The 72089-nt window shown below is 44.6% G+C and overlaps 1 long non-coding RNA gene across 2 annotated transcripts; it reads right to left on the bottom strand.

Moving 5' to 3' along the window:
• Positions 1–12201: 12201 nt before the first annotated feature.
• LOC130366847 (uncharacterized) lies at positions 12202–31935 on the bottom strand. Of its 2 annotated transcripts, XR_008891946.1 has the most exons (5): positions 31804–31933; positions 29647–29724; positions 14307–14385; positions 13141–13179; positions 12202–12439 (listed from the first exon to the last, which is right to left on the bottom strand). It is a non-coding gene; the product is annotated as an uncharacterized LOC130366847 (long non-coding RNA). The 2 variants fall into 2 exon arrangements; XR_008891947.1 differs by lacking the exon at positions 29647–29724 and having other exon boundaries at positions 31804–31935.
• Between the last annotated feature and the right edge of the window lie 40154 nt (positions 31936–72089).

The following is a 72089-nucleotide window of genomic DNA, read 5'->3' on the forward strand; positions in this document are numbered from 1 at the left end:
GAGTACTGAAAGTGACCCGGTGACAGAGTGGTATGGTGGGTGGCAATACCAGTACCCAGTCACGAAGGGGGGTAAAAAAAAGGTCTGATGTGGAGGAATGTTTGTAACTGGGGAGCAGCGCCTTAAATCTGTTTGACACTATACATATTTTAATGTGTTGGTGTTGCACCATGGTCAATCTACTGTGATGCATCAGGCATTGGTGGGTGGAAAATCTGGCTGATCCATGCCTGATTCATCTTCACAAAGGTCAGTCTCTCCATATTTTTCATGGACAGGCGAGTTCTCCTTGGGGTGATTATGGCCCCCGCTGCACTAAACACCCGCTCTGATGGCACACTACTGGCCAGGCAGGATAGCTTTTCCAGGGCAAACTCTGCTAGTTGCGGCCACAAATCAAGTTTGGCTGCCCAGAAGTCCAGCGGATCTTCAAGGTGTGTTGGCATGGGCTTGTCAAGGTATGCCACCACCTGCTGTTTAAGGTCCTGCTCCAGGTTTACCTGCTGATGATGAGTTGCTTCACTATGTGGGTGAGGAAAGGTACTCATCAGCGACTGTAGGCTCAGGCTGATGCTGCCGCCCCACCCCTTCCCAGCAGCCATGGCAGTGGAAGGTGAGCGCAGAGGGCAACCCGAGTCAGACCTGCGAGAGGATGGACGATGGTGACGATATGCATCAGCCAACTGACTATGTTAGATGTCTCTGTAATAGGTCAGTTTGTCCTCCCATTCAGTGGGTGTACAAAAGGCCACCATTTTGTGGCGGTAGCAAGGGTCCAATAAGGTGGAGAGCCAGAAGTCATCCCGCTGCCGAATGGTGACAATTTGGCGGTCACCACGCAAGCAAGTGAGCATGCATCGTGCCATTTGTGCAAGTGACTCGCAGGTACTCCCTGACACCATTTCCACTGCATACTGCCACGGTTTGTCTGGGTCCTCTGTCTCGCCTTCCTCATAACCCTCTAGCTCCTCTGGCTGCTCCTGCTCCTCCTGATGACTATAAATCTGCCCATTTTGCGAAACCTAAACTGTGCTTCACTGTGCCCCTCCCCCTCCTCCAATTCAGCCACTACAGGGCCCATGTGGTCACGAGATGTTAGAACCATGTCTCCATTGCCCTGACCAGCCATCATTTAGAACACGTGTTGTAGGAAATGAAGCAGTGGAATGACATTGTTCATCCTGACGAGTGACTAATACTGTGGCTTCCTCAAAGGGCCTGAGCAAATGGCAAGTGTCACGCATGAGCTGCCACTGGTTGACATTGAAGTTACACAGGGGGTTCCCCCTATCCACTTGCATCATCAAGATATCGGTGATATATTTTCTCCCTTTGTATAGTTGGTCCAACATATGGAGGGTGGAATTCCAACGTGTGGCAACATCGCAAATAAGACTATGTTGGGAGATGCCGTTCTGACGCTGCAGCTCAAGGAGGGTATGCTTTGCAGTGTACGAGTGGCTGAAGTGCATGCAAAGTTTCCTTCCCATTGTTAGGATGTCTTGCAAATGGGGGGGACACTTCAGGAACTGCTTGACAACCAGATTGAACATGTGTGCCATACAGGGCGCATGGCTCAGCCTTCCTTGTCGCAGTGCAGACAAGATGTTCTTCCCATTGTCAGTCACTAAGGTTCCCATTTACAGTTTTTGGGGAATAAGCCATGCTCCGATTTCTTTATGAATTACATTTAGCAGTTCCTCCCCTGTGTGACTCCGTTTGCCAAGGCAAACCATGTGAAGAACAGTTTGACACCACCGTGCCATGCACACATGGTATGCTAAAGGGACACTTAGAATTGTCTAGGCAGTGGAGGCTGAGGATATGGTGGAAGATGAGGATGCGGGGTCGCACACTATCACAGGACCAATGGCCTGAGAGTGTGGAGGAGGAAGCGGCGTGATCTGTCCAAGCTGGTGTTGTGGCTGTGTAGGAAACACATTCACCTAGTGGGCCGTAAAGGACATGTATTGTCCCGGACCATAGTTACTACTCCAGAAGTCGGCGCTGACGTGCACTTTGGTACACACCACACCAACTGGCTCAAGGACTGGCCCACCTTCTCTTCCACAAAATTGTGCAGGGCTGGTACTGCATTCTTCCCAATGAAATGTTGGCTTGTCAGTCTCCACCTTGGCTCAGCACAAGCCATCAGTTCTCTGAAAGGTGCGGAGTCCACTACTTGAAATGGGAGGGACTGCAGCACCAGCAACTTGGACCGGAGCACATTCAACTTCTGCACCGTTCGATAAGTGAGCACATACTGTTGTCTCTTGGACATGGCTTAGCCAATAGATTGCTGGCGAAATGACTGTCTAAAAGTAGGAGGAGCAGGAGCATCTGGAGCGCCAGAAGGAGGGTATGACACACAGCTCACTTCCGCTAAGATGGTGGAGCCTTGGCTGGCTGAAAGAGGGAGCGGCGTGCCACTGGTTGATGCAGAAGGCTGGACCACTACATTGGAGCCATGGTTCTTCTTGGCTGCTTTAAGGTGGCGCAGCATATGTTGACACAGGGCCATTGTACCAACATTGGGACCCCGGCCACACTTCACCTTCTGCCAACACACCTTGCATGTGGCTATGTTAACCTACTCCGGATGCTTGATGTAAAAGTGCCACACCACCGAGTAGCTGATCTTCCCACCAACAGTCTGCAATAATTGACTGCTACTGCTGCCGTCGCCAGGAACCCCTGTTCCACTACCTCCCGCAAAGGTAGGCTGCCGCAAAGCAGGTGGTCTCCCACGGGCACGTTTGGCTCCTGAATTTCCACTTCTGCCACCATGCTGACTGCCAACCATGCTACCACCTTGCTGGCTCAGCTGTTGCCTCACAGGCAACCTGCAACCCTATTCTCCTAATGACAATGAAGCCCCTTCTGCACCTGGCTCCCAATTGCGATTGGCTTCATCATCATCAACAAGTGTCTGCACATCACTGATGTCCTAATCAGGTTCCTCAACAGTGTCTGCTTCAGTACCTTGAACGCTGGCAACAACGCCTCCCACGTCATTCTCCTCATCACTACTTGCCCGCCTAGCAAAGGAAGCGGCGGATATCTCCTCCACTTCTTGGCTGGGCAGTAGCTGCTGGCTGTCCTCTATTAGATCATCCTCACTGAATAGTGGAGCTGAACCCACAACATAAGATACTTCTTTAGGAAAGGGAACAGCATAGGACAGAGGCAATGGGAGGACAGGGACTGTTCCTGGGCCATGCCAACTGAGGGTTGTGTCTGAGGAACCGCCCAACTGTTGACTAGGGGTATCAGATGTCACTTGTGATGAAGTGGATGACCATGTTAACCAATCAATAACGGCAGATTGTTTGCTGGTCAAGACACGACTGCTAGCTGATACCGGGAGCTCAGGCCTCTCTAGTCTGCTGCGACCTCTGCCTAATGAATTTAAGCCTCTGCCACTCCTCTGTGCATGTCCTGGCACTTCTCTGCCTGACATACTTAGTGCGTACATGAGAGGATATACAAACATGAAAAAAACGTTTATGGGATTCCAAAAAGTAACTTTATTGATACAATGAGTAAAATCACTTAAAAATATATATAAACATATACCCTGAGAAACCAGGGACAATGAGAGTTAGCTAGTATAACACTGGAACAGAAGTAAGGGCTTACATAACATTGTTAATAGTAATAACTTTATATCAGCAGTACAATATGAGGGGAGAACAATATGCTTCACTATGCTTAAAACAGTATTTGTCTAGAAAAGCAGCAGGTGTGTTCCTTTCACAGTATCTAGGTCCTTGACAGATTAACAGGTACAAAATAGTAAACTACTTAGATGTAGGTATGTGGTATGCACTTATGAGGGCACAAAAATGCCCTACAGTACGCTTAAAGTAGTAGTGGAGTAAAACACCTGCCAGTGATTACTTTTGCATTGACTTTCACAGTATCTAGGCCCTTGACAGATTAACAGGTACAAAATAGTACACTATTTAGATGTAGGTAGGGGGTATGCACTTATGAGGGCAAAAAAATGCGCTGCAGTATGCTTATAAAACATATTTTTATACAACACCAGCAGTACCCAACAGTGCTGTAGCACACAGCCACTGTTTACTAAACCTAAAATTGCACTCTCTCACAGACTATTAGGAATGGACTACTGGGACTGTATTTTACCGTCTACAGACTAGTATAACCAGCAGACCATTTGGTGTGGAACAAAGAGAACAGAAAAATACGCTACAGTACACTTAAAAAAAGTATTGGAGTTAAACACCAGCCGGTGATTACTTTTGCCTGGACGTTCACAGTATCTAGGCCCCTGACAGATTATAAGGCACAAAATAGTACACTACTTAGATGTATGTATGTGGTATGCACTTTTGATGGCAGAAAAATGTGCTACAGTACCCTTAAAATAACGTATTGGAGTAAGACACCAGCCAGTGATTACTTTTCCTAGGCCTTTCACAGTATCTAGGCCCTTGACACATTAACAGATACAAAATAGTAAACTTCTTAGATGAGGGCAGAAAAATGGGCTAAAGTAGGCTTGAAAAACTTATTTTTGAATAACACCGGCAGTAGACAACAGTGCTACAGCACATAGTCGCTGTATACTAAACCAAAAATGTCACTCTCTCAAAGACTATTAGGAATGGACTGCTGGGTAGTATACCATTTACAGACTAGTATAACCAGCAGACCATTTGTTGTGGAACAAAAACACAGAGCTGAAAAATTATTCATCCATCCTCTTCTGTTTCTCAAGCTGAGCCAGCTTGTTCAAATGTATGAGGCTACACAAAGCTCTCTGTCCCTCTCTGTAATACACTGCTGTAGAAAGTGACTGGGAGGTAGAGATGTCGCGAATTGTTCTCCCGCGAACAGTTCACGGCGAATTTAGCATGTTCGCGTTCGCATCGCCGGGCGAACATATGTGAAGTTCAATCCGCCCCCTATACTTTAACATTGCAGTAAACTTTGACCCTGTGAGTCAGAGTCAGCAGACACATTACAGCCAATCAGCAGCAGTCCCTCCCTTCCAGACCCTCCTACCTCTTGCACGGATGTCATTTTACCCTCATTCAGCATGCTGCAGGCTTAGGAAGTGCAGGGTCAGAGAAGCTGCTCCTGCTGTATAGGGAAAGCGATAGCTAGGTTGCTGCTAGGCGGTGTATTCAGGGTCCAGTTTACTTCTAAAGCACTAGTGTAACATCTGCTTTAAGGACAGCACCCAAAAAAGCCCTTTTTAGGGCTGAAAGATATCAGTCCATTTGTCTTGCAACAGCTGGAGGCACCCTGGTTGGGAGGGAACCGCTGGTTAAAAGGGGTACTCCAGAATAAAAATTAAGTTCCTTCGATCAACTAATTACTACAGTATTCAAAGGGTAGAAAGTTATCAGTCCGTGAGTCTTGCAACAGCTGGAGGCACCCTGGTTGGGAGGGAACCGCTGGTTAAAAGGGGTACTCCAGAATCAAACTTAAGTTCCTTCAAGCAACTAATTACTACAGTATTCAAAGGACTGAAAGATATCAGTCCGTGTGTTCTGCAACAGCTGGAGGCACCCTGGTTGGGGACCACTGCATAAAAGGGGAATTCCGCTGGCAAGCTTTTTTTCTTTAAAGCAACTAACTACTACAGTATTCAAAGGGCTGAAATATATCAGTCCGTGTGTTTTGCAACAGCTGGAGGCACCCTGGTTGGGGACCACTGCTTAAAAGGGGAACTCCGCTGGCAAGCTTTTTTGCTCATTGTCACACTAGTGCAAATCACATTAGGTGTTACAGTTGTGCAAATAAAAAAAATAAAAAACTTTTTTGGCTGTTAAATAAAATCAGTCATCACTGTCAGTTCACATCACAGTTGCCAGTTTTTTTGAATGCAGGGCAAATTGTGTCACCCTAGTGCAAATCACTTTAGGTGTGACAGTTGTGCAAATTAAAAAAAAAAACTTTTTTGGCTGTTAAATAAAATCAATTGTCACTGTCAGTTCACGTCACAGTTACCATTTTTTTTTTGCCTACAGGGCAAATTGTGTCACCCTAGTGCAAATCACATTAGGTGTGACAGTTGTGCAAATAAAAAAAATAAAAAACTTTTTTGGCTGTTAAACAAAATAATTCTTCACTGTCAGTTCACGTCACAGTTGCCAGTTTTTTTGCCTGCAGGGCAAATTGTGTCACCCTAGTGCAAATCACATTTGGTGTGACACTTGTGCAAATGTAACCAAAAAAATGACAGGCAGAGGAAGGCCACCCCGCAGGGGCCGTCGTGGTGCTGGGATTTCCTTTGGCCCTAGAATGGCCAGTGTACAGAGGCCACGTACCCTGAACCCCCAAAGTTCTGAGGACTTAGTTGACTGGCTATCACAAGACACCCAATCTACTACAGCTTCCGCTCGGAACCTTGACGCACCGTCCTCCTCCTCTAGCTTAGCTTCGGGCACCTCTCATGCTACCACTTGCCCGCCTGCCGCCACCACCAACACTAGCACCACAGCAGCTTTACTTGATCCGTCAGAGGAGTTATTTACACATCAGTTTGAAGACATGAGTCATGCGCAACCATTATTGCCAGAGGATGTAGTTAACAGGGATATGTCTCAGTCAGGTAGCATTACACACATGGACGTACGGTGTGATGATGATGTTGTACCCGCTGCTGCTTCCTTTCTTGAGGTGTCAGATAGCGGTGAAGGTATTGATGATGACGATGTGTCCGTGGATGCCACGTGGGTGCCTGCTAGAAGAGAAGAAGTGGGGGAAAGTTCAGATGGGGAGACAGAGAGGAGAAGGAGACGAGTTGGAAGCAGGGGGAGGTCGTCGCAAGGAGCTAGTGGCACAGTCAGAGAACATGCATCGACACCTGGGGTCAGCCAGACGGGATGCCAATCAATGCATGCTATTGCCACCACCAGAATGCCGTCATCGCAGAGCTCAGCAGTGTGGCATTTTTTGTGTGTCTGCCTCTGACAACAGCGAGGCCATTTGCAACCTGTGCCAGAAGAAACTGAGTCGTGGGAAGTCCAACACCCACCTAGGCACAACTGCTTAGCGAAGGCACATGATGTCACATCGCTAACTCCTATGGGATCAACACGTCAGTACAAGCAGCACACAAAGTCAAAGCCGCCAACCTCCTTCTGGTCCAGCATCTTCAGCCAGGTCAACCACTGCTGCCCTCCTTGCTCCCTCTCAACCATCCGCCTCTACGTCTGTCGCCTTGAGCAGTTCCTGCTCATCTGCTCACAGTCAGGTGTCTGTCAAGGAGATGTTTGAGCGCAAGAAGACAATGTCTCAAAGTGACCCCCTAGCCCGGCGTCTGACAGCTGGCTTGTCGGAACTGCTAGCCCGCCAGCTTTTATCATACAAGCTGGTGGAGTCTGAGGCCTTTAAAAATTTTTAGCCATTGGGACACCGCAGTGGAAGGTACCTGGCCGAAATTTTTTTGCACAAAAGGCAATCCCCAACCTTTACTCCATTGTGCAAAAGGAAATTATGGCATGTCTGGCACACAGTGTAGGGGCAAGGATCCATCTGACCACTGATACCTGGTCTGCAAAGCATGGTTAGGGCAGGTATATCACCTACACTGCGCATTGGGTAAACCTGATGACAGCTGCCAAGCATAAAATGCGCAGCTCTGCAGAGGAGTTAGTGACACCGCCACGACTTGCAGGCAGGCCTGCGGCCACCTCCTCTACTCCTCCTACTCCATCCTCTTCCATAACATCCTCGGTAGAGTCCTCTTCCACTGCTGCATCTTGCTCCACATCACCGGCACCCCCCCCCCAGCTCCCCAGGTGCTATTCCACATCCCGTATACGGCAGTGTCACGCCATCTAGGGATTGACTTGCCTCAAAGCGGAGAGTCACACCACACCAGCGCTCCTGTTGGCCCTGAAGGCACAGGTGGACCAGTGGCTGACTCCACACCAACTGGAGATCGGCAAGGTGGTTTGTGACAATGGGACAAATTTGTTGGCGGCATTGAGGTTGGGCAAGTTGACACATGTGCCGTGCATGGCACATGTGTGTAATCTGATTGTACCAACAACAAAAAAGACCCCAGGGTGGGTTAGGGTAATTATAACCAAGAAACACCTTTGACCATGGAGAACCCAGGGTCACTGATACCCTTATTAAATCCCACCCCTAAAACTTAACTTTTATTAGTGTTCAGATTAGAATTAATAAATAATAAGTGTATATTAAATGATGAGTGTATTCACTTAAAAACACGGGTTGGTGTGCTTTATAATAGTATTTGGATTTTATCCAGTTCACCACTGTGTATTTATCAAATATCCCAGGTGGGCTGCAGTACCACTATAGATAGCACACCAACTCCCGCTAGTTAAAATGCTGTAAATGCCCCCTCTACATGTTTCACTACATCCGTAGCGTCTTCAGGAGGGAAAATGGGCATCAACTTTCTGATTCACCATCTCGGTATTTATACCTATTAGGACCACCTACTTACATCATTCCACCTATCATGGCTTCACAGGTTGCAATGCACCTGTGTGCCCGATATTTGGACCAATCAGGTCCTATTCACCAATATTACCTGTGCCGCCGTACATCCTATCACCATCCTGGAACGCTGCCTCATCATACTCGCCGACTCAGCGCTGAGCACCAGGCGATGACGTCAGTGTCACCTGTTCACTGGCAGCCAGTCACAGTTCCTTTGCGTTCCAAGCGTCCATTCTTTGCGCTCCACATCGGCGCGATGGTTCACTGCGCATGCCCGGGGACCGCGGCTGCGCATCAGCCTGTTTGCAGGACTTAGTCGGATATTCACAGACGGTACTGCGCATGTTCCAATGTTAATCCAACGGAACAAATTTGTTGGCGGCATTGAGGTTGGGCAAGTTGACACGTGCCGTGCATGGCACATGTGTGTAATCTGATTGTACAACGCTTTGTGCTCAAGTACTCAGGCTTACAGGATGTCCTGAAGCAGTCCAGGAAGGTGTGTGGCCATTTCAGGCGTTCCTACACGGCAATGGCGCATTTGTCAGATATCCAGTGGCAAAACAACATGCCAGTGAGGCGCTTGATTTGCGACAGCCAGACATGTTGGAATTCAACACTCCTAATGTTCGACCGCCTGCTCCAACAAGAAAAGGCCGCCAACGAATATTTGTATGACCGGGGTGCTAGGACATCATCTGCGGAGCTGGGAATTTTTTTGCCACTTTACTGGAGGCTCAAGCGCAATGCCTGTAGGCTCATGCGTCCTTTTGAGGAGGTGACAAACCTGGTCAGTCGCACCGAAGGCACCATCAGCGACATCATGCCATTTGTTTTCTTCCTGGAGCATGCCCTGCGAAGAGTGCTGGATCAGGCAGTAGATGAGCGTGAAGAGGAAGAGTTGTGGACACCATCACCACCAGAAACAGCCTTATCAGCATGGTTTACTGGACCTGCGGCAACACTGGAAGAGGATTGTGAGGAAGAGGAGTCAGAGGAGGAATGTGGCTTTGAAGAGGAGGAGGAAGACCAACCACAGCAGGCATCCCAGGGTAGTCCTTGTCAACTATCTGGTTCCCGTGGTGTTGTACGTGGCTGGGGGGAAGAAGATTATAACTTCCCTGACATCACTGAGGAACGGGACATGAGTAGCTCGGCATCCGTCCTTGTGCAAATGGGGTCTTTTATGCTGTCGTGCCTGTTGAGGGACCCTCGTAAAAAACGGATGAAGGAGAACGACCTGTACTGGGTGTCCACGCTACTAGACCCCCGGTATAAACATAAAGTGCCTGACATGGTACCGCATTACAGCAAGGCGGAAAGGATTCAGCAGGTCCAAAATAAATTAAGAAGTATGCTGTACACAGCGTATAAGGGTGTCACAGAACAACAGGGATCTAACAGGGGAAGAGGTGAAAGTAATCCTCCTCCTCCTCCCACGAACATGCCGGCAAGGACAGGATGCTGTACAGAGATGCTGTTGATGGAGGACATGCAGAGCTTTTTAAGTCCTACGCATAGCCACAGCCCTTCGGGGTCCATCATCAGAGAACGACTTGACCGACAGGTAGCAGACTACCTGGCCTTAACCGCAGATATCGACACTCTGAGGAGCGATGAACCCCTTGACTACTGGGTGTGCCGGCTTGACCTGTGGTCTGAGCTATCCCAATTTGTGCTCGAATTTCTGGCCTGTCCCGCTTCAAGTGTCCTGTCAGAAAGGACCTTCAGTGCAGCAGGAGGTATTGTCACTGAAAAGAGAAGTCGCCTTGGTCAAAAAAGTCTGGATTACCTCACCTTTCTTAAGATGAATGAGGGATGGATCCCGAAGGGACTGACACTGGGCGATACATTTGACTGAACAAGGCCTGATCAGATGAGCTGCCTGGTCCACACACTGCTGTATTTGAACTCTGAATGCCGGATGACTTGCGTGACTTATCCGCCACCAACTAGGGTTCAAGCCACAATGTTTTAGGGCACTTTCTGCCTGGCGAAACAAACAGAAATTTTTCTGGCCGCTGCAACACTACCAAATTTTCCAGCCAGGTGCACATTCCTAATTTTTCTGGCCTCTGCTGCTGCACTTGTTATGGTGCTGCAATTTTTCTGGCCGCTGCTACAGCTGCGACAATACCAAATTTTCCAGCCAGGTGTCCATGCCTATTTTTTGGGCCTCTGCTGCTGCACTTTTTCTGGTGCTGCAATTTTTCTGGCTGCTGCTACAGATGCAGCTGCGACAATACCAAATTTTTCATCCATGTGTACATGCCTAATTTTTCTGGCCTCTGCTGCTGCACTTGTTATGGTGCTGCAATTTTTATGGCCGCTGCTACCAAATTTTTCAGGCATGTGTACAAACTTATTTTTCTGGTACTCTCTGCTGACATCTCTGTCCATTTTAGCAACCATGGATATTAGATGTATGCTAAGGGTAGCATTGTGGCTCAAAGGTTAGCACTGCTGCCTTGCAGCGCTGGGGCCTTGAGTTCAAATCCCACTATGGGCTACCTATGTGCTGCCTAATGTGGGGGAATCTTATGTCCTGCCCAAAGGGGAACTCTCACTATGTGCTGACTAACATGGGGGAATCTAACTATGTGCTGCCTAATATGGGGTAATCTATGTGCTGCCTAAAGGGGGGAATCTAACTATGTGATGGCTAAAGCATGTTATTCCAAACCATTTAGGAATAATAGGTGATTTATGCCCTTTATGGATTAAAACCAGACTCTGCATCAACTATGTAATTTTCCATGGGAATTTTGCCATGGATCCCACTCCGACACGCCACAGTCCAGGTGTTAGTCCCCTTGAAACAACTTTTAAATCACTATTGTGGCCAGAAAGAGTCCCTGTGGGTTTTAAAATTCGCCTGCCCGGTTCGCCGGTTCGCGAACTTTTGCGGAAGTTCGTGTTCGCAAAAATGTTATGTCCGCGACATCATTACTGGGACGTTATTGGCTGCAGTAAAAATAATTTTCTGTTAAAAGTGCACTGCTCTCTGTCCACCAGAATGCTGACGTGACTATGAGGTGAAATGCTGCTGGAAAAAGCAAACACATAGTGCTGTCCTATTTCTCTGCAATGAAAGGATTAAGTGACTAGCTGGAATATAGCTGCCGATTATATAGGGCTGTGGCATCACAGGGGTGAATGGCTGCTGATCCTGCATGTGATTCAGGGTCATCCCGCCTATACTCGTTCCTTCCCAGAGTTCCTTGCCCTTTGTTCACATGTGGATCCGCCATTTTAGATGCCATGGAGCCTTTACCGCACTAAATGGAGTTTAATGAAGCGATTTCCGCGATAGAATCTCTGCGATTTTTTGCATTCGTTGCTAATTGAACTTTTCATGAAATTCGTAACAAATTCAGATTCGTCAGATTCGATTTGCTCATCTCTATTGTTGACCTCAGATTTGTGCTGTAGTCGACAATTATTCAGCATGTAGTGGAGATCACTCTGTGCATGTGGATTACCAGGATGGGTCCAAGTGGCTGGACCCCGATATCAAATATTTATGCCCTATCCTGTGGATAGGGGAAAAGATGTCTAGTACTGGAGTTCCCCTTTACTATGCACAGAAGAGCTTATGGACAGCTTATTTCAGCTATTTACTCAACTACAAGAATTTCAAGAGATGGACAATAAATTAAATTATAGCTAAATTACGCAATTTACACACATATTACACATACCAAAAAATACATTCTCAGAAAAACTTTAATGATCACAATACTAATATGGTATGTACTTGTATAAACAATAACAAAATGATCAGATCCATCCTTTTTAAAAAGGAAGAAGAACATTGATAATGTTATATCTGTTGTCTTGTCTGATGAGTTGGAGCAGGTTGGCTCTGGGGATCAATCGACCAGTCGGAATAAACATATCTCACATAACAATCAAAGGAAAAGCAGACATTCAAAAAATGATCCAGAAGAGCTAGCCACGGGCATCGAAATATGTTATCTATCTATAACAGAGGAAAAAGACAAAGACAAAATAGAAGATCATTAGGTTGTTCATTTTTCTTTCTGAAAGTAATACCAGCAGCTAGACCACACCAATGGCAACAAATTGTCTGCAATCATATATAGGAAAGCTGGGACAAAAATATGTGACAGAAAGGTGTAGATACCCAGAGTGGTCTTTGCACAAAGCATAGAAAAGAATGGATAATATTAATAGAAAATAACTCAGGTATTAACTTAATTCAGAAAAAGGTGAAAGGTAATAATTTAAATGGGCACTGTCAGATATAAAATCTTCTTATATGCTGTACATTTTGGCAAAACAATAGTTTTTCTAATATACTTCTTCAAAGCATTTTCAAATTTCATAAAAAAAAAAAATTGCCTTTGAAAATCCCACCACTAGGGGTCCCCATACCTCCTGGGACACTGGTGAGTCCCACAGCAGCATGAGCATGTCCAAAAGTCATGGACAAGAGATGGCTGATTGACAAGGCTGCAGGAGGAACACAGCCTGCAGCAACACTGCTGTAATACAGAGTTTTACCAATCATGTGCCTCCAGCTGTGGCAAAACTACAACTACAAGAAATGCCCGGACATTCAAAAGATGTCTGGGCATGCTGGGAGTTATAGTTTTGCAAAAGCTGTAGGCACACAGCTGAAGGCAACACTGCTGTAAAAAAAGTTATCCAAACACTTACCTCCAACTATTTCAAAAAGTCCCAGCATTACAGGAGTGCCTAAGGATGACACAAATGAATGACATAGGAAGACACAAGTTATACACTCACCATATTGTCTTTAGTGGTAGAGTACATGCAATCTCCAATAATCATGTTTGTGTGTGTGTGTGTATGTATAGCATGAATCCAAGAAAGATAGGGTTACAGAGCAGGGCTGCAAGGCTACCGAGAGCAGTGAGTCAGCAGAGTGGGGGAGGAAGGGAAGTCAGCACAGTGAAGCAAGAGAAGGACACGCCCCATCCTTTTGACAAGATGAAAAAGACAGTGAGCACTGTTAATATGTTATTTCTTTTTGAAATATCAGTGACAGAGACATTGAAATTACATGTACATGATTAGGATAAGATACTGAGTAACATAACATTTATTTATTTATTTATTTTTTTGGTGGGATCTGACAAGTACGCTTTAAACATATTTCCTGTCTTTGTATCCTAAAATAAAAAAAAACTATATAATTGAAAAATACCTAAAAATGTTATAACAGGATAAGGAACATGGAGTCAGTTTCATTCAAGGGTGCTAGAAATTCTACTAGTTGTAGTTTTGCAATAGCTGGAGGGACAGTGCTTGTTCTATAAAGAAACTTGAGGCCATTGTAAATTGTGGATCCACTGTAAGTTATCCATAAGGTACAGCTATAGCTACTTGAAATGTGTTGGTTTCTACCTTTACTGTCATCAATATGTCTGTATATCATCTTATTGTAAAGACTGAAGTTTGGTTCATAGATTAATTTTAATTTATTTCAATTGTATCTAGTTGCATTTTAATTCACTGGGTATAAGTCCATTACAGCTAATTGTATGCACATTAGATGCTCTAGTTAACAGTCCATTCCCGCTAGTTGTATATATATAAGATGCCTTAGTTATCAGTCCATTACAGCTAGTTGCGTTTAGACTCCCTAGTTAATAACTTATTATAACTAGTTGTTTATAGAACTCCCATGCATGCATGAGTCCATTATAACTTGTATTTAGACCCCTGGTTATTAGTTTATTACATTTGGTTGCATTTAGAATTCTTATGTACAGAGTTAAATATAACTAGTTGCACTTAGAACATCTATATCTTTTAAAACATTATATTGTAAAGTCTATATAAGGACAGTGATATCTCACCATAGTCTTTCCTGAGTTACATTGACTAACAGCTCTCAGCAATTCCCTTTACACACAATATTTTGGGATGCCTTTAATGCTGGTGTAGAATAAGAGGGGCACAAAAATTACTGAAGAGAAAGCATACTGACATATTATCACAAGGACATAAAATACCTTTCTAGGCAAATCATACCACCACAAGTCATAACAGATTGCCAATGTCTTATCTCATGCCATGAATGTATTTGCTTATATTTTGGCTTGTCATGTTCTGCAGAGTACATAAGGGAGCTTGCCAAAATCCAATTAAAAAGAATGAACCTGAGTATTGGACAGTAACTTCTTTATTATAAATTAATGTAAGACAGTTCGACAAAGACATATAATGGCAAAAATACAAAAAAGTGCTCATAAATCAGGCGGTGTACAGATGGAGCATGGTTCTTTCAGGTCAGCAGTTCAGCTGAGCACCTGTTGTTTAGTACATTGACTATGTAGCCCAAAGCTAATCATGTTTGTACAACCACAAGTTGTACTAGGAAGAGTTGAGGGGATTCAAAATGCATTTCTTATCTAGGAAATTCTAATAGCTTATAACTAGAGATAAAGGGGGGCATGTATCAATAATGGTGTTTTATGTATGTTTTTTTGCATCAAATGGAGCATAGTTGCACCAAAATTATCAATTGTCACACGCTAGTTTGTAATTTTGGCACAAATGCAACCCTTCAAAAGGCACAGACTCCTGCCTCAGAATTCCAGGCAAAAATTTCTGGTTGTGCGGCAGCAGCTGAACAGTGTTAAATCTGACCTTTGAACTTTGCCAGGTTCACAAAGGTAAATCTTACACAGCTAGGTCCTTTTTGTATGTTTAAAAAGGTATATTAAAAAATCACAATTATGTGACGTTCCTAAAGCAAATATATATATATATATATATATATATATATATATATATATATACATATATATATTTTTTTTAAATACATTATTGTATAAAACATTTTATTTTAAATAAAAAAAATGTCTTGGTGTTACTGCTACATTGTTATTTTTTGGAGGAAACACAAAATATTTCAATGTAAACAAACATTTGTAACACACTTTGATTGGTCAGTGTTTGAATGTTCTACCTTCTATTGTTCTAGCTACTTTCGCTGTCATTTTTATCATGGTGTAAGTTTGCGACTTAATGAGCATGATTGTGCCCAAACTTGCGCCAAAACAAAAAGTTGCAATTGACAAATTCCAAACCAAGGATTGATTTCAACTGAAATCACAACTAACACCGTCAAACCGGAGGAGCATGCTGGGAGGAGGGTGAACGCCTCGCCCCCCCCCCCCCTCCTAGGGAACCCACGGCTGAGGATGGATGTCTAGCCCTGGAGATTCATCCATGCCTTGCGGAAAAAACCCCGAATGACATACCCCCAGTCGGTGGCTGAGCAGGCTTTGTTTTCTGGCGGAGGCTCGAGCAGGGAGGTCGGCGCTCCACGTGTGTAGAGGCGAGAGTGAGGCTCGGTCAGTGGAGTTCCGGGTGAGAGCCGGGAGGACGCCACACCACGCAGTGTGCAGAGGCGAAAGTGAGGCTTGAACAGCGGAGTTCCGGGTTAGAGCCGGAGAGACGCCGCACCACGTGAGACACCACTGCACGCCATCGGCCATTGGAGGCGCACGGCGGAGTAGGCAGCAGCGTGACAGCGGGGAACCCGCGGAGGAGCTGGAGCCCCAAGACGGCAGAGGAGGCAGAGTGAGAGCCTGCCTCCAGGCACAAGTTCAAGTAAAGGAACAGGTGGTCGTCAAGGGCCTACAGCAGAAAACGGGGTGAGAACGTTCACATATGTTTCTTTCCTCTATTGACTGTGTTATTCTACCAAACCGAGGGAGTGGCCCTTTGCTGGATTCTCCCAAAGCTCCCAGTAAATAAAACGTTTAAGTAGAATCAAAGGAATTGGCAGTGAGAGTGCCGGTGTAGTAGAATAGAAGAACTTCCCCCCTGTGCATCACCTCTAAACCCCTGACACTGAAAGTGACTCTAGATTGTATTATAGGATACACAGTATATAGTGTATAGTGTGAATCACGAAGTGGAACTGTGCTCTGATACCCTTAACTCTTATCCTAAGTAGGAGGCAGCGTAGGATAAAAAATTCCTCTTGGAAAATGGCACCGAAATTAAATAAAACCAATAGTCCTGGAAAGGACCAGAAAAACAGAGGCAAACTGGACAAATACATGTCATCTCCTGGGATTGCTGTAAAAAGAAATCAAAATAAATCCAAAGGGGGGGAGCAGGGCCCTGATCCCTCTCCGGAGGAGGGAGAAATACCCTCCCCGGTGTTGGAGAAAATATTAGCAGCTGTTAACAAGTGTAACAACTCCATAGATGTCCTTTCTGGTCAGATCGGAGTAATCGGGGTAGACATAAACTAAATAAGAGAAGATATGAAAAAAATCCGTGAGAGATGCACAGAAGTGGAAACAAGGGTGTCAGGGGTGGAAGATGAGGTGAATATTCTCAAAAAGGAGGTGCAGAGAATGATGGGGGAAAATAAATCCCTCTCTGTAAAATTAAATGAGCTGGAAGATCGAACAAGAAGAGGGAATCTGAGAATCATAGGGATTCCAGAGGGGGCCGAGGGAAAGGACAGTGTGGCTTTTCTGCAGGAATGGTTCATACTACAGTGCGGCAGAGAAAATTTTTCACCGCAGTTCGGCATAGTCCGGGCACACAGAATTCCATCCAGACCGCTACCGGTGGGTAGCAGGCCCCGGACGATTATTCTGAAATTCCTGAATGATAGGGATCGTGATAATGCCTTAACAGCCTTTAGGAAAAAAAAGGAAGTACAGTTTAACGGGAGTAAGATCATGGTTTTTCCGGACTATGCCGCGGATACGCAGAGACTGAGACTTGCTTTCAGGGAAGCAAAGAAAAGACTGTGGTCTAACGGAATAAAAGGTGAAGTGGAGGGGGGGGTGGGGGAGGTGAAGTGGAGGGGGGAGGGGGGTGACGGGCAGGGGGGGGGGGGTGCTGGATTATAGTGGACCGAGCGTTGAACATTTTTTTATTTTTTTTTCTCTTCTTCCCTTTCCTCTTTTCTCTCTCTCCCCCTCCTTGTTCCTCTGCTGTCGTTCCATCCTCATAGTGGACTGAGGGATAAAGGAGGATAGAGGATGAGTAATATAAAATTGATAGCCTGGAATGTTCGGGGGCTTGGGGAAAATGTTAAAAGGATGGCAGTAATGAGTGTGATTAAAAACTATCTCCCATGCGTTATTGGCCTGCTAGAAACACACCTGACAAGGGATACGGTTCAGATATTAAAAAGAAGTTGGTGGGGAAGTAGCTTCCACTCATTTTTCACATCTTGCTCACGGGGGGTATCAGTTTTTTTCCATAGAAGTATAAAGTGGGAGGCACTGGGACAAAATGTAGACCAGTATGGGAGATTTAATTTTTTTGTATGGTAGATTGGAGGGACTGGTCTGCATTTTGGCCTTCATCTACATCCCACCCCCCTTTTCGCCCGAAGTTCTGATTAAACTCTTTGAGTTTTGCGCTAACAGGGAGGACTGTCCACTCTTCATACAAGGGGACATGAATGGTGTGTTCTCAGAGGAGCTGGATAGATTTCGTTCACTGGGTGGTGGTGGTGGGGCGGTCTCCCCTTTGGCTAAAATCTGCGCAGAGTTCGGCTGGATGGACATATGGAGGATGCAGAATCCAGGGGGTGCGGAGGTACTCCTGCTGGAGTCGTTCCGGCCGAGTTCTGTCCAGAATAGATGTTAGTATAGGAAATGCTCTCGGTTGTGATAGGGTAAAAAGTGTGCGCTATCTCACCCGTTGTTTGTCTGATCATGCAGCGATTGAGGTAATGGTAGATACTGGGGGGGGTGAGAAGGGAGGGGATGCCCAAAATTAATGCTCATTGGCTTTGCCTCATTGAAAATGAAAGAATACTGAATAACTTGGAGGAATATTTTGTAAATAATTGGAGCACAGCGGATGACCATATTGTTTGGGAAGCAGGGAAGGTTTTTCTTAGAGGCGAAATAATAAGAGCTATTAGAGGGAAGAAACGAGAGTTTAGAAGCAGGGAAGAGGAATTAAGATCAGCATGCTCTGGGGCAGAAAATAAACAAATGGTAGACCCCTCAGAAGAACATAGGCTGGAGTGGGAAAAAGGCCAGGAAGCTTTGGATGCATATTTGTTGGAAAAAAGTAAGAATAGATGCTTATTCCTCGGCCAACAGAGACTCCTGGAAGCAGGGCAATCCAGTAGGTTCCTGATGTCCCTGGTCAGGAATCAGAAAGGACCCCCGAGAATAACAAGGATTAGGGGAATGGATGGGAGGGTATACGAGGGGGCAAAGGAGGTAGTAGGGGAATTTCGGGAGTATTATAATAGATTATATGAGTCTGAGTGAAGGGGAGGGAGGGAGGAAATGTGGAAGTATCTGGACGGGTTTGAGTTCCCACAAGTGAAGGGCCCCAATAGAGAAGAGATGGAGAGGCCAGTGACATCAGGGGAATTAAGTTTGTCCCTAAATAAAATAAGGAGTAATACTACACCCGGAGGTGATGGCCTTCCTTTTGAGGTGTATAGGAGGTATGGAAGATGCTTGTTGCCCGCGCTGGCAAGGGTTCTCTCTACTAGTTGGGAGAGAATGCAGTTACCGGATACCATGAGAGAATCAACGATAATTCTCCTCCCTAAGGAGGGTAAGGATGGTGAAGAGATGGGCTCTTATAGGCCCATCTCTTTGCTAAATACTGATGTTAAGATTTATGCTAAGGTGCTGGCACTGAGATTACAGAGTGTGATAGGGGACTTAGTGCACAAAGACCAGTGCGGCTTTATGCCGAATAGAATGGCCTGTCATAACATCTTTAGAGTAATGGCCAATATAGAATTGTGGGGCCTTGGGGGGGAGGGCTCTCACTCCATCCTGTCTTTGGATGCATCTAGGGCGTTAGACAGGGTGGAGTGGGAGTTCTTGTGGCAGACTCTGGGACGCTTTGGTTTTGGGGTTAGGCTGGTGGAGATGATTCGCCTGTTGTACTCGGAGCCGGTAGCCAGGATCTCGGTGGGAGGAATTTTGTCGGAGCAATTTGGTCTATCAAGGGGAACAAGGCAGGGTTGTCCTCTCTCTCCCTTGCTCTTCGCCTTAAGCATAGAGCCATTAGCAATTAAAATAAGAGCAGAGGAGGGTATAGAGGGGTTCGGAGCGAGGGGGAGAGAGGACAAACTGTCACTATACGCCGATGATATCTTGGTTTTCTTGAGAAGGGAGAGGGATTTAAGTGGTGTGATGAGTATAATTAAGAGTTTTGGGGTGTACGCAGGACTGGAGATAAATTGGGGAAAATCAGTCCTCCTTCCTTTGGGGGTGGAGGGAAACTGGTCATGTACAGACTTAAAAGTGTTAGGAAGAGGAGAACATTTTAAATACCTAGGAATTAAGATCTCGGGAAGCCTAGAGGACCACCATGCTCTGAATTTGACACCAGTAGTGAAAAACATTGAAAAAAAGACACGGGCATGGAGTGGGTTTAAAATCTCAAGAGTAGAGAGAATAACATTAATAAAAACTGTCCTCTTGCCAAAGCTGTTGTATGTGTTCACCTCATCCCCCATATGGTGTGATGAAGCATCCTTTAGAAAAATAATAGCTGCCTTTAATGGTTTGATATGGGGTCGTCGGAGAACCCGGATCAAATTAGAGTTTTTTTGCCAACCAAAAGATAGGGGGGGGGTTCGCCCTCCCAGACATAAGGAATTACTTTCTTGCCTCACAGATATATTTTATAAATATTTGGGATAAATTAGATTTTTTTCAGTTGATTATACAAACAAATGAAGGGGAGGTGAAAGATATCTACCAGTTTCTGGAGTCAGGGAATAGGGTGGGACACTTGGAACACACAATACTTGTTAAGAATATAAGGAAGTCCTGGGTAGCATTTAAGAAAAAATTAAAAATAAGAGGTATGTTAGATATAGCACCAATTTGGGAGAATAAGAATATCAGTGAGAAACTGAAGGATAAGGAGTTCACTATAATAAGACAATTAGGTATTAACACGGTGAAAGATATATGGAAAGATGGGAAACTGATAACTTGGGAAGTAATGAGGGAGGGAATAGGAAGGGATAGGGGAGCCTGGTTCGAATATGTGAGAATTAGGAGTATTTTTATGCACGCAGTAAATGAAGGGTTAGTGATTGAACCCACTGGACCCTTTATTAAAAGAATGATACAAAGGGATTTGTCGAAAGGATTGCTATCTAGGGTATATAAGGAAATTGGTCACTACACAAGTAATGATTTAAGTCACATTAGTAAGGAGAAATGGCAGAAAGATTTAGGTAGTATCACAGATGTGCAATGGGCACGTATATATAAAAGGATTGGTAGTATCCCTTTAAATAGTAATCAGAGAATGATACAGTTTAATATAGTGTATAGATTATATTACACACCACATTTTATGAGGAAAATTGGTTGGCATAGGTTTATCGCATGCCCAAAGTGTGGAGAGGAGAAGGCGGACATGCTGCACATGCTTTGGACATGCAAGAAGATTAGGGATTTTTGGTTGGAGGTTAAGGAGAAATTGGATGAAGAATGGAGGGTGACCTTGGCTCTTACAGCACAGATGGCGATTTTAGGTGAAGATCTTGACATCCAGGTGGACAAGCGAATATGCAGAGAAATTATTTTGGGATTGTTTTATGCAAGGATGACCATTGTAAGGAATTGGATCTCCGCCAGTCGAATTAGTAGGCAGGAGTGGTGGAGAGCTTTTCAGAGGGAGATGCAATGGGGGGAGGGAGAGGAGGTGTGGAGGGGAGGAGGGAGAGGGACTTCATAAGGAGGGGTTGGTGAAAGGAAAGGAAAACTTTACTAAATTTATAAAACTTATTTTTATTTTTTATTTTTTTTTCTCTTGGTATTATAGGGGGGATGGGATGGGAGATGGGTGGGGGTGGGAGGGGTTAAACAGTTGTTCTGATCTTAAGAGGGGAAGCACAAAGTTTGTATTGAAATTTACTGTTTATAATATTTATTAATTAATGTATGGCTTGTTTACTTAAATAAAATAAAAAAAAAATAAAAAAATAAAAAACACCGTCAAATCAGTGAGAATGTTCTAAACCATTTGGCGCAACTGATTGTCGCAAAAAGTAACCTATAAAGAGAATAGCGACAAAACACAGTTAAAAAAAACTGTGTAAAAGACTTCATACATACTCCCAAAGTATGTACTTTTTAACAAAAGGACAAGTTCCATCATTTTCTAGGTGTATCGTAGAGGTTTGGAACCTGGCAAAGGGGCCACATTATGCCACTCAGAGGCCACATTATGTTAGTTATTCACATAGTTCTAGCAGACTTCTGTCCAGACATCCTGGACGTTAGTTTCTGCTTATGGCCATAGCCTGTTTTACTTCCTGAGGAACCCCAATGTTTTGCTGTAATGGGAGGAAACACATAGAGGCTTGTATAGGTCTTATTTGTATTATTCACTTTATCATTGCTGATCTTGGTTTTTGTAATATATATCATTTTTGTAAATATTTGTTTTCATTATTATCTGTTTCAGTGGGATGATGTATTGGCATAGGGCAAAGAGAGACTTACAGGGTAATTATATGACATATAGTTGGGTTATTTACATTTGTCTTCACAAACTCACAGTCCATCTCTTTCCCTTAAACAATGTAACTGTTTTGGAGTCATCTTTATATGTCCCAGGGTTATGTTGGCAACTATGTGATCAAGATCAATGCTTACTAAACAATTTACACTAAACCTTTATTAAAACATAGCTTTTAATAATAACATTAAGATCTTAAAGGAGAACTACGGGATAAGTTTCAGATCGCGGGGGGTCCGACCGCTGGGGCCCCCCGCGATCTCCCGTACGGGGCCCCCACTCTCTGGTTAGAGAGGGCGTGTTGACCACCGCACGAAGCAGCGGCCGACATGCCCCCTCCATACACTGCTATGGGAGAGCCGGAAATTGCCGAAGGCAAGGCTTCAGCTCTCCCATAGCAGTAAGTGGAGGGCGCGTGTCAGCCGCCACCTCGTGCGGTGGTCGACACGCGCTCTCTATGCAGAGAGCCACGGCCCCATATGGGAGATCGTGGGGAGCCCCAGCTGTCGGACCCCCGCGATCTGAAACTTATCCCCTATCCTTAGGATAGGGGATCAAATTTTCGATCCCGTAGTTCTCCTTTAATTGTAGATACAGCTTATTCTCAACATAACACAAGATACAAGTGTGCATGATTTGCAGAGAGCACAGGAGGATAATAATCATAAAATTATAAAAAATACAATTGATCTCAAGATCCTTCTGTATAGTTTTGAAGATTAGGTATACAATCAATGTATTAGGATACACAGATAAGCAATCCGAATGTCACAAGAACTAAATAAAGATAGGACACTTACATATCAGATGAACCCTTAAGCCTCACCCAGGGACCACCCACCAATGCTCAGGAATTTTGACAAATATCAGAAGTGCCAAAACTTGGCCCTTCTGTCTTAGATACCACCTCCTGTGTGTTGGCAACTATGGTATTATTAAAGCACTGAATGGTGGTATTTACTTATGGAACTGATAGTGCAGATGTAGCTATGGTTATCTTGATCGGGTTAACATAACACATTGGGCCTCATTTACTAAGAGTGTCAGGTTTTTACTAGTGGGAAAAGTTGTTTCATACTTGCAGGATTCCTCTCAATTTACTATTGGGAAAAGTCGGGAACATTTTCTGACCAGCTTTTTCTAGGTCATTATTTCCAGCCATTTACCCACAGGATTTTCTTTGAATTCCATAGTAAATCGGTCGGGTTGTGAAACCACACCCCTTTTTGGCTGACCACGCCCCCTTTTGCCACAGACCATGCCCCTTTTCGGGTTTGTCGTTTTTTTCAGGTGCACACTGGTGCACACTGGCGCAGACATGTCTCAGAAAAAATAACCAGACAAAAACTGGTCGGTTTCAGCTTAGTAAATGAGGCCCATTAACTTTAACACGATGGGATATCCTAATGAACCAGAGATGATAATGATGATAATAATAATAATCATAATAATAATATCATTATTGTGTTATTATTATGTCATCAGGGATCAAGATGACACTGGCTACAACTGTACATCATAGTATATTATATTAATTTACAGTATTTGGTAGTGGCACTGTATAGAAAATTAATGCACCAGGAGCAATAAATGACTATGATGAAGGATTCCATCATTTCCCAATGATGATCACAGAATTTAACTATCAAATCCCAAATGCGGGGGTCTGATGAGCTAGAATGGTGGCGGAGGGTCCCCTTACCTTCTACTGGCTGCCAGATCAGTAGAGCACCATATTGGTAATTTTGTTTTAGCGGAATGTCACAACGCCATTATGACCATTTGACCTATGGTCACCAACGATTTAACATATGTGACCTTATGAATTGTCAAAAATATAAGCAATACAATTACTAGCTATGGGTCTGACTTTATACCAGAGTTATCTATCAAGCTCATTTACTGGTGCTAGGAGGTACTTTTACCATGATCATAAAATAATATGCATAGTACTAGAAAAATATCCAGATTTACTGATTAAGATGATTATATAAACATGATGATCATATATATATATTTATACATATACTGTATGTACACAAACAGTGGTCCCTAAAGTTACAATATTAATTGGTTCCAGGATGACCATTGTATATTGAAATCATTGAATGTTGAGACCATAACTCTATGGAAACCTGGTAATTGGTTCTGAAGCCACCAAAATGTCATCCAAAAATAGGAAAAAGTAAGGATTAAAGAAAAATAAGTGAACTACTAATATAGATGAAGTAAGAAAGAGCTGTTGGGAGCTGTAAATCACTGTCTATGTAGAGGACAGGATCTTCTTCATGGTCTGTACAGTACACGAAATGTCCTAAAAAAAAGTCAAATAGAGCCACCCCTACCTGGTGTACAAAGGATCAGCTAACTGTGGCACAGATAAAGAGTAGTACAGAACATGTAGTACCACCCTGTACTGTAGGGAGGCTCTACCAGACAGCCAGTCAGCACATGCACTTCAGTAATATGGGTGTTTTACCAGTGAAATACCCATTCTGATTGGTGAGATCTTCCAGCCATTGAAATGTTTCACAGATCTGGACTGTCTGTAGCATTGGACGTTGAGTCTGGTATCAAGTTACAGTGGTTCAGAAAATACCATTGTACGTTGAGAGATCACTGTATATTAGTCATCAGTCAGTTATGAACATATATAGAATATTAATGAAGCATTATAAGCTTATGTTCGTAACTACATACAGTAGAACTTCAAGTCTGTATCTTTTGCACAGAGGAAAGAGAGAAAGGAGTCATCAGAGGAAGCCATTGTATTGTTCCCTTGCAGTTGTATCATATACATAGTTTGTCTTCTCCCTGGTTCTTAAGTAGCTTCTAGAAGTATAGAGAAGATCTCTCCTCTCAAAAAGAAGTTCATGTCACAATTACATGATCACGCCTGATAACCGATCTGATGTCTTCTGATGCTTCCCTCATGCCTTCTGATGTCTTCTGATGCCTCCCTCCTCTCTTTTGGAAATCACAAATAACCCCTGGCCTATCTATTTAATTCACCCCCTGGTATGAAATGTATAACCAATAGGGATTGAAACACCCTATACCCACCTCCAGGACAGCATCTACAATTTTTTTTAGGTGACTTGTTCAAAAAATCATCCAAGAGTGTTTTAAGGACCTAAAGGGTTACAGCTTTTAATAACAAAAATAAATGGTAAAATAGGGAGGAATGTGACCTTCATTGAAATATGTCAACACATTTTATTTATTGCTAATGTCTGATTTTGAAGAACGTTTTTAGCTTGGACCCATAAAATAAGACCAACATAGTGATATGTTCCAATTCTTACATAAAAACAACTACTGAGAACTCAATGAATGTTTGTTTATGAGCGACATGTTATTGTGTTATTTATATTCATTGCTAAGTATGTGGAAATACATATGAGAAAATCCACTCAACATGGATGCCGTTATGCTATTACGATGGAGACATAAGAATATACAGTGCAAAGCCTTGACATTAACCCCTTAAGGACGCAGGACGTAAATGTACGTCCTGGTGAGGTGGTACTTAACGCACCAGGACGTACATTTACGTCCTAAGCATAACCGCGGGCATCGGAGCGATGCCCGTGTCATGCGCGGCTGATCCCGGCTGCTAATCGCAGCCAGGGACCCGCCGGCAATGGCCGACGCCCGCGATCTCGCGGGCGTCCGCCATTAACCCCTCAGGTGCCGGGATCAATACAGATCCCGGCATCTGCGGCGGTTCGCGATTTAAATGAACGATCGGATCGCCCGCAGCGCTGCTGCGGGGATCCGATCATTCATAACGCCGCACGGAGGTCCCCTCTCCTTCCTCCGTGCGGCTCCCGGTGTCTCCTGCTCTGGTCTGTGATCGAGCAGACCAGAGCAGAAGATGACCGAAAACACTGATCTGTTCTATGTCCTATACATAGAACAGATCAGTATTAGCAATCATGGTATTGCTATGAATAGTCCCCTATGGGGACTATTCAAGTGTAAAAAAAAAATTAAAAAAATGTAAAAGTAAAAGTAAAAAAAAAGGGAAAAATCCCCTCCCCCAATAAAAAAGTAAAACGTCCGTTTTTTCCTATTTTACCCCCAAAAAGCGTAAAAAACATTTTTTATAGACATATTTGGTATCGCCGCGTGCGTAAATGTCCGAACTATTAAAATAAAATGTTAATGATCCCGTACGGTGAACGGCGTGAACGAAAAAAAATAAAAAAAGTCCAAAATTCCTACTTTTTTAATACATTTTATTAAAAAAAAAATTATAAAAAATGTATTAAAAGTTTTTTATATGCAAATGTGGTATCAAAAAAAAAGTACAGATCATGGCGCAAAAAATGAGCCCCCATACCGCCACTTATACTGAAAAATAAAAAAGTTAGAGGTCATCAAAATAAAGGGATTATAAACGTACTAATTTGGTTAAAAAGTTTGTGATTTTTTTTAAGCGCAACAATAATATAAAAGTATATAATAATGGGTATCATTTTAATCGTATTGACCCTCAGAATAAAGAACACACATCACTTTTACCATAAATTGTACGGCGTGAAAACAAAACCTTCCAAAATTAGCAAAATTGCGTTTTTCGTTTTAATTTCCCCACAAAAATAGCGTTTTTTGGTTGCGCCATACATTTCATGATATAATGAGTTATGTCATTACAAAGGACAACTGGTCGCGCAAAAAACAAGCCCTCATACTAGTCTGTGGATGAAAATATAATAGAGTTATGATTTTTAGAAGGCGAGGAGGAAAAAATGAAAACGTAAAAATTAAATTGTCTGAGTCCTTAAGGCCAAAATGGGCTGAGTCCTTAAGGGGTTAATGGTCTCATTTACTAACAAAATGCATAGAATCTTTTTGAAGAACAATAGAATACCAACACTCGTGCTATTCTGAAACTCCATTAACTGTTAGAATATTGCTTTATCATGAGTTTCTTGGCTGGTACTTTGTATAGCTAATTATATGTAGTGTGTGAATATAAAATATATGTATATGTGTAATGTTACTAACTATTAACATGTTTGTATGGACTACGTTATATTCAAGGAAATAACATTTATTATTTCAGAATTTAGAGTTGAACTTTCCATGAACTTGCTTAGATTACATCTAAAGATGGTTACCAGAGGCAAAATGGTTCCTTTTGGACCTTAACAAAAGGCCTAGAAAAAGGTATAGCATTATATAACGAATGCAATCAGAAGGCATAGCATTATACAGTCTATGGAGACTTAAAGGGGTACTCTATTGAAAAAAAAAAAAGAAAAAATCAACTGGTGCCAGAAAGATAAACAGATTTGTAAGTTACTTCTATTTAAAAATCCTAATTCTTCCAGTACTTATCATCTGTTGTATGCTCCAAAGGAAGTTATTGTCCTTTTGAATTTCCTTTCTGTCTGACCACAGTGCTCTCTGCTGACATCTCTGTCAATTTTAGGAACTGTCCAGAGTAGGAGCAAATTCCCATAGCAAACCTATCCTGCTCCAGACAGTTCCTAAAATGAACAGAGGTGTCAGCAAAGAGTATTGTTGTCAGACAGAAAGGAGATTCAAAAAGAAAAGAACTTCCTGTGGAGCATATGGCGGCTGACAAGTACTGGAACAATTAAGATTTTTTTATAGCAGTAGTTTACAAATCTTTTTAACTTTCTGGCACCAGTTGATTTAGAAAAGTGTTTTTCAGGGTGATTTATAGTTTTTTGCATTTTCTCTTTTTCAAAATCACCCTTCAGCAACTTTGGGGTTTAGTTTATATGCAATACACTTTATAATAAAATAGTTTTTATTCTGTAGGTCCTATGATTACAACGATTCCCAATCTGTATAGGTTTTGTTTTATGAGTTTAAAAAAAATATAACTTTTTGTAACCTCTCTGACCTCTATAACCATAGTTTTATAGTGACCTATAGTTTTTATCAGAACCATTTTTTTTGATCAATTTTTATAAAAAAAATTTCTGCTTTATGAAGTGACCACAAGTCCATATTTCTTGACTTTGGTATTTTTTCACATCTACGCCATATACAATGTGGTTTAATTAACATTTTATTTAACTAGTTCTAACATTTCTTCATGCAGTGATACCACATATGTTAACGTTTATTTTTTATTTTTTGCATTATTTTAATTGAATCATGGAAAAAGGAGGGTGATTCAAACTTTTATTAGAGGGGATTTATCCATATTTATTACTTTATGTTGTTTTTTATTTTATGTTTTACACTTTCTTTAGTCCCATTGGGGACTATAACATGCAAACAGTTGATTGCAAACACTTTTCAATGCTATGCCATTGCACAGCATTGATCAGTGTAAGGCTGGGTTCACATATGTCTGGCATCCGGCATAGGTGGACTCAGCCTAGATCTCGACGCAACTGATGCCACAACTGATGACACAACTGATGCCACAACTGATGACACAACTGGTGACATGTCATCAGTTGTATGGCATCCGGCACCCATTGTTTCTGCACAGCGGACAGGGGAATGCAGCAAATTTTTTTTGTTTGTTTTTTGTTACTATAAAGCAATGCTTCCCATCTCCATTACCACTTCTGTAATGTATAGCACCAGAAACCAGTAAAAAGTAACTGTGCTGACAGCAAAATTCCTACTATTGAGAATTTTTCGTAATGATAGAATAAAATTACATAACCCCATTTATCTAGAAGTCCTCTTTGTTGTTCTTACTCCTGAGGAATTGGCCAGTTACATTTGAAATGTCAAACTCTTTAATTTTTTATCCCCTTCCTTTTGGTGTATTGTTTTTGTTCAAATATTTAGTAGTAGCATACTTTATACAGGATCTACAAAGTCATCTTTTGCTATGGGCTTATTCTGTAGGCACATAGGAAACAAGACTTCACCTTTGGTGAACCTTTGCCTACTCAGATGTGACAAGCTTTATAATAAATAAAATGTAGAAACTGCAGAAAGTTACTTATTTTGCTCATTTTATTCTATTTGAATACAATTGCAAATATTGTATAGAGTATATAGCAGTGCACAAAAGAAATAGAACAGTCAAAAGACTTACATCAAATTCAGCCATGCTGCATTAAGGTATATTTTGTTCACAGTGATTGCTATATATATATATATTAGTGTTGAGCGGCATAGGCCATATTCGAATTCGCGAATATTCGCGAATATATGGACGAATATTCGTCATATATTCGCGAATATTCGCATATTCGTTATATTCCCGTTTTATTTTCGCATATGCGAACATTCGCGTATGCGAAAACTATCATATGTGCATATTAGCATATACAAAATTAACATACGCGAAAATTCGCATATGTGAAAATTCGCATGTGCTAATTTTCGCATATGCTAATTTTCGCATATGCGAATTTTCGCGCGCCAGTCTCACACAGTAGTATTAGAGCCTTCTTTACACCACACAAGCTGGAAGCAGAGAGGGATGATAACTGTGATGTGTACTGTGAAAAAAAAATAAAATAAATAAAAAAAAAAACGAATATTCGTAATTACGAATATATAGCGCTATATTCGCGAAATTCGCGAATTCGCGAATATGCGATATTCGCGAATAATATTCGAATTGCGAATATTCGTGAGCAACACTAATATATATACCTAGATGAATAAATGATGTAGTGTATCTCATAAGATTCATCACCCATGTGAAATCCAAACCTTATCTCTCCTGTCCTTAACTACCTTCTCTGCTGATAATGACCATATCTGTTCAGGGCGAAAGAGACAAGGGCTGGAAACTGAGCCTATCAAGCTGCTACCCTGAAAGAAAAATAATAATAATAATTTTATATATATATATATATATATATATATATATATATATATATATATATTCAGAAGTAGACTTTAAAGAAAAAATATATATACATTTAGCAAATTTGGGGGGTGGGGATGTTTCTTTTTTTATGTTATTCTCTGTGTGATCAAATTGATATGGCTTCCGGCTACTAAACTCAGCTGTGGATGCGGGATATGAAGTAGGCCTGAGCCCTGTCCTTGCTTTATAAATTCCCAGCAGATACAGATCAGATCCAACTCGGGTCTAAAATGGAGCTGCCGGTTGCACAAGCTGCCTCTCCATTCAATGTGTTTAGAAGCCCCAGAGACAGCCCAACACTGTATTTAGCTATCTCCGAAAGTTCCCACAGAAAATGAATGGAGCAGCAGCGCACATATGTACCCACAGCTCCATTCTAACAGGAGACTTAGGTTCTCATTCCTGAACCCCTCCCCCCCCCCCCCCTGCCCATCAAATAGGTAATAACTGTGCGGGTTTGAGAAACCCCTATAGCTATGAATGAGAAAGCAGCGCAGCTATGTATAAAACAGAAAGGCAGTAGGAGTCAAAAAAGCAGAATAGAAAAAAAAACTAAAAACAGAGGAAATGTTGTTTTGCACTATAATAAGTACAAAGAACGAATACAAAAAATGCTTTCGACATATTCACATACTTTAATGCTGCTCTTTAGGAAATATCGGTACTTTAGGAATAATTTTCCAAAGGACTACAGTGCAAAATAGAAATAATGAATTCAAAAAGTAATGTTGTATTGCTTTATTGTAATATTGCATCTACATGAGTTTATTTGAAGCTTGAGCTGTTCCTGTAAAGATGTTTTGTACATTTTCCTTGGTCCAGAGTGAGATCCTTGGTCCAAATAAGTTTTGTATTTTGGGGGCATTACTTGATCTTTGTTAAAGGGGTTATCCAGGAAAAAACTTTTTTTTTTATATATCAACTGGCTCCAGAAAGTTAAACAGATTTGTAAGTTACTTCTATTAAAAAATCTTAATCCTTTCATTACTTATGAGCTGCTGAAGTTGAGTTGTTCTTTTCTGTCTAAGTGCTCTCTGATGACAACTGTCTTGGGAAATGTCCAGAGTAGAAGCAAACCCCATAGCAAACATCTTCTACTCTGTGCAGTTGGGAGGCAAGTAGAGATGTCAGCAGAGAGCACTGATGCCAGACAGAAAAGAACAATGCAACTTCAGCAGCTGAAAATTATTGGAAGGATTAAGATTTTGTAAAAGAAGCAATTTACAAATCTGCTTAACATTTTGGAGCCAGTTGATATGAAAAAAAAAAAAGGTTTTTCCTGGAATACCCTTTTAACAGCTTATATCTTCCTCTATACTAGTGTCAAAACTATATCAAACGCACAGTCACCTTTGTGAAGTGTAGTAGTAGCATTGCAGATAAGAAAAGTAAAATCTAGAACTGAAATATGATCCACAGATGAACTATAAATTATTCCACAGTATTATAAACTAAGATCTATTCTCTACAGGGAAAGTCAAAAGCCAAAGCCACACACATAACTCTAAAACAATATATGGTAAAACGGCAATGTATCTTTTGCAAACCATTTTTGTTTACTGACGGGAAAATTCACTGTTTCCTACTAGCTTTACCACTTTACAACAGAGACATTACCATGATCAGTGTTCAAACTGTGGTGACCCACAGTATATGGTGGGAACACGGGGTGTAGCCGTGTAGTTGACATTAACCCCAGGGGCAAGATGTTGTTAACCCCTAGTGTTGGTGACACCAGGATGTGGTTGTATGGTGTAGGGCAAAGCCGACAACAACCCATAAACTGCATATGTTAAATGAGAGTTCAAAGCAGTTTTTGATGCAACTGGAACCTTACTGAAGAAGGCAGCATAACGTTTCTTACAGATAGTCAACTTCCACAGAGGTGACCGGGACACAGGGAACCTCTCAGGCTTGTTTGGACTTGTAATGGTAGTTATGATGATGCAGGCCACTGTACTACTGTTATGACTTTGGTAGGGACAGTAGAGACTTGACTTGTAGACATAGATGAGACTTACAGATTAGATGTGGCTACAGACTTGTAGATGTTGGCCTAGCTGGACTGGACTGAACTTGTACAGGACTTGTGCTTGCTTTAGTGTCCAGGAATCAAGGGAAAGAAAGCTAGTGTGGAGACTACAGTCCTTTATATATCAGGGGGCTGGACTAAAGCCCATAGGCTGCTGGTTGCCTGTGGTTACCTGTGCCTCTGGAACTCTGGGTTTCAGATGATAACATATCACATGACCATGTCACATGACCTTAGGAAGGTCCTATACAGTTTAAACATTCTAAAAAACCTTTGCACATAGTTTATATTCACTGTACAATACTTATAATTAATCTACACCAGACAAAAGAGATACCAGTATACTAATTGAATTCAAAAATAGTGAGTACACTTTATTCAAGTGAATTACATAAAAACATCATACATAAAATACAAGGTACTATACAGATGAAAGCTACAAAAAGAAGGTAGTAATTCTAGATCCACAATGCTGAACAATAAAGAGCGGCAGGAATACAGTACATATATATCAGATTGCATTATGTCCATAAATAAAGAATTAAAGATACATATACTTAATGCATAAGGCAGGTATACATCATCAAGGGGGCTTTAAGTAAAGTGCAAACAATCAATTGTATTGCACATTGTCCTAATGGGAGATCAGTCAACAGCACTACACAGTTGTTAAGTAGAGAGCATGAAAAACAGCATTAAAAAAATCCAATACCTGTCATACACCAGTAAGGGAGATCACTACCTGTACCCCTGTTTCGCGTATGTATTGTTAATTGCAAGTACAGCACAATAAATGACATGTGAAGTATGGCAATTTTTGAATGATTTCATCTTGTATGTTGTGTTGTTGGATATGGATTTAAATTCAGAAGAAGTATTCATATATTTACATATATTGCAATGAATATGACTGCATGGGTAATTGCCCTAACGGTCCAGCCAGTTTTTTTGTGGTCTTTTTATTTGAAAGGGAAAAATCACTAGGAGATTGTTGATTGTATAAGGATTTCCATTTTCGTGGGACAATTCTGATACCATATTTTATTATATTTGAGAGTTTCTCATCATAGTGTAATACAGGTGTCACGATTCGGCTGGCTGGAGGTGGATCCTCTGTGCCAGAGAGGGATTGGCGTGGACCGTGTTGGTGGACCGGTTCTAAGTTGCTACTGGTATTCACCAGAGCCCGCCGCAAAGCGGGATGGTCTTGCAGCGGCGGTAGCAGCCAGGTCGTATCCACCAGCAACGGCTCAACCTCTCTGACTGCTGAAGATAAGCGCGGTACAAGGGAGTAGACAAGAGCAAGGTCGGACGTAGCAGAAGGTCAGGGCAGGCAGCAAGGATCGTAGTCAGGGGCAACGGCAGGAGGTCTGGAACACAGGCTAGGAACACACAAGGGAACGCTTTCACTGGCACAATGGCAACAAGATCCGGCGAGGGAGTGTAGGGGAAGTGAGGTATAAGTAGGGAGTGCACAGGTGAGAATACTGATTAGGCCTGCTGCGCCAATCAGTGGCGCAGCGGCCCTTTAAATGGCAGAGACCCGGTGCGCGCGCGCGCGCCCTAAGGAGCGGGGCCGCGCGCGTCGGGACAACACAGACGGGGAACGGGTCAGGTACGGGAGCCGAGATGCGCATCGCGAGCGGGCGCGTCCCGCATCGCGGATCGCATCCCGGCTGGGAGTAATATCGCAGCGCACCCGGTCAGCAGGTCTGACCGGGGCGCTGCAAATGAGAGAACGCTGCGAGCGCTCCGGGGAGGAGCGGGGACCCGGAGCGCTCGGCATAACAGTACCCCCCCCCCCCTTGGGTCTCCCCCTCTTTTTGGAGCCTGAGAACCTGAGGATAAGACTTTTGTCCAGGATGTTGTCCTCAGGTTCCCAGGATCTCTCCTCAGGGCCGCAATTCTCCCAGTCAACCAAGAAGAATCTTTTACCTCTGACCATCTTGGATGCTAAAATCTCCTTCACAGAAAAGACGTCAGAAGATCCGGAAACTGGAGTGGGAGAAACAACATTGGGAGAGAAGCGGTTAAGGATGAGTGGTTTAAGGAGAGAGACATGGAAGGCATTGGGAATACGGAGAGAATGAGGAAGAAGGAGTTTGTAAGAGACAGGGTTGATCTGGCACTTGATTTTGAAAGGACCAAGATAGCGTGGTCCCAGTTTATAACTGGGGACACGAAAGCGGACATATTTAGCGGAGAGCCATACCTTGTCTCCGGGAGCAAAAATGGGGGGAGTTCTTTTTTTTTTATCAGCAAATCTTTTCATCCGGGATGAAGCCTGTAAAAGAGAATTTTGGGTCTCTTTCCATATGGTGGAAAGATCACGAGTCACTTCATCCACAGCGGGCAAACCAGAGGGCAAGGGAGTAGGGAGGGGAGGAAGAGGGTGACGGCCGTACACCACAAAAAATGGGGATTTAGCAGAAGATTCGGAGACTCTGAAGTTGTATGAGAATTCGGCCCATGGTAGAAGATCTGCCCAGTCATCCTGGCGGGAGGAAACAAAATGCCGTAAATAGTCACCCAGGACCTGATTAACTCTTTCTACTTGCCCATTGGATTGGGGATGATAAGAAGAAGAGAAGTTTAATTTGATCTTGAGCTGTTTACAGAGGGCCCTCCAGAATTTAGACATGAATTGGACGCCTCTATTCGAGACGATATGCGTGGGCAAACCGTGAAGGCGAAAAATGTGTACTAAAAATTGCTTTGCCAACTGAGGCGCTGAAGGAAGACCAGGAAGAGGAATAAAATGTGCCATCTTGGAAAATCGATCAACGACCACCCAAACAACTGTGTTGCCACGGGATGAGGGCAAGTCCGTAATAAAGTCCATATCAATCTGTGACCAAGGCTGTTCAGGAACAGGCAGAGGATGAAGGAGACCAGCAGGCTACTGGCGAGAAGTCTTATCCCAGGCACAGACAGTACAGGCCGGCACGAAATCAATAACATCAGTCTCCAGAGTCGGCCACCAATAAAATCGAGAGATGAGTTGCAAGGATTTTTTGATGCCCGCATGGCCTGCGAGGTGGGAGGAGTGTCCCCATTTGAGAATCCCGAGACGCTGGCGTGGAGAAACGAAGGTCTTCCCTGGAGGAGTTTGCCTGATGGAAGCTGGAGAAGTGGAGATCAGACAGTCCGGAGGAATGATGTGTTGCGGAGAGACCTCTACTTCAGAGGCATCAGAAGAACGAGAGAGGGCATCGGCCCTAATGTTCTTGTCAGCAGGGCGAAAATGGATTTCAAAGTTAAAACGGGCAAAGAACAACGACCACCTAGCCTGGCGAGGGTTCAGTCGTTGGGCAGACTGGAGATAGGAGAGATTCTTGTGATCAGTGTATATGATAACTGGAGCGCCAATTTAATGGCCAGTAGTTCTCGATCACCAATGGAGTAGTTTCTCTCCGCCGGAGAGAAGGTCCTAGAAAAAAACCCCACAAGTAACAGCATGCCTGGAAGAATTTTTTTGTAGAAGGACAGCTCCAGCTCCCACAGAGGAGGCATCTACCTCCAATAGAAAGGGTTTAGATGGGTCAGGTCTGGAGAGCACGGGAGCAGAAGAAAAGGCAGACTTGAGATGTTTAAATGCGTCTTCCGCTTGGGGAGACCAGGACTTAGGATTGGCATTTTTCTTGGTTAAAGCCACGATAGGGGCCACAATAGTGGAGAAGTGTGGAATGAATTGTCTGTAATAATTGGCGAACCCCAAAAAACGTTGGATAGCACGGAGTCCGGAGGGGGGTGGCCAATCTAACACGGCAGATAGTTTATCTGGGTCCATTTGTAGTCCCTGGCCAGAGACCAAGTATCCTAGGAAAGGAAGAGATTGACATTCAAAAAGACATTTCTCCATTTTGGCATAAAGTTGATTGTCCCGAAATCTCTGAAGAACCATGTGGACATGCTGGCGGTGTTCTTCTAAGTTGGCAGAGAAAATCAGAATATCGTCTAGGTAAACCAAAACACAGGTATATAGGAGATCACAAAAAATTTCATTAACAAAGTCTTGGAAGACGGCAGGGGCGTTGCACAGGCCAAAGGGCATGACCAGATACTCAAAGTGTCCATCTCTAGTGTTAAATGCAGTCTTCCATTCGTCCCCCTCCCTGATGCGGATGAGATTATAAGCACCTCTTAAGTCCAGCTTGGTAAAGATGTGGGCGCCTTGTAGGCGATCAAAGAGTTCCGAGATAAGAGGTAAGGGGTAGCGTTTTTTTACCGTGATTTTATTAAGTCCGCGGTAATCAATGCAAGGGCGTAGGGAGCCATCTTTTTTGGACACAAAAAAAAATCCAGCTCCGGCAGGAGAGGAGGACTTGCGGATAAACCCCTTTTTTAAATTCTCCTGGATGTACTCCGACATGGCTTGGGTCTCTGGAGCAGACAGAGGATAGATTCTGCCCCGGGGTGGAGTAGTACCCGGGAGGAGGTCAATAGGACAGTCATAAGGCCTGTGAGGAGGTAAAGTCTCTGCTTGCTTTTTGCAAAAAACATCAGCATAGTCCAGATAAGCCTTAGGAAGACCAGATACCGGGGGAACCACAGGGTCACGACTGTGAGTACTGGGAACCGGTTTAAGACAGTCCTTGTGACAAGAAGTACCCCAGTTCTTGATTTCTCCTGTGGACCAATCAAGGGTTGGGGAATGGCGTTGAAGCCACGGTAATCCAAGAAGAATTTCGGAAGTGCAGTTGGAGAGGACCAAAAATGCAATTTTTTCGTGATGGGGTCCGATGCACATTAGGAGAGGTTCCGTGCGGTAACGCACGGTACAGTCCAATCTTTCATTTTTAACAGAATTGATGTAGAGGGGTCTGGCGAGACTGGTCACCGGGATGTTGAACCTGTTGATGAGAGAGGCCAAAATAAAATTTCCTGCAGATCCGGAATCCAAGAAGGCCATAGCAGAGAAGGAGAAGGTAGAAGAAGATATCCGCACAGGCACAGTAAGGCGTGGAGAAGCAGAGTTCACACCTAGAGCTGTCTTATCTTTGTGCGGAGTCAGCTTACGTCTTTCCAGGCGGGAAGGACGGATAGGACAATCCTTCAAGAAATGTTCGGTACCGGCACAGTACAGGCAAAGATTCTCCATGGGGCGACGTGTCCTCTCTTGAGGTGTCAAGCGAGGTGTCAACTTGCATAGCCTCCACGGCGGAAGGCACAGGAACGGATGGCAGAGGACCAGAGGAGCCGGGGAGAAAAACCGCCTCGTGCGAACAAAGTCCATATCCTGGCGGAGCTCCTGACGCCTTTCGGAAAAACGCATGTCAATGCGGGTGGCAAGATGAATAAGTTCATGCAGGTCAGCAGGAATTTCTCGTGCGGCCAGCACATCTTTAATGTTACTGGATAGGCCTTTTTTAAAGGTCGCGCAGAGGGCCTCGTTATTCCAGGATAATTCGGAGGCAAGAGTACGGAATTGGATGGCGTACTCGCCAACAGAAGAATTACCCTGGATCAGGTTCAGCAGGGCAGTCTCAGCAGAAGAGGCTCGGGCAGGTTCCTCAAAGACACTTCGAATCTCCGTGAAGAAGGAGTGTACAGAGGCAGTGACAGGGTCATTGCGGTCCCAGAGCGGTGTGGCCCATGACAGAGCTTTCCCAGACAGAAGGCTGACTACGAAAGCCACCTTAGACCTTTCAGTAGGAAACTGGTCCGACATCATCTCCAAGTGCAGGGAACATTGCGAAAGAAAGCCACGGCAAAACTTAGAGTCCCCATCAAATTTATCCGGCAAGGATAATCGAAGGCTGGAAGCGGCCACTCGCTGCGGAGGAGGTGCAGGAGCTGGCGGAGGAGAAGGTTGCTGGAGCTGTGGTATTAGTTGCTGTAGCATCACGGTCAGTTGAGACAGCTGGTGGCCTTGTTGCGCTATCTGTTGCGACTGCTGGGCGACCACCGTGGTGAAGTCGGCGACAACTGGCAGCGGGACTTCAGCGGGATCCATGGCCGGATCTACTGTCACGATTCGGCTGGCTGGAGGTGGATCCTCTGTGCCAGAGAGGGATTGGCGTGGACCGTGTTGGTGGACCGGTTCTAAGTTGCTACTGGTATTCACCAGAGCCCGCCGCAAAGCGGGATGGTCTTGCAGCGGTGGTAGCAGCCAGGTCGTATCCACCAGCAACGGCTCAACCTCTCTGACTGCTGAAGATAAGCGCGGTACAAGGGAGTAGACAAGAGCAAGGTCGGACGTAGCAGAAGGTCAGGGCAGGCAGCAAGGATCATAGTCAGGGGCAACGGCAGGAGGTCTGGAACACAGGCTAGGAACACACAAGGGAACGCTTTCACTGGCACAATGGCAACAAGATCCGGCGAGGGAGTGCAGGGGAAGTGAGGTATAATTTGGGAGTGCACAGGTGAGAATACTGATTAGGCCTGCTGCGCCAATCAGTGGCGCAGCGGCCCTTTAAATGGCAGAGACCCGGCGCGCGCGCCCTAAGGAGCGGGGCCGCGCGCGCCGGGACAACACAGACGGGGAACGGGTCAGGTACGGGAGCCGAGATGCGCATCGCGAGCGGGCGCGTCCCGCATCGCGGATCGCATCCCGGCTGGGAGTAATATCGCAGCGCACCCGGTCAGCAGGTCTGACCGGGGCGCTGCAAATGAGAGAACGCTGCGAGCGCCCCGGGGAGGAGCGGGGACCCGGAGCGCTCGGCGTAACAACAGGTAAATGGTGAAGGAGGATTTCTCTTATTTTATTGAAATGTATACTGTAAGGTGTGCTGAAACTAGGTAAGTCTTGTTTAGTTGTTTTTTCTCTTTTCTATTTTCTAAATAATAACCTTCAGGTTTGGCATTTACAATATTTTTTGCTCTATCAATGCCACCTTTTTTTATAGCCTCTATTTGTGAGGCGCTGTGTGATTTCTTCACATGTGGAGATATATTTTGTTGTTTAGATGAAGCTCTCTTTGCTCTTACATATCCTCCTATAGGGAGATTTTTGATTACGTGGTGAGTGTGGCAACTATCGGCATGTAACAGGCTGTAGCCTGCACATTCCTTACGATAGAGTTTAGTGTAGATTTTGCTTGAAGTAGAGTCGCCCATGAGGTTTATGTCCAAAAAATGAGTGACTTCATTTTCCTTATTGATGGTGAATTGTAAATTGTAATTGTTTGTATTTAGGTAACGGCCAAAGTCTTCCGCCTCTTGTGTAGTACCCAACCACACCAGGAGGAGGTCGTCCAAATATCTCCCATACCAGCCCACAAGATTGGAAAATGGGCTAGCATCGGAGAAGAGGATGACTTTCTCCCAATGTGCCATGTACAGGTTTGCCAATGATGGGGAAAATTTTCCCCTATCGGGCAACCTTTCATTTGAAAGAAACGGAAAAAAAATTGTGAGTAAGTAAAAAGTTTAAGACATCCAAAATGTATTATTTCAAATCAAGACTGTAATTACTGTACTTATCCAAGTAGTATGAAACTGCATTCAAAGCTTTATTGTGAGGAATGCAAGTGTAGAGCGCGACCACGTCGCAAGATAGCCATGTGGCATTGGTTGGCCAATCCATAGTTTGTACAGCTTCAAGTAAGGTTTTCGTATCCTGTATGAATCCTGGAGTCCGGGTGGTGAGGGGCTGGAGAAGATGGTCAAGCCATGGACCCAATCGTTCCTGTAAAGAATCAATTCCAAACACTATAGGTCTAAGTGGAGGAGAGAATAAATATTTATGGGTTTTGGGGAACACATGAAATACCGGACATGTGGGTGTAGTTGGAGATAAATATTCTTTCTGTTTTGGTGTAATAATGTTTAGACTAACCCCATCTTCCAGCAGTCTGTCTAGTTTTTGTTTGACAATATTGGTTGGTCCTGTTTTTACCAGCCGGTAGGTGGTTGTATCCTGTAACATTTGTAGTATAACTTCTTCATAGAGGGAATGGCCCATAATTACCACCGAACCACCTTTGTCGAATGGTCGGACAATAATATTGTCATTGTTTTTGAGTTCCATAATGAGTAATATACAATAGAAATGACATAGGGGGACCCTGCAGGAGAGCCCTGTGGACTTGAGGGACTCTACCTGAGGAGACTTTAGGACTGTACAGAACCATGTTCTGTACCAGGGCACAACAAAACTATGTACATTTTCATGTTCAATGTATATTCCATGGTATTTTGTGTGCATTAGTATGGGTTCTGTTATCTTGTCTGAGCTCTTTTAACAGCATTTAGTTATCTGCTTTGCTGTAGGACCAATGGATATAGGCAACCTTTCCTTTCCTATTTTTGTGAATTAGAAATGTTACTGCAAATTCTCTGTGACCTTTTAAGAGTTAATTCTACAGGGATTGGAATGTTGAGCTCTGAGGTGAATGATTGTGGATCCAGTTTTATCTCTCTATTGGTGCCATTGTTCACTGTGCTCCAAAAAAGGAAGGAATACAGTAAGTGGAAAATGATCTGTATAGAACAGGAAGTAAACAGGAAGTCTCAGCTTTGTTTCAGACCTAGTGGCCAAGATGGAATATGCAATCTTTCAGGAATATTCTGTTAAAACATTACCTTTTAAAGGGGTACTCCGGCGCTAAGACAACTTATCCCCTATCCAAAGAATAAGGGATAAGTTGCCTGATCGCGGGGGTCCCACGGCTGGGGACCCCCACAATCTTTCATGCAGCGCCCCCCTATCATCAGCCTCCGGAGCAAACATCGCTCCAGGTCTGATGAGTCATGATCACAGGGCCGGAGAATTGTGATGTCACAGCTCCGCCCCCGTGTGATGTCACAATCCACCCCCTCAATGCAAGCCTATGGGAGGTGGCGTGACATCCGCCATGCCCCCTCCCATAGGCTTGCATTGAGAGGGTGGAGTGTGATGTCACACAGAGGTGGAGCCGTGACATCATGATACTTCGGCCCTGCAATCGTGAGTCATCAGACCCGGAGCGTTGTTTGCTCCGGAGGCTGATGATAGGGGGGCGCTGCATGAAAGATTGCGGGGGTCCCCAGTGGCTGGATCCCCGCAATCAGGCATCTTAGCGCCGGAGTACCCCTTGAAGCAGTAATCTTTCCTTAATCCAAACAATTGTTCCAAGTCCTAAAATATCCCAAGGACTTAAGGTAGAGCAGAATGGTAAGACCAATACGCAGCCATGCACAAAAATCATACAAGCTCATATCAAAAGTCAGAAGCAAAGATAATTGGAAATTTGCCATTAGATGTCCTTGTTTGAGGAGAGAATTAGTATGAAGATAGCTCAAAGTGCAAAATAGCGCAATAAAGAAGAATAGAAAAAGTAGGAGGCACCTGACTAACACACCTGAAGCTTAATATGTGCAATGGAAGTCCATTGAACTAAACGGTTCAATGATTGCTGAAAATACGGTGGTGCCTGGGAATCCAGAAACACAAATAAGCAGATAAACGAAGAAAATGAAATCCCGCAACTCACCGCAAACATAGGTGCTTCAGCGTGGTGAGGCCGCCATGGATGCCTGGGAAGGTGCGGGAAGCTCAGAGGCTACAAACCAGTAGTGTTGCTCGCGAATATTTGCAATGCGAATTTTATTCGCGAATATCGCATATTCGCGAATTCACGAATATTCGCGAATATAGCACTATATATTCGTAATTCTGAATATTAGTTTTTTTTTTTTTTTTATTTTAGTTTTTTTTTTCACAGTAAACATCACAGTGATCACCCCTCTCTGCTTCTAGCTTGTGTGGTGTAAAGAAGGCTCTAATACTACTGTGTGCGAATTTTCGCATGTGCTAATTTCGGTTTATGCTAATTTTCACATATGCTAATTTTCGCATACGCGAATTTTCGCATATGTGAAAATAAAACGCGAAAATTACGATTATGCGAATTTAGCGAATATTTGATGAATATTCGTACATATATTCGCGAAATATCGCAAATTCGAATATGGCCTATGCCGCTCAACACTACAAACTGGTAGCCTATCGGTTTGTAGCCTCTGAGCTTCCCGCACCTTCCCAGGCATCCATGGCGGCCACACCACGCTGAAGCACCTTTGTTTGCGGTGAGTTGCCGGATTTCATTTTCTTTGTTTATCTGCTTATAGCTCAAAGTGCAACAACAAACACAAAACAGGACAACACAGAATTTCATAATCAGACAACAGGACAAGGAAACTCAATAAACAAAATAACTTACATGAGAAAAACTTTCAAAATCAAATGCTAAAACCTGTATAGACAGGCTAAAAAATACAGAAGCAAATCAATAGATTTATCACCTGAGGCTAGCAGCCCAGACCTTAAAGGAGTACTCCAGGATACAAAAACGTATTCCCTATCCTAAGTGTTACACCGCTGCCCACACCCCCCCCCCCCCCCCACACACACACTATCTCCGGTACAGGCCCCCAGTTCTCCTCCTGAATGGGGCATTTCAACCACCACACGAAGAGGCAGCTGACACACACCCTCAATGCAGCTCTGTGAGAGGGGCGGAGCGCTGCACTCAACTATAGAGCTGCATTGAAGGGGCATGTCATCCGCCGTATTATGCGATGGTCGACAAGCTGCATTTTGAAGGAGAGCCATGATGGCCCCATGGGGGGGGGTGGGGGTGGCTGCTGGTGGGTTGCGCAGCTGTCAGACCCCCAGAGATCTGACTCTTATCCACAATCCTTTGGATAGGGGATACGTTTTGTATCCAGAAGTACTCCTTTAAGGTCCGAGCTGCTAGCCTCAGGTGATGGAGCTATTGATTTGCTTCTGTCTTCTTCAGTATGTCTATATGGGTTTTAGTATTTGATTTTGAAAATTTCTTATGTGTATTTTATTTTGTCTACTGAAATTCCTTGTCCTGTGGTCAGATTATGCCAGTCTGTGTTGTCCTGTGTTTTGTTTGTTGTTGCACTTTGAGCCATCCTGTGGAACCTCTGCTATAACACTACCCCCCACAATCAGACAAATAGGGGATACGTTTTTGTATCCTGGAGTACGTCTTTAAGTAAGCTCTAGGCATCACCCACAAACTGGCAACTCAAAATAAGGCATTGCCATACATCAGCAGAAACTAACCCTGCTACAAGCAACTGTTTGACATTAAAGGGGTACTCCGCTGCTCAGCTTTTGGAACAAACTGTTCCAAATGCTGGAGCCAGGGGGTGGGGTGTGAGGTCAGGAGGAGGCGGGGCTATGAAATCACGAGCTCCTGCCGCCGGCTCCAGTGTTCGGAACAGTTTGTCCAAACGCTGAGCAGCGGAGTACCCCTTTAAAAGGCAGTGGAAGATTACATGGTGGAACTGTTTCTCCCTTGCAAAACACATAGCTACACAGAATGACTTTATGTGAACACCAGGATCACATAATCTACTATCAGATTCCTCTAGGCAGCTGGTAGCCTAATTAGATGAACTGCAGTGATGAGATTTTGCCCCTTTCTCTGCAAAGCCAGAGGCTTCATGGGGAAAATAAGCAGCATTAGAAAATAATTTTAGTGATGAATTAGAGACCAATATGGCTAAAAACCCATGCCTGCCATATCAGCTTAAACAGGTAAGCACAAGTCATACACAAGAACTGCAACATTATTTATTAATATTAGCCTATGCTGCACTATATAAGAAAAAGAAAAACATCCCAATGATTTTTTTTTAATCCCTTTTATAAATGGTTAAGCATTTAACAACATTCTCAGTTATTTGCAATGAGCATGTTGCAGGGAATATAATATTGTATATTTACTAATAATGAATGTTCAACATGAAACAAGATTATTGCGTCTGTCTCATTTCTCAGACTGTGCTAATGAAGCATTGGCACCAAAATGATGTAAGTCGTCTACACTACTGTAGGAACAAACTGTTCACACTCTGTCAGAGCCCATAGAAAAAGAAAATATTGCTGAAAACTAAACGTTATATTTGTCTGTACCTCCCTCTTGAGGATATGGCTGCTGAAATATCAGATTGCATCTGTCACAAGAGGGGATTTATGGGACCTAATTCAGAATTGTAGACATGAACTCTTTCCTGACCCACAATGTTCATGTATGTCTTTCTTCACATCAAGAGGTATGGAATAGGTTCAGGAGCTAAGTCTCATTCACACACAGTGGGTCCTATATCCTATTTCCAGCTGACACCTGCCTCCAATGACCAATATCTGTCTAGATGACGTGATCAATCGTGATAGTAGCATTTAGTCAGTTATTTGACTTGGCATCTCTTGGGATTGCCATGATGCAATTGCGGGGTGCCTGTCAATTATTATGGCACGCTGAGGACTTTTGAAGTCATCTGTGGCTGCCATGACAGATCTGCTGGTATAGCCTGCCTCTCACAGTATTATTGGAACATGTATGTACCTGACACATACCAGCTATACATACAGATGTGTCCAAAAGTTTTTTTTTAAATGCAAGGTATCATATGACAAAATCAATGTATCAACATATACATATGACTTAATATTTGTCTGTTGAATGCCCTGGAGGATGTCATCCATTTGACATCCATGGCCGTCCATCGCCATTAGGCTCCTATGTAAAAAAAAATTAACATTTTTTACTGGACGGTTGTGATAGATGCCATTATTGGAAATCCCATTAATCACAAGTTAGACATATAATTTGAGGACATTTTCCAGTGTCTGTTCTGGATATTTAACCTAAATTTGGTGCGCACTTAGTAAAAATAAGGTTTAGGGACAAGTGAGTGGCTTAAAGAGAACTTAAATTTAATGCAAGTACAGTCATCAGGGGGGGATTTGTGGTGGCTTCTCCCCACTGACCATCATTAATAGTTCTCTACCTGTGGAAGAAATCACCATAGACCATTCCGATGACTCAAGTTTATGCATGAAAGAGCAATGATATATTCTAAACCCAAAACGGTTCTATCCCTGCTACCGTTATAGCTTCCATTACAACTATGTCTGCTATGCTGGATCTTTTTTTGAATAGTTCCGGATTACTTCATTGACTCAAAATGAGATCTTTCAGGTTTCCCTTGGGGTTCTATTATTTTTTATGGCAACCATATTCTGTGGACTGTGCTGGTTGTGAGACTCACGGCAGTAGGCTGTAGCACTCAGGGTTGTAGTAGATCCGGTGGACCTGTGTGGTAGATGACGTGGACTGCGCTAGGGAGCAGAGTCTAAGGTGCCACTGGTTTTAACCCCGTAAGGACGCAGGATTTTTCAGTTTTTGCACTTTCGTTTTTTCCTCCTTACTTTAAAAAATCATAACCCTTTAAATTTTCCACCTAAAAATCCATATTATGGCTTATTTTTTGTGTTACCAATTCTACTTTGCAGTGACATTAGTCATTTTACCCAAAAATTCATGGTGAAACATTAAAAAAAAATCATTGTGCGACAAAATCAAAGAAAAAACGCCATTTTGTAACTTTTGGGGGCTTCCGTTTCTACACAGTGCATATTTCTGTAAAAATGACACTTTATCATTATTCTGTAGATCCATACGCCTAAAATGGTACCCTACTTATATAGGTTGGATATTGTCGTACTTTGGAAAAATCATAACTACATGCAGGAAAATTTATACGTTTAAAAATGTCCTCTTTTGACCCCTATAACTTTTTTATTTTTCCACATACAGGGTGGTATGAGGACACATTTTTGTGCCGTGATCTGAAGTTTTTATCGTTACCATTTTTGGTTTGATCTGACTTTTTGATCACTTTTTATTCATTTTTTAATGGTATAAAAAGTGACCAAAAATACGCTTTTTTGGACTTCGGAATTTTTTTACGTGTCCGCCATTGACCGTGTGGTTAAATTAACAATATATTTTTATTGTTCGGACATTTATGCACACGGCGATACCACATATGTTTATTTTTATTTACACTGTTTTATTTTTTTATGGGAAAAGGAGGATGATTCAAACTTTTATTAGGGAAGGGGTTAAATGACCTTTATTAACACTTTTTTAAAACTTTTTTTTTTTGCAGTGTTATAGCTCCCATAGGGACCTATACCACTGCACACACTGATCTCTCATGCTGATCACTGGCGTGTATTAACACGCCTGTGATCAGTGTTATCGGCGCTTTACTGCTCCTGCCTGGATCTCAGGCACGGAGCAGTCATTCGTCAATCGGACACCGAGGAGGCAGGTAAGGGCCCTCCCGGTGTCCTGTAAGCTGTTTGGGACATCGCGGTCCCGAACAGCCCGACTGAGCAGTCGGGTTGCTTTCACTTTCACTTCAGATGCAGAGGTCAGCTTTGATCGCCGCGTCTGAAGAGTTTAATACAGGGCATCACCGCGATCGGTGATGTCCTGTATTAGCTGCGGGTCCCGGACGTTGATAGCCGCCGGGGCCGACCCGATATGATGCAGGGACACCGTCCTTCGTCGTTTAGGGGTTAACAAGACACCTCCGCAAATCGGGATGGATTTGCTGCGACAGGTGGCACCCAGGTCACGACCCCTGGCACGACTTGACCACACAGGTGGCTGAGGAGATTCGAGGCACAGGAGGGAGAAAGCAACTCATGCCAGGATAGCAGAAGGTCAGGGCAGGCAGCACAGATTTGAATTCAGGATCATAGCAGGAGGTCAATAGGCAGGCGGCACAGGAGCAAGGTCAGGTCATGAAAGAATGGGCAAGACTACAAATGCTTTCTCTAGGGCACTAAGGCAAACAAAGATCCGACAGGGGTTAGTAGGAGGTGCTGATACTTATAGGATAGGTGGAAGTGTAGATGATAATTATGGGCGCACTGGCCCTTTAAATCTTAAAGCTCCGGCGCCTTGCGCCCTAGGAGGCGGGGGCATGCGCATCAGCGCTGCGAGAGGACTGGAGGGACAACAGAGAGCGGAGGTGAGTGATGGGCTGGGATTCAGATGCGGGCGTGTCATGCAATGCAAATCCCAGCCCCGCCAGCAGAGGAGGACAGAGGAGGGGAGCGCTCACAGCCAGCGTGTCTGGATGGAACACAAGGTGTAACACTGGTCTTGGTGCCACGAGTGTCAATAAAGCCTTATTTCCTATTTTTTGGAAAAGAATAGCATGTATAATTTTTATGTAACTACATAATCATTTGTTCTCAATACTTCTGTTTGCAGGAAAGGGACTTAAATAACTTGACACTATATCAAATCAAGAAGTATTAAGGGCTTCATAATTGCCTGAAATATATTTCTTAAATTATCCTTTAGTTACTGTATTCCGGACCTAACACCTTATGTCAATGATGAAGGGCAAAGGACACCTGAGAGTTTTAGTTACTATGACACTCCGTAAAAAGATAGACTGCTCTGGGCTGGAATGAAATCAGTGGTAGGTTTCCTTCCTTCCCTGCCAATATGTCTCCTCTTAGGCTGTCACACAATTATCTTTGCTCTCTCTTGCTCCTGCACAGTACACAACGCATCTAACCTGTGACTAATTGGGTACAAATTCTATCTACCATTTCCCAAACTCGGAAATACAAGTCTGCGCTCAACAGGAACCCGTCTCCGTAACAAGCAGTTGTGCAAAGTTAATGACCTATGATGAGGTGACATTAATATGCTGTACATGACAAAAAAACACAGATCTATTCATATAAGAAAGCCAACCACAGCACTGAAATGCCACAGGGTGCAGCACGACCTTGTTTACAGGGCAAAAAGGTCAATTAGGGTAATAAAAAAAGACAATTTAATTAGCATTGTAGGCAGCTTATTTTACTTGTTATTGTTGCGTCTCCTGTTTAGCTCAAGATTTAGTTTCTAATCACCCAGAAAAGGTATGTAAATCTATGAAGGAAAGCAAGGAAAACAGCGGCCAATTAATTGGATTATCCAGTGCCATAAGAAACATAATGTAACCAAAGTCAATGTAATTACTGCTCAGAAAATGATAAACAAATTATATATATAGAGAGTGTGTGTGTGTGTGCGTGTGTGTGTATAATACATATATATATATATATATATATATATATATATATATATATATATATATATATATATATATATAATATATTATTTATTTATTTTTCTTTTTTTTTCTTTTTCTTTTGCGTAAACAGATTCCACAGTGCTGTACACCCAGACTGTTCCCTGTTCCCAACGGGGCTAAAAATGTAAACGTATCAGTACATCTTGAAGTTCTGATAAAATAGAATAAAAACACACAATCTCAAATTAACCCCTTAAGGACGCAGCCCTTTTTCAACTTAAGGACTGAGCCCTTTTTCGCAATTCTGACCACCGTCGCTTTACGGATTAATAACGCAAAAACTCTTTTACCGAATATTCTGATTCTGAGATTGTTTTTTCGTGACATATTCTACTTTATTTTGGTGGTAAATTTTCGGCGTTACTTGCATCCTTTTTTGGTGAAAAATCCCAAAATTTCATGAAAATTTTGAAAATTTTGCATTTTTCTAACTTTGAAGCTCTCTACTTGTAAGGAAAATGGATATTCCCAATAAATTTAATTTTTCTTCACAAATACAATATGTCCACTTCATGTTGGCATCATAAAATGGACATAGTTTTCCTTTTAGAAAAAATTAGAGTGCTTCAATGTTGAGCAGCAATTTTCAAAAATGTCATGAAAATTGCTAAATCTGAAGGGACAGATGTTACAGAACTACAACTCCCAGCATGCCTGGGCAGTCCAGGCATGCTGAGAGTTGTAGTTTGGCAACATCTGGAGGGCTACCGTTTGGGCACCACTGTAACAGTGGTCTCCAAACTTTGACCCTACAGATGTTTCAAAACTACAACTCCTAGCATGACCATACAGCCTTTGGCTGTCTGGGCATGCTGGGAGTTGCAGTTTGGCCTTCCTAGTGGTTGCCACAGTAAGGGTGCGTTTACACGGAGTAAATGAAGAGTAATTCACGCCAAAACTATTTGATTTTCACGCAAAATTTGCAGAAAATTTGCGTGCAACTTGCGTGGAATTGCGCACGGACATGGAGGAGAAAGAAGTGAAGGGTTCTTCAGCCATTTCTGCGCAAATTACGTGTGAATTCCGCATATGAAATCACATCTGTACAAAGGAGTGAGGGCTGGCATCACTGTGCAGCCGCCTGGGCTCCGTTTTCCCCCCCACCCCACGGTCATCTCCCGCCAACTCCCCCCCCCACCCCTCATCTGGTCATATCACCCCCCACGCCCGCTCATTCATCTTCCCCTGCCTGGTCATCCCCCACAAATTATCTTTCCTCCACCTCCGGTCCCCCCAGCTCGTCTCCCACCTGCTCGGTAATCTCCCACACCTCCGCTGCTCATCTTTCCTCCGCCGCTGGAAAGCTTCATCTTGCCACCTGTACATCTCCCACCCCGCCACTTGCTGTTACAGGACTACAACTCCCAGCATGTCCTTTCAGCGTGGACATGCTGAGAGTTGTAGTTGCAGCGGTTAGTGGGCCGGTGGTAGATGCAGGCCAGCCGGCTCCCCGGAATATGAAACTACAGTGTAATCTCATAAATCCCAGTCTGAGCTGTGATTGGCCAAGACCGAGTGGCTGGGTGGGAGATGTACAAGCGGCAAGATGAAGCTGACCAGTGGCGGAGGAAAGATAAGTGGTGGAAGAAAGATAAGTGGCGGAGGAAAGATAAGCGGGGTGTTGCGGGAGATTACTGGGCAGGGGTGAGATGAGCTGGAGGGTGGGGGGAGACGAGCTGGAGGGTGGGGGGATGAGGAGGAGGGGGAATGAGGGAAGGGGATGAGCTGGAGGGGAGATGAGTGGGAGGGGGAGGGGCGAGATGAGCTGGAGGGGGAGGGGGAGATGAGCTGGAGGGGTGGATGAGCTGAAGGGGGGAGATTAGCTGGGGGTGGGGGGATTGAGGAGAGATGAGCTGGGGGGGGGAATGAGCTAGGGGGTGGGGGGGAGATGAGCTGGTGGGCTGGGGTGCCTCCAGCTGTTGCTAAACTACAACTCCCATATTTGGAGTTGGAGTTTAGAAACAGCAAGACTCCAGCTGTTGCTGAACTGGAGGCTTGCTGTTGTTAAATTACAAATGACAGGGGTTGTAGTTTAGCAAATGCTAAAGGCCCCTTGTTTGGAAACACTGGTTCATGGATGGTTTCCCAAAGGAAGGGGGCCATAAATATACAAACCAATTTCCGTGTTTTTTTCTTCTCATTTCAGATCCGTGTATGTAGAGGACTTCTTCGAATTTGGTGGATTACGTCGATGACCAGCGTTTTTTTTTTTTTTTGTAAATATTAATACAATGGTTAAAAAGGGCTTGTGGGGGAGTGTTTTTTGGAATAAAGGTTTTCAAAAAGTGTTGTTTTTTAAAATTATCTTTACAGGCTTAGTAGTGGAAATAGTCTTATAGACGGAGTCCATTACTAAGCCGGGACTTAGCATTAGCCCCCAAAACAGCTAGCGCTAACCCCCAATTATTACCCTGGTACCCAGTGCCACAGGGGTGCCGGGAAGAGCCAGTACCAGCAGGCTCGGAGCATCAAAAATGGCAATCCTGTGTCTAGGCAGCAACAGGCTGGCGTTATTTAGGCTGGGGAGGGCCAGTAACAATGGTCCTCGCAAACCCTAGTAATGTTAGGCTTTTGCTGCTTGGTTGGTATCTGGCTGATACTGAATCCTATGCATTTTTTTTTTCAAAAATAAAATAATGGGGAAAAAAAAACACATAGGGTTCCCTGTATTCTCAGTATCAGCCAGATACCAACCAAGCAGCAGCAGCCTGACGTTACCAGGGTGGGTGAGGACCATTGTTACTGGCCTTCCCCAGCCTAAATAACGCCAGCCTGTTACCGCCTAGGCACAGGAGCACCATTTTTGATGCTCCGGGCCTGCTGGTACCAGCTCTTCCCGTCACCCCTGTGGCGGTGGGTACTGGGGTAATATTTGGGGGTTAGCGCTGTTTTTGGGAATAACGTTAAGCGCTGGTTTAGTTATGGACTCCACATCTAGACAGCTTCCACTACTAAGCCTGTAAAGTAAATAAAAAATAAATAAAAAATCACAAACATTAAAAAAAAATTTATTACAAAAAAACACTCTCCACAGCCCTCGTTAGAGGGGTACTCCCTCCCTAGACATGTTATCCAAGGATAGGGGATAAGATGTCTGATCACAGGGATACCGCTGCTAGGTATTAAGGTATTAAAGGTATTACAAGATACTGCTAAATTTTTTGATTTGCATCTGTATCACTGGACTAATACAGCTACTCAAATTTACTGTGTATATATATATATATATATATACACCACACCAAGGCAAGGAAAAATTGCAGCACTCCAAGTTCAAATGCAAAAAGTGTTGGATTTATTAGCCTGACGGCATAACGACGTTTCGGCTGCTCACATGCAGCCTTTCTTAAGCTTATATAGGGAGGGAAACACATCATCATGTAGGCCACTGGATATGCGAAATTGCTACATGATGATGTGTTTCCCTCTTTATGCATTGAAGCTGGCACATTCCCTGAGTTTTTCCAGCAAGACGTGGTGCACCACCACATTATGGGTGTCAGGTCCGAGCATTCCTAGATGAACAGTTTCCTGGAAAGTAGATTGGTCATCGTGGGCCAGTTGAATGGCCCCCAAGGTCTCCCGATCTGACCCCCTTAGACTTTTTATCTTTGGGGTCATTTGAAGGCTATTGTCTATGCTGTGAAGATACGAGAAGTGCAGCACCTAAAACTACGGATACTGGAAGTGTGTGCTAGCATTTCTCCTGCAGTGTTGCTATCAGTGTATGAAGAGTGGGAGAAGAGGGTTGCATTGACAATCCAACACAATGGGCAGCACATTGAACACATTTTATAAGTGGTCAGAAACTTGTAAATAACTCATGAAAGAATAAAGTTACTTTAAAACCAAGCCCATCATTGTTTTTCTTGTGAAATTCCCAATAAGTTTGATGTGTCACATGACCCTCTTCCTATTGAAAAAAAAAAAGTTGGATTCAAAATGGCCAACTTCAAAATGGCCACCATGGTCACCACCCATCTTGAAAAGTTTTCCCCCTCACGTATACTAATGTGCCACAAACAGGAAGTTAATATCACCAATCATTCCCATTTTATTAAGGTGTATCCATATAAATGGCCCACCCTGTACATCCATTTGCAGGAAAGGTTAAATCGGTTGGAATCGTTGCTGGCCAGTCTGTGCACAGATGCATTAGATGGAGCAAGCAGATACCTTGGCAACCCCACATAACCCTAATAATGACCAAGAGACCTTTTCTAGAGAACACTGTTAACACTTTAGAAAAGTGGATATTGCCTGGATATGACATATTACATTGGGCTGTAATTATTTGTGTAGTCTATGGACCTTTCTTCCTGTTAAAACTATAATTTTCGATTTAAAAGAACAAGATTGCCGACACTTACGCAATAACACCTCCAATAGATAGGTGAATGTACTCCGGTGTATATAGGTGACTATTGCGAGCGGTGCTACACGCCAAGAGAAAAAAAATTATGCAAATATATAACACCAAAGAAAAAAGAAAGAGTGGAGCACTCACCGTAATGAAAGCAGGTATGTAGCTGGAAACTTCCAGCTACCTACCTGCCATCATCACAGTGAGCGCTCCGTTCTTTCTTTTTTCTATGGTGTTATATATAATTTTTGATTGTTTTCTTCCTACCAATATCACCATGATTAACCGAACCTCTGTTGTTTTTGTTCTGCAATCCAATGGGGAGATTTATTAAGACTGATGCTGGTCTAAATCCCCTTCTGGCGATCAAGTTTACTGGATTTATGTAGAAGTACATGCCTCTTCATGAATGCCTGCACATTGGAGGTAGCCTATGAACCCTTCATGAGCTTGCCGAGATTTCAAGATTTCAACAGTTCTGTGGAAAATTTGCTCCTTGCAAAAATAATGTGACTGTTTGCCCCCCCCCCCACCTCAAGTGTTTCCTGTGTTCTAATCAACATCTTCTCTATATTCTCTATATCTATGTATGTTGTATATTGGTTTGTTCCAATTTTTACCTGCAGTCCTGTAAAGTGGCCTGGGAATTTTGGCCTAAATATGTTGCCTAGAATATGGTTGCCTGGTTAGTAGAATAGATTGGGGCAATCATGTAACAAGTAGGATGTCTCTCTAGGGTGATAACTTTGGTTTTGTGTCAAGAAAAAGTAGACAATATTGAATATTTTAATACAGCTATATCCGTGTTAATGTTGTATTATTAATGGGGTACTCCGCCTCTTGACATCTTATACCCTATCCAAAGGATAGGGGATATGTCTGATTGCGTGGGGTCGCTCTCTCCTGCAGCACCCCCATGGCTGATGACAGGCGATACAGGGGCCGGAGTATCATGATGTCATGGCCCCACCCCCTCAATGCTAGTCTATTGGCGGGGCGTGGAGGTATGATACTCCGGCCCCTGTATCATCAGCCACGTGCTCCATGCAGCTGAAGAATGGGGGTGTTGCAGGAGAGATCATGGGGGTCCCCAACGGCAGGACCACCGCGATCAGACATCTTATCCCCTATCCTTTGGAATGGCGGATAAGATGTCTAAGGGTGGACTACTCCTTTAAGCAATATTTTAGTGCCACCTTGCTTGAAACTAACATTTTAAGGGGAACTCTGCCCCTAGAAATCATTATGATAGAGGATAAGAACGATCGCATGGGGCTTGGCCCTTAGGGACCCCCCCCCCGCGATCTCCAGTCCGGCACCACAGCCAGCAATGTACAGCCAGATAAATGTTCAGAATGTCGGGGAGCTAGGCCGGAGATCATGGAGGTCCCAGCGGCCAGACTCCACGTGATTAGATATCTGATCCTCTATCCTTAGGATAGGGGATAAGATGTCTAGGGGCGGAGTACCCCTTTTTTTTCCCCTTTAAAAATTGCAACCATCAAGATTGCTGTACCAGTGTGCGAAAAATTCAGGAAACTTGTTTGAAATAAATTGGTGTGCACATTAAGGGAGATCTTCTTTAAAAAATAAAAATAAAAAAAGCTTGATGAAAGAGACTGAATCCCCAAACTACACCTTTTTATCCTGGATGATTGTATATCTAAGAAAAATTGAATTGCTTGCAATTGGGAGGGAGGGGGGGGGGGGGGCAGGATTTCCGTTTTCTCTGTTATAGGGATTTTGGAAGATAAAGAACAGGAAATAGGTGACATTTCTAACAGAAAGAGTGATTCCCGAATACCTGTTCTTACAAATCAATTTTCCTGTGTAGACACCGGATTTTCAAAGATAATCGTGAGATGAGCAAATCTGAATCTTTTATGAAAAATCCATAACTGATGTATTAAAAATTTAGGACTTTCGAGTTTTTAGCCTCCAGGGTCATTTTATCAAGGACTATCTGACAAATCACCCCATGGCTCCTATAATTTGATGCTCAAATTGTCTGTCTGGATCCCAATGCAGAATCCTACAGTAGGTACAGCATAACTGACAGTAGATACAGCATGACTGACTTAGGGCAATCTGTGCACAGGTCACACTGAGCACTTTACAAACATTACAAATAACCTTTAGGATTGCTTACCAATTTGTCACTGTCACTTACACATGACTGACTAAAGGAACACTCCAGTTAAGAACCTATACACAGCATAGTGACTAATGCTGGAGCAGAGGGGGTGGTGCATGACCAAGAGAGTGATAGAACATCAATGGGACATTATCTGTATCATGCAGTACCCCATCATGCTATGCATTTGGGAGAATACAACTTGGCAGATTTACTATTGCAAATGCACCAGAACTCTCAGGTAATTTGCACAAAAAATGATTCACAGATCTATTGCCACATTTATTTTCAGATTCAGACATTGTCTACTTTTTTCTGTCCAAAGGTGCATGGCCTCAGCAAAAGAGGTAGCGTCCTGAAGAAAACTGTGAACCAAAAATGTGTAGGAATTCTGGTGCAAGAATCTAGTGCATTTTAAGAAAATTAAAGGTTTCCACTATTCACAGGATAGGGCATAGTTTTCTAATTGTGGGGGGCCTGAATGCTGGGTTCCCCTTTGATCTCCTGCACAGGAGTCTGCCAGCTATTCAATTGTCTTTAGCGCAATGCGGCCCCAACCCTCAAAGACAGGCTTCATTAACAGCCTGCACTGCAAGTCAACAGCCTCGAAGGGTGGAGGCTGGAACATGCCAAAGAGTAGCTGACCCCCATATAGTATCGCCATTTCAGAGCCAATTATGTAAAAGCCCATGCTGTGTCAGCTGCACTGGATTTATTAAGAAGCCTGTGCCTCCTAATAAACACATATCAATGGAGACATGGGAGACCAGTTTATATTGCTTACAGCTCTTCCGCCATGTGCTCGAGTGAATCCCCAATGTTAGGGGTGATAGGCAAAGCTTTAAGGCCTATTAAAAGTTACAGTTTGACCTGGGGGAGATTTATCAAAATTTGTCCAGAAAAAATTAGCTAAGTCACCTAGAGCAACCAATCAGATCCCTTCCATCATTTTTGAAAAATTTGAAAAATGAAAGAAGCAATCTTATTGGTTGCTCTGGGCAACTCAGCAACTTTTCCTCTGGACAGGATTTGATAAATCTCCCCCATTGTCCTCTATCTTCTTTTTTATATCCTAATAACTTGAGGCAGGCTTAAAAATTTTCTCCCCTCTGGATTTCAACTAGTAACAATTGCAAAATTGCAAAAATAATTTCCTGAGAGGCCATTCCCCGTTCACGCAAAGCTTAGCCTTCTTCGCACTAAGCCTCACCCACTCGGTCAGTGCAATAATTGGCCCACAGAAAAGGTGGATCTTATGTGTGCCCATTTATATTATTGTTATTGACTATGCATTTCCCTGTGGAAACAGGTGATGTATGGCCGAAAATATTGGATCCGTTTTTTAGGTTTTGTAAATCTGGAAAAAAATATCAATTTAACACAACATTTTGCATTAAATAATGTGTCCTGCTAGCAATAAAGTACACTATCCTTAAAATTATGCTGAAGAATGGACATTTATTCAAGAAAGTCTGAGCTCAATTTCAGAAAATGAGGGGCAAGGTCCACATCGCTTGACAGCCTCTTGAATTTTTATGTTGTAGTAAAAACAAGGTGAGAACATTTTGTTTTCCACTTAAAGAATACCCTCAGGGCGATGTACATCATTTCCGCAAAATAATAACTAATGCGCAGTACAGGTCAATCCTTTTAATATATAATGTAACTGTAGGCACCACAGCTTTGTTTGCATTTCCATGATGAAGCCTAAAATAACATGTGCATACATGTTATTGGGGTCTGAGATAATGTACATAGTAACGCTGAACATAACAGCTTGATATAAATGGCTAGGATTTCCATAAAGCATAAGCATAATACTGCAGTAAATCATTCAGTAATGCCTTGCTCTATTGATCGTCTCCAACTATCTTGGGATTTATGAGCAAAAATGACACTTTAGCAGTGATTGAACAGGTACAACTATATAGTTTGTAATCTATAGTAGGTTACATTAAAGAGTAACCATTGCTGTTAAGGGCAGCGCTCTGGCCATTCATTCTGGCCGTGAGCGCCCCCTCTCCCCTAACTGCTGGGGCTCCAGGACAGCACCTTCAAGCATATCCCGGGCGTTCCCTATGGGCAAGTCTCCTGCCATTCCGTCCGGCCGTGTGCCCCTCCTGCTAGTTGCAGTGGCTTCGGGACTCCCTATCCGGTCCTCCTGCTTCTGTGCTTTGCCGGCGCTCTTAATTGGTCGCCTGCTGGGCGTACTCTTTTTAAGTCCGGCACCTCCCCATCATGGTGCCGGATCTTTGTGCTTAGTGCCTTTGAGAAAGCGTTACGTTTTGTGTGACATATCTGTGTTCCTGATCTCCAGCCTGTGACCTGACCTTGCTCCTTTGTCGCCTGCCTCCTGACCAAGTGCCTGTGACCTGACATTGCTCTTTAGCTGACTGCCTCCTGACCTTGTGCCTGTGACCCGACCACACTCGTTTGCCGCCTGCCTTCTGACCAGTGCTTCGTCTTGACTATGCTACCATTTGAAGCGGGCTCTGGCGAAAACTAATGGCACCTTAGACTCTGCTCCCTGATACGGTCATTCTTCTCACAGGACAGCAGATCCACTACTCTGCCACAGACATGCAGAGATAATGCTGCTTTTAAGGTGTTACTGCTTCCCCCCAGTGTTGGACGTCCATCTGCTGCTTCTGGAGGAGTACTACAGAGTATTGCGTATGAGAGTCATCAAATCAGCTAATCTCCACAAACTCTGGAGCAAAGCAGGAAGTGATGAGGGAAAGAGCTAGTAGAAAGGCATGCCAGTCAAGGCTGTAACCAGGATTATGCCCTTCCCACAATGGGTGCTATGGTATAATCCTAGGGATCTTATTTTTGTATATAGTGGCATCCAAACAGATATGCATAAAACAAATGCTATTTTATTCCCAATCAAACTACACTTTAGGTTTCTAGAATGAGGCCACAGAAATCATAAAACAATGTTATTCCTCATATCCACACAAGAGAATGTATTCTGAACAGTTACCATGCCCTTTAAGAAAAAATTGGTTCATACTCCATAGTGTACTGTTATGTGAGGATCACTTGCTTGTCATTCTTTTTACTGTATGTGAAACTGGATGACATTGGTATCCATCAGTGGGGCAACGCTAGGTTTGTAAGTCTGATTTCCTGTAATGTCACAGTACTGCACTAAACATAGCATGTCATAGCAAAGGATATGAAACACAATGATGTCACAAAGTAAAGGTAAAAAAAACACAGCAAAACCCTGTACAGTAACTACAGTAGACTAACTACAAAGATGTCACAATTCAGGGACAATAAACACAGTAATGTCAAAGTACAGAGATAATAAACACAGTGATGTCACAGTACAGGGAAAATACACAGTGATGTCACAGTACAGGGAAAATACACACAGTGATGTCACAGTAAATGAATAATATACACAGTGATGTCACAATACAGGAATTATATACACACAGTGATGTAACTATACAGGGATAGTAAACACAGTGATGTCACAGTACATAGATAATACACACAGTGATGTCACAGTACAGGGATAGTAAACACAGTGATGTCACAGTACATAGATAATACACACAGTGATGTCACAGTACAGGGATAGTAAACACAGTTATGTCACAGTACAGGGATAATACACACAGTTGTGTCACAGTACAGGGATAATACACACAGTGATGTCACAGTACAGGGATAATACACACAGTGATGTCACAGTACAGGGATAATATACACAGTGATGTCACAGTACAGGGATAATACACACAGTGATGTCACAGTACAGGGATAGTAAACACAGTGATGTCACAGTACATAGATAATACACACAGTGATGTCACAGTACAGGGATAATACACAGTTGTGTCACAGTACAGGGATGATACACACAGTGATGTCACTATACAGGGATAAGAAAAACAGTGATGTCAAGATTTAGAGACACTAGGGTAGATTTATCAAAACCTGTGCAGAGGAAAAGTTGACCTGTTGCCAATAGCATACTGCTTTAATTTTTGAAAAGGCCTATGAAAAGCGATCTGATTGGTTGATATGGGCAACTGGCCAACTTTTCTTCTGCACAGGTTTTTAATAATAACCCCAATGTATCCTCCTCTGGTATTAACCCTATACATTGCCTAAAAAGAGCGCAGTGAGATGACTCTTAAATGCAAAGTAAATTCCCAATTCAGACCTGCTGCGTAGTTGCCACAAGTCTGATTGAAAAACATCCATTTCCTCTGACTAATTTCTCTGAGCGGCAGTGATTTAGTTTGTGTTCACCGAATAATTAAATGATAAATCTTTCCGTGGAATGAAACTCAATCCAGAATATGTCAGGTCTGTAGAAAAGTGCTTGATGCACAAAACACATATTTTTCTACAAGGAGAAAAAGAAAAACAAAAAAATGGTCTTGCAAGGAGTTTATTAGAGTGTCACGGACCCGGCACTTACCTCCACAAAGCCAATCAATAAAGAAATAAACAAATACATGCTTTATAATATGCAATCCATCAACACCTTGCCACTATGTAGACTATCTCCTGAATATAAGCTGCAAAAACAACATTGCTGAGGATGGGGTATTTCAAGTGACAGACAGGAGTGATGGCCCAGACTCCTTCCATTGTTCACAGAGCACAGCCATCTCCAGTTTATCATGCTCTCCTCAGCTATTGATATGTAGTCCTCCAAACTATTTATCTTCCTGTTTATATGGAAAACTGCTAAACAATGAGCTGTGGATGCTGCGGGGTAACCCAATTAAAATACATCTAGATAAAAGGTTGGCAGGTGCAGAATGAAATACAAAAAAAAGAAAAAGATTAAAAAACACATAAAATCTGTGACAGAATTTATATTTATTGTCAGGATTTGTTTTTATTTCAGAAAATATATTGGAATATCAGAGCCACTAAGCCCCAGTGCACTGCATGTAAGGGGACCAAACAGATTTCTCCTTAGGTTTAAGGGCCTAAGTACAACTACTATTTTGGCATCTCTTATAGTAGTCTCTTATGTCTCTGGATTTAAAGGGGTACTTCACCCCAAGACATCTTATCCCCTTTCCCAAAGGATGTCTGATTGCGGGTGTCGGGCCGCTGGTTAGCATTCTCTGTGCACGCACTCAGCGCTCTGAACATTAAGTCCAATACTCTGTGTTTGGGCAGCTGTGGTCCTGAATGGAGAAGGCGTGACGTCACAACCACAGCCGCCCGAACCCAGCATTCTGAACATAATGGAGATTATGGGGGTCCCAGCGGCCAGACCCCCCGATCAGATATCTTATCACCTATCCTGGGATAGGGTATTCAATATCTAGGGGCAGAGTACCCATTTCATATGCAATTACACCCACTGACAAAAAAAAAAAAAAAAAAAAAAAAGGAACTGTTGAAATTGAATGAAACTTTATATGTATAAATGTAATGATAACATGTGAATGTATGTGAATTTATGGAACAGTCTACCTCAGCAGGAACAGTTGAAAGCTTCAAAACAGGGCTAGATACATTCCTAGAATAAAATAACATTAATGTTTATGCACAAATATAAAATTGCATCCCTTCCAACCAATTGCTTGGTTGAACTTGATGTATGTCTTATTTCAATCAGACTAACTATGAAACTAAGTAACTATATGTAACTATGTAATATATGGAAGTAATTACAATATTAGAGAGAGGGGATTAGTTTATTGGGGAAAACTGTACAACTGAAAATAGGCTCTTGTACCCGGTTTACTTGGGTATAAGATTGCATACGGTTGATCATGGAGGCACACTGTATATGGCATTCTGTGGCACATTTGCCCACTAATGTTGTAGCTGGCCCTGTAGATCCTGCACACTGGTAGGATGCTAAAGCTAACTTCACAGCTGGTTCACAAATGTTCGATTGGTTTTAAATGGCCACTGGCATTTCTTAATATTATATTTATAGTTTATTAGACATTATGTAAAATAACATTTTGAAGGGAACCTGTGGCCAACCCCCCAAAAAATTTAGTTTTCAATATTAAATAGCTTAGCATTGTAACGGGACACAGCAGGTAGTGGATCCACTTGGCCTGTGTGGATGATGACGTGAGCCGTGCCAGGGAGCGGAGTCTAAAGTGCCGCTGGTTTCCCCAGAGCCCGCTGCAAAGCGAGATGGTCTTGCTGTGGCAGGCGGCACCCAGGTCGCTACCCCTAGCACGATTCGTCCACACAGGTAGCTGGGAAGTGGCGTGGCAGAGAAAGAGACTGGCGGGATGTGGCAAGATGGCAGTAGGTAAGGGCAGGTAACACAGGTGCAGGGGAGGTAAGGTAGCAAGGAACAGGTACATGGAACAGAGACACAGGACTTTCACTATGGCACAAGGTAACCAAAGATCCGGCAGGGAAACAAGGGAGGGGCTGATATTTAAGGACAAGGGACAGGTGTAGACACTTGATAAATAGAGCAGTGGCCCTTTAAGAGAAAGAGCTCCGGCACACGCGTGCCCTAGGAGGCTGGGGCATGCACGCCGGGGCTGCGAGGACACAGAGAGGCGGAAGATGAGGGAGGTGAGTGACGGGCTGGGATTCGCATGCGGGCGTATCTCGCAATGTGAATCCCAGCCCCACCGGCAGCGGGGACATAAGCAGAGAGCGCTCATGGCCAGCATGTCCGGCCAGAGCGCAGGTGTTACAGTACACGCCCCCTTTGATCTCCCCCTCTTCTTTGGAATTCAGAGAGTTCCTCACTACATGAGACTAGGGGATTTCTGGAATGGGAAAAGGCTATAAGGAACTTGCAGGCTTCTGTTGTGGAGTCTTCCATCTTCTAAGGTGACCAACTGGCAAGGAAGAATGTCACCAATTCAAGAATTTGAGTTTAACGGCACAGAAGATATCACAGGGGGAACAAGACAGTGATCTTGGCAATATTGTCCCCAACAAGTGATTTCACCAGATTTCCAGTCAAGTTGTGGAGAATGACGTTGAAGCCAATGAAGACCAAGAAGAAGCTCCAAAGTACAATGTGGTAGCACATAGAACTAAATTTTTTCCTTATGCAAATTTCCTACTTGCATGACGAGGGATTCCATGTGAAATTGCACCTTACAGTCCAGATTTAGTTGATTAACAGGAGAGATGTAGAAGGGCTTGGCAAGACGAGACACTGAAAAATGGTGTTTATGGACCTGGGAGGCACCAATGAAGTTACCAGCGGAACCGGAGTCCAAAAGAGCAGAAGCGATGAAAGACGTCTGGGCAGAGCAAAATACTTGAACCAGGGTGGTAAAGCGAGGTGAGGTAATATTAACATCTAGGGAAGCCACTCCTAGTTGTCCAAGATGAGAGTGTTCTCCCGGACGCGGAGGACATATAGAACAGTCTTTGAGAAAGTGCTCCGGACTGGCACAATATAGGCACAAATTCTCATTGCGTCGACGGGATATTTCTTGCTGTGTTAAGTGAAAACGGTCCACTTCCATAGCCTCTTCGGCAAGAGGCAAAGTAAAGAGGGGTGGATGTTGGAACACGGGGGCCAGAAAATGATAAATGCTGTGTTCGGGCAGGTTCTTTCTTCTCCAAAATAAGTTCTTCCTGCCTCTCGGCAAAACTCACATCAATTTGAGTGGCTAAATGGATAAGTTTGCTCAGGTTAGCCATAGAATCTTGTGCAGTGAGAGCATCCTTGATTCGAGAGGAAAGTACTTTTTTAAAGGTAGAACACAAGGCCTCGTCATTCCAAGAAAGTTCAGAGGCAAGAGTGCGGAACTGAATCACGTAGTCACCAACGGAGGAGTTCCCTTGGCAGAGGTTTAGTAGAGCCGTCTCGGCAGAGGAGGCTCACGCGGGTTCTTCAAATGCATTGCCAAATTCTGCAAGGAATGCTGACAGGTTAAAGGAGACCGGATCTCTACGATCCCAGAGAGGAGTAGCTAAGGCCAAAGCTTTTCCAGACAGTAGACTGAACACAAACGCCACTTTGGCACGCTCCGTCAGGAACAGATCTGCCATGAGTTCTAGATGGATAGAACACTGTGTCATAAAGCCTCTACACAGCTTGGGATCCATCATACTTAGAAGGCAAGAACAAATGAAGCTTGGTACTGGGAGAAGCTGCAGACTCTGGAGGAGGCTCAGGAACAGGTGGCTGCTGCTGTTGCTGTTGTTGCTGCTGAGCGGCAAGAAGCTGTTGGACCATGACTGAGAGTTGATTCAGTGTTTGAACCTGACGGGCTAACTGCTGTAACTGTTGAGCCATGATGGAGAAAAGATCCGAAACATCTGGCAAAGGCACCGCAGCGGGATCCATGGCCGGATCTTACTGTAACGGGACACGGCAGGTGGTGAATCCTCTGGGCCTGTGTGGATGATGACATGAGCTGTGCCAGGGAGAGGAGTCTAAGGTGCCGCTGGTTTTCACCAGAGCCCGCCGCAAAGCGGGATGGTCTTGCTGCGGCAGGCAGCACCCAGGTCACTACCCCTGGCATGACTCGTCAGCACAGGTAGCTGGGAGGTGGCGTGGCACAGAAGGAGACTGGCAGGACGTTGTGGCAAGATGGCAGTAAGTAAGGGTAGGTAACACAGGTGCAAGGGAGGTAAGATAGCAAGGAGCATGGAAAACGGTAACAGGGACACAGGACTTTCACTAGGGCACAAGGTAACCAAAGATACGGCAGGGAAACAAGGGAGGAGCTGATATTTAAGGACAGGGGACAGGTGTAAACACTTGATAAATAGAACACTGACTCTTTAGGAGGCGGGGTCACGCGCACCGGGGCTGTGAGGACACAGAGATGCGGAAGATGAGAGAGGTGAATGGCGGGCTGGGTTTCGCATGCGGGCGCTTCCCGCGATGCAAATCCCAGCCCCGCCGGCAACAGGGACATAAGCAGAGAGCACTGACGGAGCACACCCTTTTACAGTTTCTTAATACACTCTTCTGGTTTTGAGATATGAGGGTTTATAGTTTGTCTGACTCTCCAGGAAATGAGTCAGATGGGTGTGGACTTCATTTTAATAATGGAAGTGACAGTGATCAGGTGATGGGTGGGATTATAGTCAGATGGTGTGGATCTTGTACATTGATGAACATGTATGCCTTTTACACACCACCTAACTTTAAAATCCGGCCCATGACTCCTATTATTAAAGGAGAACTCCAGACCATAAAAATTGTCCCCCATAGTGGCGGCAGTAAAAAAAAATAAATATGTACATTCCTTCCTCCGCTACCCCGGGGCCTCCGGTAACCTGCTCCGGTCTCCGCCGCAATCCACTTCCTGGTTGCCGGTGGTCGGATGAATCAGCCAATCACCAGCCGCAGCGCAGTCCGACTCGGTCGGCGATAGGCTGAGCGGCAGTGTGACGTTTTTGGCCCCGGTCGCAGGTGCCAGTGTAGTGAAGAATTTTGTGTCCTGAAGCGTTTTCACACTGCCGCTCAGCCTATCGCCTGCCGAGTTGGACTGCGCTGCGGCTGGTGATTGGCTGATTCATCTGACCACCAGCAACCAGGAAGATGACTGATTTACTGAACTGTCAGACTAACCCATATATCCCAGGAACAGAAGGGTGTATCAAGAACATTTAAAAAGTGTGATCAGGGGACCCTAGGCTATTTATTAACAGTAAAGTAAATATTTTTGGGGTTGAACACAGATCCCCTTTATGTGCATACATATTAAATTCTCAAGGAAATGTTTTTCCCATGCCATTGTTATCCATAAGTTTAGGCCATGTTCCACAATGACAGCCAAATCACTTGTGTTATCCATAACCATCTGCATGTCACCCAATAAACAGTGTCAGCACAATGCACCATTACTAACTGTAACAACAAAGCACCACTCCAAAGAACCTGCCAACAGGGTGCCCCTTCATAAAAAGCCAGAGTTTTCCCTGATAAAATGTAATGTTAATAAACCAAAAGTATAGTAGTATATTGAAATCATAACTAATATAACTGTATAACTGCAAATACAGTGATGCAACTGGGGATTTGCAAAATCAAATAGGATTTTAGCAAGTAAAATTCTACAACCCAAATAAAAATTGCCTTTAGGGATGATTTAAAGAGTACCTCTCATGATCTTATTAAATTTTATAATCCTCCCTGTTCACTGACCCCATCATTATTGTTACGCCGAGCGCTCCGGGTCCCCGCTCCTCCCCGGAGCGCTCGCTTCACTCTCCCCGCGGCAGCGCTCCGGTCACGTCCTCTGACCCGGGGCGCTGCGATTCCGCTGCCAGCCGGGATGCGATTCGCGATGCGGGTAGCGCCCGCTCGCGATGCGCACCCCGGCTCCCCTACCTGACTCGCTCTCCGTCTGTTCTGTCCCGGCGCGCGCGGCCCCGCTCCCTAGGGCGCGCGCGCGCCGGGTCTCTGCGATTTAAAGGGCCACTGCGCCGCTGATTGGCGCAGTGGTTCCAATTAGTGTGTTCACCTGTGCACTTCCCTATATCACCTCACTTCCCCTGCACTCCCTTGCCGGATCTTGTTGCCTTAGTGCCAGTGAAAGCGTTCCTTGTGTGTTCCTTGCCTGTGTTTCCAGACCTTCTGCCGTTGCCCCTGACTACGATCCTTGCTGCCTGCCCCGACCTTCTGCTACGTCCGACCTTGCTTTTGCCTACTCCCTTGTACCGCGCCTATCTTCAGCAGCCAGAGAGGTGAGCCGTTGCTAGTGGATACGACCTGGTCACTACCGCCGCAGCAAGACCATCCCGCTTTGCGGCGGGCTCTGGTGAAAACCAGTAGTGGCTTAGAACCGGTCCACTAGCACGGTCCACGCCAATCCCTCTCTGGCACAGAGGATCCACTACCTGCCAGCCGGCATCGTGACAGTAGATCCGGCCATGGATCCCGCTGAAGTTCCTCTGCCAGTTGTCGCTGACCTCACCACGGTGGTCGCCCAGCAGTCACAACAGATAGCGCAACAAGGCCAACAGCTGTCTCAACTGACCGTTATGCTACAACAGTTACTACCACAGCTTCAGCAGTCATCTCCTCCGCCAGCTCCTGCACCTCCTCCGCAGCGAGTGGCCGCTCCTGGGATACGCTTATCCTTGCCGGATAAATTTGATGGGGACTCTAAGTTTTGCCGTGGCTTTCTTTCCCAATGTTCCCTGCATCTGGAGATGATGTCGGACCTGTTTCCCACTGAAAGGTCTAAGGTGGCTTTCGTAGTCAGCCTACTGTCCGGAAAAGCCCTGTCATGGGCCACACCGCTCTGGGACCGCAATGACCCCGTCACTGCCTCTGTACACTCCTTCTTCTCGGAAATCCGAAGTGTCTTTGAGGAACCTGCCCGAGCCTCTTCTGCTGAGACTGCCCTGTTGAACCTGGTCCAGGGTAATTCTTCCGTTGGCGAGTATGCCGTACAATTCCGTACTCTTGCTTCAGAATTGTCCTGGAATAATGAGGCCCTCTGCGCGACCTTCAAAAAAGGCCTATCCAGCAACATTAAAGATGTTCTGGCCGCACGAGAAATTCCTGCTAATCTACATGAACTTATTCACCTAGCCACTCGCATTGACATGCGTTTTTCCGAAAGGCGTCAGGAACTCCGCCAAGATATGGACTCTGTTCGCACGAGGCGTTTCTTCCCCTCGGCTCCTCTCTCCTCTGGTCCCCTGCAATCTGTTCCTGTGCCTCCCGCCGTGGAGGCTATGCAGGTCGACCGGTCTCGCCTGACACCTCAAGAGAGGACACGACGCCGTATGGAGAACCTCTGCCTGTACTGTGCTAGTACCGAACACTTCCTGAGAGATTGTCCTATCCGTCCTCCCCGCCTGGAAAGACGTACGCTGACTCCGCACAAAGGTGAGACAGTCCTTGATGTCTACTCTGCTTCTCCACGTCTTACTGTGCCTGTGCGGATGTCTGCCTCTGCCTTCTCCTTCTCTACAGTGGCCTTCTTGGACTCTGGATCTGCAGGAAATTTTATTTTGGCCTCTCTCGTCAACAGGTTCAACATCCCGGTGACCAGTCTCGCCAGACCCCTCTACATCAATTGTGTAAATAATGAAAGATTGGACTGTTCCATACGTTTCCGCACGGAGCCCCTTCTTATGAGCATCGGATCTCATCATGAGAGGATTGAACTTTTGGTCCTCCCCAATTGCACCTCGGAAATTCTCCTTGGACTTCCCTGGCTTCAACTTCATTCCCCTACCCTGGATTGGTCCACTGGGGAGATCAAGAGTTGGGGGTCCTCTTGTTCCAAGAACTGTCTAAAACCGATTCCCAGTAACCCTTGCCGTAACTCTGTGGTTCCTCCAGTAACCGGTCTCCCTAAGGCCTATATGGACTTCGCGGATGTTTTCTGCAAAAAACAAGCTGAGACTCTACCTCCTCACAGGCCTTATGATTGCCCTATCGACCTCCTCCCGGGCACTACTCCACCCCGGGGCAGAATTTATCCTCTCTCTGCCCCAGAGACTCTTGCCATGTCCGAATACGTCCAGGAGAATCTAAAAAAGGGCTTTATCCGTAAATCCTCCTCTCCTGCCGGAGCCGGATTTTTCTTTGTGTCCAAAAAAGATGGCTCCCTACGTCCTTGCATTGACTACCGCGGTCTTAATAAAATCACGGTTAAGAACCGCTACCCCTTACCCCTCATCTCTGAACTCTTTGATCGCCTCCAAGGTGCCCACATCTTCACTAAATTGGACTTAAGAGGCGCCTATAACCTCATCCGCATCAGAGAGGGGGACGAGTGGAAAACGGCATTTAACACCAGAGATGGACACTTTGAGTATCTGGTCATGCCCTTTGGACTGTGCAACGCCCCTGCCGTCTTCCAAGACTTTGTCAATGAAATTTTTCGTGATCTGTTATACTCCTGTGTTGTTGTATATCTGGACGATATCCTAATTTTTTCTGCCAATCTAGAAGAACACCGCCAGCATGTCCGTATGGTTCTTCAGAGACTTCGTGACAACCAACTCTATGCCAAAATTGAGAAATGTCTGTTTGAATGCCAATCTCTTCCTTTTCTAGGATATTTGGTCTCTGGCCAGGGACTACAGATGGATCCAGACAAACTCTCTGCCGTCTTAGATTGGCCACGCCCCTCCGGACTCCGTGCTATCCAACGCTTTTTGGGGTTCGCCAATTATTACAGGCAATTTATTCCACATTTTTCTACCATTGTGGCTCCTATCGTGGCTTTAACCAAAAAAAATGCTGATCCCAAGTCCTGGCCTCCTCAAGCAGAAGACGCCTTTAAACGACTCAAGTCTGCCTTTTCTTCGGCTCCCGTCCTATCCAGACCTGACCCTTCCAAACCCTTCCTATTGGAGGTTGATGCCTCCTCAGTGGGAGCTGGAGCTGTTCTTCTACAAAAAAATTCTTCCGGGCATGCTGTCACTTGTGGTTTTTTCTCTAGGACCTTCTCTCCAGCGGAGAGGAACTACTCCATCGGGGATCGAGAGCTTCTAGCCATTAAATTAGCACTTGAGGAATGGAGGCATCTGCTGGAGGGATCAAGTTCTCCTGTTATTATCTACACCGACCACAAGAACCTCTCCTACCTCCAGTCTGCCCAACGGCTGAATCCTCGCCAGGCCCGGTGGTCTCTGTTCTTTGCCCGATTTAATTTTGAGATTCACTTTCGTCCTGCCGATAAGAACATTAGGGCCGATGCTCTCTCTCGTTCCTCGGATGCCTCAGAAGTTGAACTCTCTCCGCAACACATCATTCCACCTGACTGCCTGATCTCCACTTCTCCTGCCTCCATCAGGCAGACTCCTCCAGGAAAGACCTTTGTTTCTCCTCGCCAACGCCTCGGAATCCTCAAATGGGGTCACTCCTCCCATCTCGCAGGTCATGCGGGTATCAAGAAATCTGTGCAACTCATCTCCCGCTTCTATTGGTGGCCGACTCTGGAGACGGATGTTGTGGACTTTGTGCGAGCCTGCACTATCTGTGCCCGGGATAAGACTCCTCGCCAGAAGCCCGCTGGTTTTCTTCATCCTCTGCCTGTCCCCGAACAGCCTTGGTCTCTGATTGGTATGGATTTTATTACTGATTTACCCCCTTCCCGTGGCAACACTGTTATTTGGGTGGTCGTTGATCGATTCTCCAAAATGGCACATTTCATCCCTCTTCCTGGTCTTCCTTCTGCGCCTCAGTTGGCTAAACAATTTTTTGTACACATTTTTCGTCTTCACGGGTTGCCTACGCAGATTGTCTCGGATAGAGGCGTCCAATTCGTGTCTAAATTCTGGAGGGCTCTCTGTAAACAACTCAAGATTAAATTAAATTTTTCTTCTGCATATCATCCCCAGTCCAATGGACAAGTAGAAAGGATTAACCAGATCTTGGGTGATTATTTGCGACATTTTGTTTCCTCCCGCCAGGATGACTGGGCAGATCTCCTCCCATGGGCCGAATTCTCGTATAACTTCAGGGTCTCTGAGTCTTCCTCCAAATCCCCATTTTTCGTGGTGTACGGCCGTCACCCTCTTCCCCCCCTCCCTACTCCCTTGCCCTCTGGTCTGCCCGCTGTGGATGAAATTTCTCGTGACCTTTCCATCATATGGAGAGAGACCCAAAATTCTCTCTTACAGGCTTCATCACGCATGAAGAAGTTCGCGGATAAGAAAAGAAGAGCTCCCCCCGTTTTTTCCCCTGGAGACAAGGTATGGCTCTCCGCTAAATATGTCCGCTTCCGTGTCCCTAGCTACAAGTTGGGACCACGCTATCTTGGTCCTTTCAAAATTTTGTGTCAAATTAATCCTGTCTCTTATAAACTTCTTCTTCCTCCCTCTCTTCGTATCCCTAATGCCTTTCACGTCTCTCTTCTCAAACCACTCATCCTCAACCGTTTTTCTCCCAATTCTGTTCCTCCCACTCCTGTTTCCGGCTCCTCGGACATCTTCTCGGTCAAAGAAATTTTAGCTGCCAAAAAGGTCAGAGGGAAAAATTTTTTTTTAGTGGACTGGGAGGGTTGTGGTCCTGAAGAGAGATCCTGGGAACCTGAGGACAACATCCTAGACAAAAGTCTGCTCCTCAGGTTCTCAGGCTCTAAGAAGAGGGGGAGACCCAAGGGGGGGGGTACTGTTACGCCGAGCGCTCCGGGTCCCCGCTCCTCCCCGGAGCGCTCGCTTCACTCTCCCCGCGGCAGCGCTCCGGTCACGTCCTCTGACCCGGGGCGCTGCGATTCCGCTGCCAGCCGGGATGCGATTCGCGATGCGGGTAGCGCCCGCTCGCGATGCGCACCCCGGCTCCCCTACCTGACTCGCTCTCCGTCTGTTCTGTCCCGGCGCGCGCGGCCCCGCTCCCTAGGGCGCGCGCGCGCCGGGTCTCTGCGATTTAAAGGGCCACTGCGCCGCTGATTGGCGCAGTGGTTCCAATTAGTGTGTTCACCTGTGCACTTCCCTATATCACCTCACTTCCCCTGCACTCCCTTGCCGGATCTTGTTGCCTTAGTGCCAGTGAAAGCGTTCCTTGTGTGTTCCTTGCCTGTGTTTCCAGACCTTCTGCCGTTGCCCCTGACTACGATCCTTGCTGCCTGCCCCGACCTTCTGCTACGTCCGACCTTGCTTTTGCCTACTCCCTTGTACCGCGCCTATCTTCAGCAGCCAGAGAGGTGAGCCGTTGCTAGTGGATACGACCTGGTCACTACCGCCGCAGCAAGACCATCCCGCTTTGCGGCGGGCTCTGGTGAAAACCAGTAGTGGCTTAGAACCGGTCCACTAGCACGGTCCACGCCAATCCCTCTCTGGCACAGAGGATCCACTACCTGCCAGCCGGCATCGTGACAATTATAAACCACCCCCTGCCTTTACTTGTATTATTTGTTAGTTTTCTACCTTGAAATTGTTCTGTATTTCCTGTTCAGTCTCAGTCAAATTAACAGACTGGGAAGGGTCATTACCCAGCAGGCTGTGACATCATCTGAAGCCATACAGGGGAGAACTTCCTCCCTCACTCTGCTACACACATTCCAATGCAGTTCAGTGTGTGATGAGCTATGATTGGTTAAGACTGCACCCCCCCCCCCCTCAGCATTTCCTGATTTTGGACTTCTGCCAGGCCAGCAGGAGTCAAAGGTCTGTGCAAGAGATGGGGTAAATGTGCTCTGGACAAGAAGGGAGACAACTAGTGGCAGCTTTTTTAACCCCTAAATGACCATGGGTGTATATTTAAGTCTGTGGTCGGCTGCTGTAATGTGACGCGTGCTCAGAAGCTGAGCGCGCTTCCTACCTGCTGGGTCCCGGTTGCTTTAAGCAACCAGGACCCACGGCTAATTCCGGACAAAGCTGATTGGGCTGATGTCCGGTATTAACCCTTTAGATGCCACAATCAAAGTTGATCGCAGCATCTAAAATGGGAGAAATGAATGCTGGTTAGCTCAGTGGAGCTGATCGGGACCGCCGCGATGATATCGTGGTGTCCCGAACAGCTTAGAGAACAGGGGGATTCGCCTTACCTTTCTCCCTAATGTCCAATCGTTGTTTGAGATCCAGGATGGAGCAATCAAGCGCAGATTACACTGATCAATCCTATGCTATTGCATAGCATTAAATAGTGAATGCAATCAAAGGATTGTAAGTGATGGGGGCTAAAAAAAAAAAAGTGTAAAACTAGTAAAAAGTTGAAAGGTGAATAAATGTGATTTAACCCCTTCCTAAATAAAAGTTTGAATCACCCCCCTTTTCCCATTAAAAATAAATACCGGATTTATCGGGGTATACCACGCACCGGCCTATAACACGCACCCTCATTTTACCAAGGATATTTGGGTAAAAAAAGTTTTTTACCCAAATATCCATGGTAAAATGAGGGTGCGTGTGTGCGCGTGTATACCCCGATACACCCCCAGGAAAGGCAGGGGGAGTGAGGCCGTTGGTGCCTGCTTCTCTCCCCCTGCCTTTCATGGGGTCCAGAGCCCTGCTGCCGGCCCTTCTCTCCCCCTGGCTATCGGCGCCGCTGCACGTTCTGTCCCCCTGACTATCGGTGCCGGCGCCCCCTTGCCGGCGCCGATAGCCAGGGGGAGAGAAGCGGCACCGACAGCCAGGGGGGAGAGAAGGGGCAGCGGCACCCATTGCCGGCGCCGCTGCCCCGTTGCCTCCCCCCATCCCCGGTGGCATAATTACCTGTTGCCGGGGTCGGGTCCACGCTGCTGCAGGCCTCTGGCGTGCGTCCCCTGCGTCGTTGCTATGCAACGATGCAGGGGACGCACGCCGCAGGCCTGCAGCAGCGCGTACCCGACCCCGGCAACAGGTAATTATGCCACTGGGGATCGGGCGCCGGCACCGATAGTCAGGGGGACAGAACGGGCAACAAAAGTAAACAAAAGTAAAAATAATCATATGTGGTATCACCGCTTGTGTAAATGTCCAAACTATAAAAATATAATGTTAAAGAGGTACTCTGGCCCTAAGACATCTTATCCCCTATCCAAAGGACAGGGGATAAGATGCCTGATCGCGGGGGTCCCGCCGTTGGGGACACCGCAATCTTTCATGCATCGCTCAGTGTCTGATGAATCACTATCATGGGGCCGGAGTATTGTGACATCACGGCTCCGCCCCCGTGTGACATCACGCTCCGCTCCCTCAATGCAAGCCTATGGGAGGGGGCATGGCAGCTGTCACGCCCCCTTCCATAGGCTTGCATTGAGGGAGCGGAGCGTGGCGTCACACGGGGGCGGAACCATGACATCACAATACTCTGGCCCCTTGATCTTGATTCATCAGACCCTGAGCGATGTTCGCACCAGAGGCTTATGATAACGGGGAGCTGCATAAAAGATTGCGGGGGTCCCCAGTGGCGGGACCCCTGCGATCAGGCATCTTATCCCTATCATTTGGATGGTGGATAAGATGTCTTAGGGCCGAAGTATCCATATAATTAAACCACCCGGACAATCGCTGTTTGGTCACTTTCTAT

The sequence above is a fragment of the Hyla sarda genome, chromosome 4, assembly GCF_029499605.1.
Source record: "Hyla sarda isolate aHylSar1 chromosome 4, aHylSar1.hap1, whole genome shotgun sequence".
NCBI lineage: Eukaryota > Metazoa > Chordata > Amphibia > Anura > Hylidae > Hyla > Hyla sarda.